This window comes from Gadus chalcogrammus, chromosome 7 (assembly GCF_026213295.1).
Source record: "Gadus chalcogrammus isolate NIFS_2021 chromosome 7, NIFS_Gcha_1.0, whole genome shotgun sequence".
Classification (NCBI taxonomy): domain Eukaryota; kingdom Metazoa; phylum Chordata; class Actinopteri; order Gadiformes; family Gadidae; genus Gadus; species Gadus chalcogrammus.
Genome location: NC_079418.1, coordinates 4354785 through 4426873, shown reverse-complemented (window position 1 = coordinate 4426873; position 72089 = coordinate 4354785). Strand labels below are relative to the sequence as shown.

The 72089-nt window shown below is 43.7% G+C and overlaps 1 protein-coding gene and 3 long non-coding RNA genes across 5 annotated transcripts; 1 reads left to right on the top strand and 3 right to left on the bottom strand.

Annotated features, from left to right (window-relative positions):
* Positions 1 to 30052: 30052 nt before the first annotated feature.
* On the top strand, positions 30053 to 37770 carry LOC130385470 (uncharacterized). 2 transcript variants are annotated; one of them, XM_056593978.1, is made up of 3 exons: positions 30053 to 31046; positions 31713 to 33375; positions 33580 to 37770. In XM_056593978.1, exons 2-3 carry the CDS (start codon positions 31724 to 31726, stop codon positions 36689 to 36691), a joined length of 4764 nt encoding a protein of 1587 aa, XP_056449953.1. In that variant the 5' UTR covers positions 30053 to 31046; positions 31713 to 31723; the 3' UTR covers positions 36692 to 37770. The 2 variants fall into 2 exon arrangements, with proteins under 2 accessions (XP_056449953.1, XP_056449952.1); XM_056593977.1 differs by lacking the exon at positions 30053 to 31046 and having other exon boundaries at positions 31551 to 33375.
* A 6263-nt stretch (positions 37771 to 44033) lies between these two features.
* Positions 44034 to 48801, bottom strand: LOC130385477 (uncharacterized). Its single transcript, XR_008896019.1, has 5 exons — positions 48559 to 48801; positions 48012 to 48159; positions 47512 to 47609; positions 44946 to 45067; positions 44034 to 44486 (listed from the first exon to the last, which is right to left on the bottom strand). It is a non-coding gene; the product is annotated as an uncharacterized LOC130385477 (long non-coding RNA).
* Positions 48802 to 50140: 1339 nt separating this feature from the next.
* LOC130385481 (uncharacterized) lies at positions 50141 to 51017 on the bottom strand. Its single transcript, XR_008896022.1, has 3 exons — positions 50891 to 51017; positions 50648 to 50749; positions 50141 to 50274 (listed from the first exon to the last, which is right to left on the bottom strand). It is a non-coding gene; the product is annotated as an uncharacterized LOC130385481 (long non-coding RNA).
* Positions 51018 to 51079: 62 nt separating this feature from the next.
* Positions 51080 to 51854, bottom strand: LOC130385479 (uncharacterized). The gene is made up of 3 exons (XR_008896021.1): positions 51498 to 51854; positions 51291 to 51366; positions 51080 to 51166 (listed from the first exon to the last, which is right to left on the bottom strand). It is a non-coding gene; the product is annotated as an uncharacterized LOC130385479 (long non-coding RNA).
* Positions 51855 to 72089: the final 20235 nt, after the last annotated feature.

Genomic DNA, 72089 nt, shown 5'->3' with positions numbered 1-72089 from the left:
AAAAAATTTGATCATATTACACCAATTCTGAAATCGTTACATTGGCTTCCTGTAGGTCAGAGAATTGATTTTAAAATCATGTTACTAACCTATAAATCCCTACATGGTTTAGGCCCAAAATACTTAACTGATATGCTTCCACTACATCAGCCTTCTAGACCACTAAGATCCTCTGAGACCAATCTGTTAATTATCCCCAGAGTAAACACAAAACATGGGAAAGCAGGATTTAGTTACTATGCAACAAATAGCTGGAATAAACTCCCAGAGGATTTAAGACTTGCCCCAACTCTGAGCACCTTTAAAACAAGACTGAAGACTTTTATGTTTGCTATAGCTTTCTGCTAAAATCTTAAATACATTGCACTTTCTAAAAAGCTTTTTTAACTTTGCCTTTATTTTCTATTTTAATACTAAAATGCCTTTTTCTATTCTACCCATTTCTTTGCATATGTTTTTCTTTTACTTATCTATTATTTTATTTTATTGTATGACAATGTTTATATGTGAAGCACTTTGAGTCTGCCTTGTGTATGAAAAGTGCTATATAAATAAAGTTGCCTTGCCTTGCCTTGCCTAGTATGAATGTGTGAATGAATATCACACTATCTTAAATTCATTTTCAGCCTGTTTTACGTCCGTCAGGTTGGGCTGGTAACACCATCCCCACTTCAAAATATCAACAAAAAAAAACACATCAAAAATAAAATCCACGCTTGGAAATCAATAGCATATATTTCTTTCAAACGGCGTTTGAGATACGGCCCCCTATCACCTTTCGTCACTTTGAATCGTTTTAATAACAGGCGTCCAAACGTTTCCCGGTTTAAAATCCACTCCCCTAGGAGTGGATATTGATTTAATACCCCCTCCTAGGTTCAAAGGGGGTAGCCACTGTCCCCTAGGAACACACTCGGCCCAAATCCACCTGTCCACCTCCTCACCCACCGCGGAATGGGCCCAGACAAAGCTATCACAGGCGCTGCAAGGCCACTACGCCACCAGGTCGAGCCCCCTGAGGTCCACCACCACCTGCGCATCGATGGCTGCGTAACCTTTCCTGGCGATGAAGGCCTGGTCGAGCACGGATGGATTGGATATCGGGACCAGTGTCCCGTCCACCAGGCCTAGGATCCAGATCGGAATTCCGGCGATCTCATGGAAGCCCTGGTGCTCCCCTGGACCTCCTGGCGAGGGGCAGGTTTTCTGATAAAATCTCTGGCGTGGGGCAAAAGGCCTTTTGTGACCGTATGGACAGATCTCCACTCAGAAGCCTTACTTAGTCCAAGGCCATCCCCGACAACGTCTATGAAGCTCCCTGCTGCGGAAGAACGCAGCGCTGCCAGCAGCTGGACTTCAGGTGTCAGTGAGAAGTTCTGACGCGTTGGTCTTGCCAGCGTAGGCCCAATCAGATCAAGCACTTGCCGTATTTGTTGCCATGGTAGGCGAAATTGTTGCAATATTGCCGTGTCTGTCAAGATATCCATGGGACTAAAGTTTTGCCTGATGAAATTATTCGCCGGCTTCAAGGCCGGCAACGTCGTTGATTCAGCACGAGGATGCGTTGTATTGCTATGGCAAGCCAACCCCGCCAGAAAACGGCATCATTTAGACGCGTATCACCTTCATTACGCCGTAAAAAACGCTGTAAAATGTAGAAAAACTGCGCATTTTACGCCGTCATGCGCAAAAAAGCGCCGCTTTTTACGCCGCAATTAAGCCTTTCAAGAGCGCGCGTAAAAAGCGCCGTTTTGTACATCAAACCGCGCGTAAAATACGCCGCATTTGTGCACATCACAACGGCGTAAAACACGGCGTCCCTCTAGTATGCTAATAATCTCCGCCCTTCTTTTGTCTCAGCCAATGCATTTGAAATGCTTGCGCCCAATCGCTGAACAAGACAAGCAGACCAAATCAGTTTAGCACAGATCTGCTTTGAGGAGTTCTCCTCTCATTTGTTGTTTGTTGTAGCGTCATATAGATATATATTAGTAAATCCAGTTCCAACAGTGTGGTCACCGTGGCCGTGGCCCAATCGATAGACGCTTGCTCTGTAGGCAAGAGGTTGTTTAAAAAAATATATATACATATAAAGACGTTTCAAACATTCCATAGAGTCTCTCGCATTCTACAATGGCCAGCTTTATTGTTTCCCATGGGAGCATGCGACTTATGCCGCTTTTCCACTGCATGGTACCAGCTCGACACGACTCGACTCGACTCGACTCGACTCGACTCAGCTCGCATTTTTTGCGTTTCCATCGCAAAAACATGGTATCTGGTACCTGAAGTGGCTGCTTTTTCTAGTACCGCCTCGCTCTAGGTTCCAAGCGGCTGAGCCGATGCTAAAAGGTGACGTCGGCAGACGGCCGGCCACTGATTGGCCAGAGAGTGTGACGAAGTCACGAGAGCGACATGGCAACCATGCTGGTAACAGCCATAGCAGCGCCGCAGCCAACATATTCCACTTCTTCAACAGGCCAGATAATAATAGTAATGTTATCGATGTCCTCCATTGTTGTTATGTGGGTTCTCTCCATGTGTGGGTTGCGTAGGTGTTGTTTGCGTCGCGTACAAAAATACGTCACGGCCCTTTCGCGCAGCCGACCCCGCCCACGTCCAGGAGGTACTATTTGCGGTGGAAAACGACCCGTGCTGCTGCCGTGTTGATTCGTGTCGAGTCGAGTCGAGTCGAGTCGAGCTACATGTGCGGTGGAAAAGCGGCATTAGTCTGCGAGTGGACGATCTGAAACTAAATCGGAAACTAGATTTCTTCTTCGAAGGTTGTGCTCCACACAGAACCTCCTCACCTTCATAACGGAGCACTTCGGGCCACCAGATTGCTTTAGAGCGGTACTGATCGCGTCGTGTGTCTTTCCAGTGTCAAATAGTTCACGAATAAAATCACCATAAGGTTCAAGTGCGGCCATAACTAAGGCTAAATATAACTAGACAGTCTATTACTGGTTTAGGTGGTTGGCTCTTTTTTCTTCGCTGCGTTCTGCCTTCTGGTGTAGCCTATAACTATAAATGTATCTATTTTTGTAGGCCCTATTTGTTTTTCTGTTTCGGGTTTTAAAAACCAACACACAAAACACACAAACAAAAAATCAAATGCCGTTTATTTGTTTATTCCTTTTGCCCTTTTTCAGTTTCAAAACCAAATCAGAAAAAACAATAAACAATCCTGTTAATTGTTTTTTCTGATCTTGTTTTAAATCTGAATATTCAAAGAACGAACCATGCACGGATTCTCCTACTTCATCACTTTACTGACACACACAATGTGTGGCAGTAAAGTGACAGGATCATTCTATAGACAAAAATCTTCCCATATAACTAATTTAATTTAGGAGGATAGCACAGCTGTAACAAAGTATTCTCATTATAGCCTTTAGTTATATCCTAGTTTTGCATATTTATACATAGTATCCTATTTTTTCATATTTCATGTGCAATCTGTATTTGTATGTAGGCTACAGCATCTGTATTTTAAATGTAGCTTACATCTTCTTTTTACATTTTACCTTTTGCTGAGGTGGGCGCTGTATTAGCCAACTGTATAGGCTGTCTGTATTTGTGTAAGAGTTAATTGTATTGTGTAACCTGCTGGATTATGAAAGTTAGTTTGGGGTAAATAAAGTGTCTGTCTGTCTGTCTGGGGGAAAATGCCGTGAAAAATGTACGCACGGTGCGTAGGCCTAATCAATCGGGTTTTAATATTTGTAGCATTCATATTAGTCTATTATTTTCGTAGGCTACTCTGCTGTTGGCCTTGATGAGATATTTTTTTGCTGCCATGCACAAATAGTTGAATCCAACAACATTCCTGTGTCTACCCCTCCTACAGAGCCCATTTAAGCACCGTGTCAGTAGCCTCTGAACGTTGTTAGAGTAGTGCACACGCGTTCATGTAAAGAGGAGTTTTGGGAAAAACTGACATTTTTTACGAAGGTTCGAAAGAATGATGGGCTGATGGGCCTCTTAAGCCTATCAGGCTACTTGGCTCCCCAGTTCATCAGTGTCTCTCTCTATGGCTCCCTCTCACTCCTTTCCACTGTGTATCGATTGAACAAGAGAGGATGTAACGATAACTAATAATTTAAATATAATTAACAAGACACCGAGATGATCTTGCTGCTGGATGATCTAAAAAGGCACTGAATTTGGAACTTATAACACAGGAGGTCTGGCTTGCGGACTAAAAAGCATTGCGATCATAAAAGCGTGACCATCTGACAAAAGCACAAATCTGACAATAAATGGAATCGATCCGACAACCTCTTGCCTACAGAACAAGCGTCTCTATCGATTGGGCCACGGTGATCACAACGTTGGAACTGCATTTACTAATATATATATCTATATGACGCTACAACAGCCTCACATCCAGCCTCACATCAACAGCCTCACATCCAACTACACCCCATACCCACCAACAGTCGACGCCCGTCAAACCCCAAAAAACAACAACGCAGCAAAAGACTCAGAGTCTTTTTTATTGCGAATGATAGAGAACCTGAAAGACGGGATATTCACCCGCATGGAAGACCAGATGTCAGAGCTGCGAGCCAGTCTCCCCCAGATGGTTCGAGACCTGGTACCCAACAACCAGCTGCCCCAGCAACCACCAGCCCCGATGCACCCCTTCAACACCCAACAACTCCCTCCGATGATGCCCCACCACATGATGTCACACATGATGCCCCACCGGCTGTATCAAGCCTCTTCCTATTAAACGGGCAGAGTGTCTCGCCGGCAGCCACCAGCGCCAACCGATGGAAGATACCATTCATCGAACACAACGTCATGAGTGGAAGTGGCTGCCCTCCTCCCTTTGTAGCAATCACCGAGTCATGGTTAAAGAGCTACATTGCAGAGCTACATTGTACAAGTTTCCATCGATGACTATCATGCCTACAGGTCTGATAGACCAAACAGGACTGGTGGAGGATGCCTCCTCTACGTACACACCAGGCTAGTTGTGACCGATACCCACAACTATGAGGATAAATACAACAACCTCATAATGTGCTACATTGAGTCAAAGCACACCATAATCGCTGCAGTATATCGCCCACCTGACTCCCCTGCAACTAAATTCAAAGACCTCATCGCTGCAATGCAAGAGAAGATCGACGAACTTAGCCACAACAGCAGAGTTCCTGATATGTACATCACCGGCGATTTTAATTTCCCTAAGATCGACTGGGAGCATGGCTCTACAACATTGGACGAATCAGAAGAAATGTTAATGAGATTCATCGACTCAAACTTTCTTAGCCAGATCGTCAGAGAACCGACAAGGTCACCCAACATCCTCGACCTTGTCATCACAAACAAGCCGGACTATGTGGTAGAAACCAACATCACCACGACCCCCCTATCAGACCACATGTTAGTGGAGGTAGTCCTTGCAACCTCTTGGCAGAAGACACGCAGCCGTCCAACATCCACCAAGAAACGGACAAGTTCTCTTTCCGTGCTGTTAATTGTCACGAAACGGACTTCAACGGCATGAACGAAGAGTTATCATCCATCGACTGGGAAGAACTCTACCAGCTGTGTGAGAATGACACTGAAGGCAGCCTCTTTCTTGAACTGTTTAGACTGACAGTCCTTCAAGTTACACTTCACCACGCCCCTTCAAAAGTGAGACCTCCTGGCACACGCCGCAGCAAGTCAACCAGAGAGAAGTACACCCTGAAGTGCAGACGGAGGAAACTAAACGCCCAGATCAGTACCTTGAGGCAGGAAAACCCCACCTCACAGAGACTGCCCAAGCTCATCGAAGAAGTGAACCTCTTTGCCTTCGACATCAGTGAAGCCATCATTAGCGACCTGGATGCACAAGAAGCAAAAGCTGTTGGAACTGTGAAGTCAAACCCACGCTACTTCTACAGCTACGCTAAGCGGTTTTCGAAAAACCAAGTCAACAGTCGCACCCCTACGCAGTGCAGACGGAGCCATCACCAATGACCCACAGCAGAAGGCAGAGCTGCTGCAAGACCAGTACGTCAAAGTGTTCAGTAATCCGGATGCAGTGAACATTACTGAATGCTTGGCTAACGTCCAACCTGAGCTTGAGGAAGACGTGGAACTGGATGACTTCAAATTCACTGAAGAAGATCTCATCAGCGCCCTCGAGGAGCTTGATCCTTACTCCGCGACTCCCGATGGTGACATCCCTGCAAGGATTCTAGTTAGCTGCAAGGAGCAGTTGGCAACCCCCCTCAAGCTGATGTGGACGGAATCACTGCAAAGTGCAACCATACCACCCTCACTGAAGACCCAATACATCACCCCTATCTTCAAGAAGGGTAACAAGACAGACCCCGCCAACTACCGTCCAGTCTCGATAACCTCACATCTTATCAAGACGTTTGAGAGAGTTATTCGAAACCACATGGTGTCTCACCTGGAAGGCAGCAAACTCCTCAGCGAGAGTCAGCACGGCTTCAGGAAACAGAGGAGCTGCCTCACCCAGCTTATCAGCCACGTCGACAACGTCTTAGAGTGTCTCAACAACGGACAAGAAGTCGATACCATCTACCTCGACTATGCCAAAGCGTTTGATAAAGTAGATCACAACATCTCACTAGCCAAACTACGTAAATACGGCATCAAGGGGAAAGTATACAACTGGATAAAGGAATTCCTCAGACTTCGCATACAGATCGTCGTGGTAGAGGGGAAGAAGTCTACGTTCCGCATCGTCATCAGTGGAGTTCCGCAGGGAACAGTGATTGGACCGATCCTCTTTATTCTTTACATAAACGATCTCATCGAAGTGCTAAAACACAGCAAAGGGCTCAGCTTTGCAGATGACACAAAGCTAGTAAAAGCTATCAGTGGTATGCAGAGCGTGTCACAGCTTCAAGAAGATCTGTGGCTAGTTATACAATGGTCGCAAGCCAACAACATGCTGCTCCATGAAAAGAAGTTTGAGGTTCTCAACTATGTCCTGAACACCTCATCGCTTCTACGGCAACTGCCCTTTACATCAGGCTGTAAGGAGTATACCACAACTGAAGGGCACATCATAGAGCCAGCTAAATCAGTCCGGGACCTCGGCGTTCTCCTGTCAAGTGATCGCTCGTGGTCTCCCCACATTGAACAAACTGTCCAGAGTGGAAGGAAGATGGCTTCGTGGGTACTCGAAGAAACTTCACAAGGAAGATCGCAGGTTGCCAAGACCTCGACTATTGGGACCGCCTAAGGAAGCTCAAGCTCCTATCCCTGCAGCGAAGACGGGAACGATATTGTATCATCCACGTCTGGAAAATGTTGAATGGGTTAGCACCAAACAACATCAAAATGGTGTTTCACAAGCACAGCCGACTGGGGATCAGAACAACTCCGCCCCCATTAAACAACAAGGCCCAGATCTCGGTCAGAACGGACTATGAAAACTCGTTCAAAATGAATGCTTCCCGTTTGTGGAACTTGCTCCCAAAGTCCATCAACACCGTCACTTCGCTGGAGGCTTTCAAGGTGGCTCTAGGGGAATACTTGAGAAGAATCCCTGACACCCCACCTGTACCTGGCTACACCACTGTGAACAGAAACTCGCTGCTCGACTGGAGCAACGAGAAAGGAAGACGCACATGATGCCGTTGTCCAGATGCGAGCCCAGCCGAACCTTCAAAACGTATCAAAACGTAATGTACAACTAACGCCAAATGAGAGGAGATCTGTGCTGAACTGATTTGGTCTGCTTGTCTTGTTCAGAGATTGGGCGCAAACACTTCAAATGCATTGGCTGAGAGAAAAGAAGGGCGGAGATTATTAGAATACTAGAGAGACGCCGTATTTTACCCCGTTGTGATGTGCACAAGCAAGGCGTATTTTACACGCGGTTTGATGTTCAAAACGGCGCTTTTTACGTGCGCTCTTGAAAGGCTTAATTGCGTTGTAAAAAGCGGCGCTTTTTTGCGCATGATGGCGTAAAATGCGCCGTTTTTCTACATTTTACGGCGTTTTTTACGGCGAAATGAAGGTGATACGCGTCTAAATGATGCCGTTTTCTGGCGGGGATGGCTTGCCATATATTGCTGCCAGTTTTGCCACAGTTCACAACCGTCTCTGGCATCCATTTATGAAATCTTTGCCACTCAGAGCAAAGAGACAAAATTTGCAAATTGACAATTGTTTATCAATTTGCAAATTTCACAAATTGCTTGCAGAATTGTGCATGCCTTGACATTGACTAGGCCTGAATGGGCTGATTAAATGACATTCTAATATACCTAGGCTACTTTTGAATAGGCTAAAGCTTACCCTATTCAACTTGAACTAACTTCAAATGCATGCACATTTCATTTTGTGCTTGGGTGTTTCCAGCAATTATTTTCTTCATGAATGACTTAAAACCATTGGTGAAACACAACACTAGCCGCGTTTACATGGACACATCTGATCCTATTAGTAGTGGAAGAATAGCTCAATCGGAATAGAAAAGGATCATATATACGCTTCAATCGGAATACAATTGTCTGATCGGTAGGGATGGGAATCGAGAACCGGTTCTTGTTCAGAACCGGTGTCGAGTCAACCGATTCCTTGGAATCATTAGCAAGCCTGCTTAACGATTCCGCTTATCGGTTCCGGTCGCGGCAAATGCGTCATGACGTCACACACACGCTGCTTTTGTTTTGGTTCAGAACGCAGCAAACACGGCACCGCCGAGGAAGAAGCGCATTTTGCGTTCACACCAAACGCGACGGGGCGACAAGATCCCATACAAAGTGAACGTAGAGACGCGTATCGGGCAAATTTTTCGCGAGAGAAAACCGGCGACGAGTTTTTGTCGTGATGACAGCCAATCAGCGTTCAACAGCGTGACAACTGAGTGACATGTGTAACGTAACAGCCAATCAGCGTTCAACCGTCAAACTCCGTGCAGTGCAGTCCGGGGTGAACTGCAGCATGGAGGAGAAAGTGATTGTTGCAGTTTGCGACTCCCGGAGCTCTATATATAATAGTATATAATATAATATAATTGTATATATAATATCACGGCCAACAGCTCTGTGCGCCTCCGGATGGCCGTAGCGTGGGGAGCTCTCATAGGGAATGGGCTTCTCGGGGTTTGTTTACCGGCGTTACTATGGTTTCCGGTCTTGTGTGTTCCAACTGTTTATTAGTTAGGCCCATCTAATAAATCTCTGTCTAATCAATACTTCATTTTGTTTATGTCAGTTGAATTTTGTTACAAGTTGAATGCAAATTATCACTGTTAACATTCCAAAAGGCAAAAGCTCTTACTTGACTCTTTTCAGTCTGTGTTTTTAGTTTTATGGCACATAATGATGGCATTTGGGCTTAAAAAGCCAAAAGTATATTTTTTTGTCTAGACCAATTGATTTGAAAACACACAATTTCCTGATACTTGACGCACTTCTGATCAGATATTCATGAGATTTAATACCAACAAACACATTTGTACTTATTTTTTCACCCAATGAGAATCGATAAGAGAATCGATAAGGAATCGGATCGATAAGCAGAATCGGAATCGGAATCATGAAATACTTATCAATTCCCATCCCTACTGATCGGAATATAATTCTATGTGGAATAGAAGAGGTGGTGTAGTCCACTATAATCGAAATGTAGGCCTGTAGGTCCTACAATTACTCTGATTGGTTTGGGGTGGGTGTCCGGTTGCTAAATGACGTCAACGTCTTTGGCGGACTATTTCTCTGCTGATCAACACTACGAATTGTAAATAGAAACACTGTGTGAAGATTTTATTTGCAATACATTATAATTATACAAATATAATACAGTGGTTTTCCCGAAAAACAATCAGCTGATCTGACCAAACATGACAAACAACGTAATTGATATGCAGTTTTTTGATTACATCCTCCACTCCCACAAACACTGACGGGTGTCACGACTCAGAACGGGAATCAAGCGCAGATCAGAATAATTTACAGAGTGATTGAAATGAATTCACAGAACAGTGCGGCAGGCAAAACAGAGTCAAGGTACAGGCAGAGTTTGTAGACAGGCAGGCAGGCAGACGGGTACAGGCAGAGTCCGGACAGGCAGGCAGGCAGACAGGTTGGTACAGGCAGAGTCCATAGACAGGCAGGCAGACAGGTACAGGCAGAGTCCAGACAGGCAGGCAGGCAGACAGGTACCGGCAGAGTCCGTAGACAGGCAGGCAGGCAGACAGGTACAGGCAGAGTCCGTAGACAGGCAGGGTTCAGAACCGGAAAAAAAAAATTGGCAGTCAGGTAACGTCCTACACGCTGCGACCATCTGACAAAGTTAACTGAAAAGGAAGGGTTTAAATAGCCTACTCAAACTAATTTCAGACCCGAAATGAGAGACCGGTGAACAGTAGCCTGGCTATTGCCAGACCAAGCTCTATCTCAATTGCATGTTGGTCTGGGGAGGCTGCTGTCATTTTCTTCAGCACAAGAGGCGGGATCATCGGGCCTAGTTCAACTGACTCTGTACGCAATTGGCTGCTTGCTGTCACTTGGTGATTGGCTCTGTATTGCCAGCTTGGTGATTGGCTCTGTATTGCTTTTCTTCAGACCCTTCTGCAGGGAAAATGGAGGGAAAATAACAAAGGCCCAAAGTAGCCCACAAAAAGACATGGGCGTGACCACGGGCACATGACTAAAACTAAAACCACATGGCTGAAACAAACAAAGTTTGTTTCAGCCAACTCCAACAGGGAGGGGGAAACAAAAACAACAGTCCAAGTGGGAATCCTGACAACGGGACTGTTTGCCCACTGGGAAGAAATCCAACACATCAGATTGTATAAACCAACAATAGGCTTACCTTCAGGTGCCAGCTAGACTTGGACAGAGATGGCGGGACCCTGAAACTTGGCGTCAGCGAGCGCATGCTGCTGGATCGCCAAATCGAGCTTGGCTCTCTTCACCTGGTGCGTCTGGCGTGCAATATCATTCGCCTCTTTTCCTCTATGTCCTTCAGCACCACCAACTTCTCCTTCTCAAGTGCGATCAGCTTCTCGCTGGATGTCAGACTCCGTCTCGAACGCGGCGGTGTGCCTTGTGAGGTGCTGCTGGCGGGGGAGGAGGTAGCTGCCGGCCTGTCCTGTGAGATCCTCAAAGCTGGGGATGTCCTCGCAGCTGGGGATGGGGATCGCCTAGCCTCAGAGCGTCCAGCATCACCTCTTCTTAGGTCGATGCCCCTCGAGATCCCATCACAGGAGATCTCACCTATTATCGCGAGCGCCTTCTCCTCCATCTCTGTTAATTCTGGCACTGTGCTGGGCCCAGCAACAGTTACGCCTCGTGCCCACTGCACCGTCAGTCAAAGGACGTTGGAAGGCGTGGCTGACGGATGGGGGAGTAGTCGTTGCAGAGGCATCCCTCAGCCAATCATTGCAAGATGGATCCCGTTGTAGCAAGGAGGGTTTTATTTCAAGTTGCTGATGCTTTTGTCCACAGACGTGGAAAGCATGTGCATCAGCGCTGGTGGGTTCACCCCATTCTCCGGACACGCAAACAGAGAGGGGAGTATCACGCACCTGTGCAGGAGTTGCGTCTGGCTGCTATCCTATTACAGCAGTATTTTCGGATGCCTCCGGACCACTTCGACGGGTTGCTTGGCAAGCAGTGGTGGGTAGAGTACTGAAAATCTATACTCAAGTAAAAGCAAAATTACCTCCTTCAAAATCTACTTTAGTAAAACTAAATATTCCAATTTGAAAACCTACTTGAGTAAGAGTAAAAAAGTACTTTGTTTTAAAGTTACTCAAATTACAAGTTACTTTACATTTTTGTATTGGAGTGCTTGGATCAGTGAAAAAGACATAACGTGTTAGAATCAGTAGCGTGCGGTGCCCCTTCATTTCGGTGTGGCAGAAACTACTGGCGTATGACCACACCCTCAATTTATATATATTTTTTACATATATATTTTGAGCTACATTAAAACATGTTAACTAAACTAATTGTGAGTAAGAATTAAAAATAACTAATAGCCTAATGTTACTGCACGCTTTTGAGGGATGTTTATTTCTTCCATATTTTATTTTAACAACAGGCTTAGCGAGTGCATTGCAAATACATGAAAAGTAGAAACACAAGTCATCAATCAAGCAGACCTTCGATTTGGAACTTGGCCCGACAATGTGTGCAAATCTCTTAATAACAACACTTTTGAAATCAGATATTTCTCAATAACAGCTGTTTAAATCAGGTATGAAATCAGGTATGCAATTTGAATACCTGCTGAAATAAATAAATAAATAAATAGTCTTCAATGCCGAAAGATACAGGCGGAGTAATTCGATTTTAAACAACAACAGTCCTAGAATATTACCATGGGGCAGACTACTTTACGACCATATGGGCGTCTTATAGCGCTGATTGCAATTCTTATTGCAGCCTGCAGGGTTATGCGAGAAACATAGGAGGGACGCGGTCGTTGAGCTCCGCCGCCCCACATTGCATGACACGTTAAACTCAACTAGAATCGCCACCATCAATTTGATATCAACAGACCAAAAATAGTCGGAAAGTCTACAGAAACTATAGATAGTTAATGTGACAATCACATTATTAAAAATAAACTTGGAGCAATGATTTACTGAGGAACTAATTTTTTTGGGAGAATGCTTTTGCAGGGAGTTCGCCGCCCCACCTGCCTATATGGACGGCACGCGGCTGGTTAGAATGCGTGAGTGAGTGAGGGAGAGAAAGAGATGCACTCCTAAAACATTTCTTCACAAGTTGTACAACAAAAAATGTAATTTAATTTCAAACAAATTTGCATTAAGCTCTGTGCATGTGACAAAAGGCAAGAGCTTTGTAGGAACACAACCAATTAAACACAAACGAGACTGACTTGGTTGGCTGATTGGGCAGTCAGATTTATCCAGCCTACGCACATAGCATGCACGCACACTCACAGAGCCAGACACGACAATGACGAACAAGTTTGTGAGTGGTCTGCAGAATACAGTGTAACATAGTTTCTTTAGAATTATATAAACTATAGCCTACGTGGACCGTAACTCCGCACCCCCTGGCAAAAATATCTTCCTGCGCGTCTACATCCATGCGTTTCTAGTCCTCAGTCCCAACGTAACGGTCGACTCACGTTGCAACCTAGGGAAAGCGCGTCGCTAACGTGTACGCTTGTATTACAGTCAACGAAGATAATGTTTTTATCAAAATACTCATTTTAATGAAAGCACAATGGAAAATGTAATTGAGTAAAGAGTAGAATTCTAAATCAAATATTTACTCGAGTAAGAGTAAAATTACAGACTTAAAAAAGGAACGTGAAAAGTACTCGTCACCCGAAAAATTTACTTTTTTACTCATTTGCGTTACTTGTAATGCGTTACTACCCACCACTGTTGGCAAGGTGGGTCCTCTCATCACCATGGCAGACACGAGGTCTCGTTCTGCAATTGGCCCTGCCGAGCGACTCGCCATTTGCCTACGGTAAGGATACTTTTTTTAATGATCACACAACTAGCGTTTCCATACAGCTCATTGGTGTGCACATACTGCTAGGCTATAGAAAAGGTGCGCATTTCCATCCACGGTGTTGTTTGCATAAAATTTCCTAATTAGGGAAGACATCTACCCATCTATAGCCATAGTAGTGTGAAGAGTGTTCCTGTTAAATGTCAGGTTTTGTGGTAGAGCTATCTGTAAACAATCTATAGTCATATTAGTTGTGGATGTCACATGGGATTATTTATGTATCAATGAAGAGTGTTTCAGATAAATGTGTTCCATCATAAAGCCTTTCCATGAACAAGGTATGCATGCAACCGTGTATGAATAATACATATAAATATGCTGTCATGCCCTGTATATTTTAAAGTATATTTGAAGTATATTCTTTACTGCTTTCTTTGTTAGGTATCTGGCCACTGGGGATTCATTTCATATGATTGGCTTCAGCTATCGTGTGGGCACTTCGTCAGTGCGTAGGATAGTGCGGGATGTAGCCAGTGCCATCTGGACAGCTTTGGTGGAGGAGGAGATGTCTGTTCCCACGAGGGCGGACTGGAGCACCATGGCCGAGCAGTTTGAGTGCCGCTGGAACTTCCCCAACTGCATCGGAGCGATTGATGGGAAGCATGGAGTGATACAAGCTCCAGGCAACTCTGGCTCCTTGTATCACAACTACAAGGGCACCTTCTCCCTGGTCCTCCTCGCCGTAGTGGACGCCGACTACCTGTCCGGGTTGTGGATGTTGGAGGCTACGGCAGGACGAGTGACAGCGGATCCCTCCCTAACTCCGCGTTTGGGGAAGCTTTTTGTGATGGCACCCTTGACCTCCCTCTCGACTGTGTCATCTCCGGCGCAGAGCAGCGGGGGCCACTTCCTCACGTGTTTGTGGGGGATGAGGCTTTTCCACTAATGACCCACCTGCTGCGACCATTCCCTGGACAACATCACACTCTGGAGAAGCAAGTGTTTAACTACTGCCTCAGCCAAGCTCGTCTGGTAGTGGAATGTGCCTTCGGGATCTTGGCATCTAGGTGGCGCATGTAACGGCGCGTGATTGGCACCAGTCCTGAGGTAGCTGAGGTGTGTGTGAGGGCCACCTGTGTGCTGCACAACTTTCTCGAGAGGAAGAAGCTGCAGGGAAGAAGACGCGGGGTGTAACCGAACATCGAGCCATCGACTGATCCTGAAGCCCTGCGTGATGCCCCCAGGATGGGCTCCAACAACGCCACCAGACTGACCATCCAGATGCGGGAGGCCTACTGTGCGTTCTTCAATGAGGAGGGTGCAGTGGCATGGCAGCCAAGAGCCTAGCAACACAAAGGCTCCTCAAACCAAACAGCTCTTTTAAGAGCTACCCATATTTTTCTTCAGAAAAGAAGCATATTCCAACTACACCTGCACCTTCTTATACCTGCGTATACATTGTACATTTGCTCAAAGTAAATGTAATAATGATTGATAATGATTTGTTTTTGTTTTTTCACAGCCAGATGACCCGAGCCAGCTTTCAAGAATCCCTATTGTCTTTCTGCAAGTTTACTGTATAGTTATTAATATGCCAATATTAATATAACATAATTCCAGTTCCAAATTGTAATGTACTATAAATGTATTATAAAAAAACAAAAACAAATTTGTACCGGCTGCCAAATTTGTACCGGGCGCGTCATCCATACGTATCCATTCCAAACGTGCCTGGCAACAGATGATCGCGTCGTCCAAATATAAAGTAAAAAGACTTGTTTTTACTTTATATTTGTATTATATTTAATTGTTTAATCAAATTTAGCTAGTAAACTGAGTGTTTAAAGTGGGTTTCAAAAAACAATCGCGCTCATGTTGCCAAAGACGAAATAACATAATACAGAAAACGGATCGCTAGATAACACTTGTTTTTACTTTATATTTGTATTGTATTTAATTGTTTAATCAAATTTAGCAAGTAAACTGAGTGTTTAAAGCAGGTCAAGGACGAAATAGCACAATACAGATAACGGATCGCTAGATAGAAGGTTCGCGAATGTCCGTGAACCTTTCACGTCGTTCGACGCGATCGTCCGTTGCCAGGCAACGGACGACGCGATCATCTGTTGCCAGGCAGGTTTGGAATGGATTACGTATGGATGACGCGCCCGGTACAAATTTGGCAGCCGGTACAAATTTGGCATGACAGCTCCATGAGTGCCAGCATGCCCTGCCTCAAAAGAGGACATCTCAGGCCTACGTCTCTTTCTACCCCTGCCCTCTTCTGGGGGCTGCACACGCCACTGGCTCCTAACCACAGGTCCACTGTCCGCTGCTGGGGCTGTGGCTGGAGCTGTAGGACCTGCCATTGCTGCTGCTGCTGCTGCTGAGGGTGACAGCGCACCTGCCTCTTTTTTCTATATCTTTTTTTAAATCAGTGTAGGCCAGGGGTCAGCAACCTTCTCAACATGCAGGGCCAGTTTGACATTTTCGCGTTAATGAGTGTGCCTTAAGCAACAATATATAAGAAATGAAGCTGAAATATGACACAGCGACCAAAAACATTTCCAGAAGACATGGGATTGTACTATTTCCATATAGCCAACAATCATGCATCAACATTTTAAATGTTTTTTTGGTTGTTATATTTGCAACATGGGCTTACAAATTATAATTACTGGTACATATGTCCCATCTTAAAACACCATTTTCAGAAACTCATTCAAAAACATATTTGCACTGTGAGAAATGTAAAAAACAAGAATATATGAGAATGTTGAAACCATCCACATCAATATCTTTAAGACATGTACAGCTATGAAAAACCATGTGAAGGCGATGCATACAGGCCACTTGCAACTATATTTTAAATATTTTTCTTAGGTTTAAAAACTATTAATTGATCATGCTGCCCCGTGTCAGTGGTGGCACGCGTGCCTAGGGTTGCCGACAACCCCTGGTGTAGGCTATGCTATGACCGCCCATGGTTACATACATTTTTAGGCCTACTAGAATCTAGCAATGTTTTATTCGCAATATTGCAGCATTCTTGAAGATTGTCCAATCCCGGGTTGCTTTTAACTCACTTTATTTGTTATAAAGTATTTTCGGTATGGTAAAACTGATGAAGCTTAAGGGAGGGAATTGTATCTAATGCGTGGAGAGGAAAATACCGTGATCTACTTCTAGGGGACGTCAAGTGGGCGTGTCCTATGTAGTGGGCGTGGCTTGGGTGACGTAATGGCTTCGGCTTCTTCAGCTATCTAAAGGTGCTGCCTTCTGTGGAGGGAGCAGCCTTCAATAAGGTCTTGCTCCCCTTGTGGCTATGTGAGGGTAATGCAGCTTCTTAAAATACTTAACAATCCCTCCTTGGTCATCTCAGATGACCATACAATAACATTTTAAATCATAAACACCATTTACAACACCGAAACATAGTCAAAGTAGGATAAATCATCAACACCACCAACCGAGTGGGAAAACTCGGTTTTTACCGAGTAAAAACCACCACGGATTACCATAACACTGTAATGGCATTCGCCCTGATGGGTCTCATAGGTAATACAAGTCATATTAACAATACAACAATGAACATATATCCTGGTTATCATACAATCATATGGTCAAACAGCACACAAACAAAAGTATCCATAGAAATCCTAAGCTAATACTTTTTGGTTATGTGCAACAAGGTCATAACATTTTCAACATGTGCAAAAGTAAAGTAAAATTTGTAGTCATAATAAAATTTAAAAAATTCAAGATTATTGATAGGCTAGCATGGATTTGGGTGGTTCAGGTGATCTTCGTGTATTGGTGCGCTGTTGCATGTGGGTGGTTTCGGACGTTGTTATTATCGTAGCCATTGTATCTTCTGTCGCCGCCGGGGCCTGTAATTCATGAACCCAAGACTTGTCCCTCCTTGTCAAGCTCACAGAGAGGTTACTTTTACATCATGGGAGCCTCCAAACAGGTTCTCCATTGTCGTCATGTCAGCAACAGGTGGCCTGTAAACAACCGTCTCAAAGAAGATCAACAGTACCATTATCAATGCAGCGATACAGAAATAACGGGTTGCACTCGCAACCAAACAATACTATATAATAACAAACACAACCCGTCTTGGTGGTTCAATAATTAGTTATTCAAGTAAATCCAGGATATTGATTATTTTAGACACAGGTGCTTCTACTAGAATAGTATAGGTGTTGACTATTCTACATATTACAGCTGGATAGGGTCGGGCCCCTCAGGTGATGTATCGTTCACTTTCATCGGATCATATCTGATCCCCATGTAAGCCTGAATGGCACTTGGCGCTTCTGTAGCGCTCACTGCTGTGGTGATCAGCAGATGCAGTAGCCCTCGTGCGCAGGGAATTCAACGGCAGCCGGTGACAATTAACACGGTCTCTGCCATTATTCCCGCGACGGGCACTTACTGGATCATGCCTTTCCACCTCCCAAACATATTCTCCATCCATCCTGTGAAAAGGTCATTAATGCCGGAGTTCTCTGCCAATTTGAACCTGAGGGATTGTAATCATGCCAGCGCCCTGGTCACCAACCCATCCGGAGCTGTGTTATTGGGGATAAAAGTACAACATGTTCATATTGTGCCTATCATCGCATACACCCCTCCTTGCTCTGTCAATAACATATCCATACCTTATATATTCTTTTAACCTTATTCGTGGAAAACTTTACAAACTGTTGCTGATTATGATATATGTTATTTATACAAACAAAATTTTTCTAATGGTGGACAACCAAAACAGAACCGATTCAAATCCTGCCGTTATTTGATTTCCTCATGTGACTGTTACTCCTTGCTCGGGGGACGTAGTTTGTAGGCTCCGGGTGTGTCTGCATCTGGTTCTGGGACTTTTGTTTCTATTGTATAAATACAAACTCATGTACAGCAGTTAGTTATTTCCTTTAATTCTATTTTTAATTGTTCTAATGGAGGTCCATTATGGGACCCTTGAAATGTAAGTGTAAGCATGAATCTAACCGTAAGCATTACGTGCAAAGTTAGCTGTGTCAGAGTGATACACGGTACTCATCTTGCTTCTGGAAACATTGGACCTGAAAATTGTATGCGTTTCAAATATGTTTGTATTATAATTGATAATGCCTCATTTGTATTCCTTCATCTAACCAATTCTATTTAGTGCTTGTACAGATTTTAAATTTTTGTTTTGAGTGTCCCATTCCTTATTCTGAGCTGATTTCAACCTTCAAACTTGATTTAATATTCACACTACATCCCTCCTTGCGCATTGCTTCAGCCATGCTCATTAAATTAACCAATCCTAACAACGGTGTAGTGCAACCAAGTTGAAGTTCCTTTCCTTAATCCTCTGTACATAAACCAATCTATTGTGAAGATAAATGAAGACCAGTACATACAAAACCAAAGGTCGATAGTGGTGGGTCTATGCAGCCGTCTTGAGACCACGCTGTTCTTAAATGCAGTAAACCGTAAATGTTTCATGAGTCAGTATACCTGTGTGCCGTAACTTATCAGAGTAAAAAAAAAAATCAGACTATGAAATGCTGACGTTGTACCAAAGCGTTACAGCAGTAGCAGTGGCATTTGAAAGGTGAACCCACTACATCTGAATCTAAATTGAGCCTATATTGTCCCTTCCCAGCAGATGTATCGCTAATCCATACTTACCTATAAACCCAAAAAGTTGAAAAAAGGGAAATAACAATGTTAAAATTTGCATGTTCAATATCACTTCTTTGTACCCGTATCTGGTTATAACAGTTACCTTCATTATACTACCCGATTGTCCTACACTAACTATGTATATTGGATGACCTAATCTTCATTTATTCTACGTATTGTTTGCATTTGATGTTGTCCACACTTTGTTTCACTCCTATGTTCATTGCATACCACATCAAACGTGTATACGCCTTATTCTCTGCCTTTTGCATACCACATCAAACGTGCATATGCTTTAGCAAAGTGAAGTAAAGTAAAACGCAGTTTTATCTTTACTTATTTATAGCTATACATGTCCATTACTATTTCCAAAACAGTTTTTTTTAGCTACGCAGGTCCCAGACCTAACTATACCATTTCATGAACAGTATTTATTATTATAATTATCTAGTTTTTTGTTGGTCAACATCAAATCGATACATTAATTCAACCTTTTAATCCTGACCCACTTGAATTCTCCCCGAAGGAGCTCGTGATTGCGAACTCTCCCGGAGCCTCCCCATGAGCTCCACCGTCACCACTCCAGAACACGCAGGAACGATCAGTCAGTCGACGTGGGCTTGGAGGCTCCCAAGGAGTGCCACAATCCAACGTCTGACACCAAGTCTATGGGGGAATCTTGAGCCAGGGCAATTAAAACTGTCTAAACTAGGTAGAATAAGAGTCATCCGAACTCACAACAATTATGCACATCTGGGTATTAAATATAGGGTGATATTCTAAAACAAAACAAAAACTGAACCTAAAAGAAAAATTCAGAAGTTATTTGTTGAACCAAATGTTATTGCAAGTTAATTATAATGAACCATTTTCTAATTATCTTATAGTTTAATGTGTGGTATGCTTTCAATATCCCCTCGTGTGTGTAGCAGTCGAGTAATCTCCATTATCTTGGTGGCTCTGACACACACTAGAGGACATTCACACATGGTATATGAATCCACCATTTGTTTTTATTTATATTTTTACTTATTTTTATTTTCATTTTATTTTTATCTCTATATACACATTCGTACGAAAAGCACGAACGAAGATGCATCATAACATGCATCAACAGACCTAAAAATAAGCATATTATTCAACAATTTGAGACCTCAGATGGGATTTCTTCATGCGGAGCCCTTCATTTTCTAAGGGTCCGCAGAGAGGTCCGCTGAGTGGCCAGGAGTTCTTACACATTCAGAAGTGTTGCTAAGGACAGCTGCCTCACAACAAACCAAAAGCCTTTGTTAACCATATGGTCATCATTCCTTAAGATGTCATAAACATGGCGTTGGCCGTTCCCTATCACTTGCGTCTCTGCGCTTCCCTGGGAATCAAGGATAACAGGCCCAAACCAACACAGGATTAAGATCAATGCAGACAAGTAAAAAGATGAGTGTTTGGCAACTATAATGCTTGTGTTGCCACCTCCTGAAGAGAAAAGAGAATTAAGATTAATGCACAGAAGTGAAATGATGATCGTGGGCAACTGATCGTTGTGTTGCCACTCCCTGATTAGAAAAGAGAATATTTGTAGTAATGTAAACAATTAAAATGATGAATGTTGGGCGTCCATTACTGCTCGGGTTGCAATGGCCTGACGAGAAAAGAGAACAAATTTAGGACAAATGCAAGACATTTATAGATCGTTAAACTTTAAACTATTAATGTTGGTGAATCAAAAAACATTGATTACAACCTACACAAATATTTGCGTGTTTTGCCGATATCAACTAGGGACTGGCTCCTTGTATTTCAGCACCCAGACACACAGACCCCCAAATATACAAACACGTATACTAAATTTACATTCTGGTTTCAACACATAAACAGGTGTCTAGGGTGGGAGGGGGCAAGGGGAAGAAAGAACAATAAGAAAAAAACTACAACTTAACTAACAATACAAAGGCGAGTGGCCTTCTTCTTTAAGGGGGTGCGGAGGGGGGGGGAGTGGGGTGTTGGACGGGATCTTAAGAGGGAGATGAAAAGGTTTCAAGGGGAGGGAGGTGTTAGAGGGGTGGGGTGGGGGGGTACTCGTGTGTAGGGGGCCTGGAGGGGGGGCGGTGGGGACTTTACGAGCGTAGGGGATCAGGGGGTCTTTTACCTTAATAATTCATCGTCTTTAATAACAAAATACCAACAGACTTGAATGTAAAATGTAAGCATGCAGTCTAGGGTGGAATTTAGCGGATCGGTAGATAAGATAGTATTCACTCCGAACGTCCGCTATGGTGCTACTGCTTAGGAACACAGACCGTGCCGGCCTCAGCGGAGAAGTGAAAGATAACTCTCGTTAATATACTATTTTGGCCCGATCTATACAGAGACCGATAGTGGAGGACTTCACCTCTCAACCAGTACCAAGAACGATTTAACGGCGAGTACTCAAAACAACTCAAGTGTAAAGAACTCAAGTGCAGGGCCTGACATATATATAAAATAGACTACACCACTGGTCGCTCATAAAGTATCGCTGTGAATATATCTGTTCGCTTTTGTCGCTCAAGTCGCTCATGATGTACAATTCAATTTTGCAGACGCATTTAGAGGAGCCGTATGCTTTTAGTACAGACAGCCATATCAAAGAGTGAACTCCCATACACTTTGGCCATATTGCAGAGACGGTTTTGCTTGTTGGATAAAGTGCTTCGACAGCAAGTAGTGATTCCCCTCCAATATATATATATTAAAAAAATCCTAAAATGTAATTACAACCGAGAACAAAAAAACGTTGCGTGCTGTAGTAGGCTAGTTAAAATATGTTTCACTGATCTGCATCTGCAAATCATGATCTGCACTCATTCGTCAAACAAATTGACATTGGCGCACATGGCAAATTTGCATATATGTGCACAGGACTGGCAAATAATGGAACATATGTATCCATCTATCTCGACCTATCTGTCTATCAACGCGTGTCTAGTTTTAATGTGATGTATTTTGTGTATGTTGTCCAGTCAGACTTGTCTCCCTTGTTCTGTGTGGCCCTGTAAGCTTCATTCCTGTGTGAGCCGAATCACCTAAATGAATTCCCGACGATTTGTGTTGTTTGGTATTAATAAAGACTTGACTAGGCTATCTATCTATATAGACTATTTAATTAAAAATGATTCACCTCAGGCTCCGTGAAAAGTGGGGAATAGCGGGAATAGAGGGATGAAAGACAAGAGGTATATCCCTTGTCCTTTATCCCTCATCTTGTCGATTAGTTTGTGTATGTGACGATTTCAAAAACGTGATTTGTTTAAAGCATGACTACACGCGTTTGGTTGGCTAGATTGGTGGTATGGAGAGCAAATGAAAAAATGATTCCCGCTTAAATACGAACGTTCTAGATCGCATATATTTTCTATAAATACTCCCGCTTATCATCACTTGGTATCAAAATCACTATGGATGTTGCACTCATTAACTATTGAAAACAAAACGGAAAACACAGCTGTCATTATCACTGTCACTGACATATATAGATATATTGTTTCACTTCTTATGACAAATGTACTTATTGTAAGTCGCTTTGGATAAAAGCGTCTGCTAAATGGTAATTTGTCAGCTGTCTATCCTCTATTAAACTGCATTGAAGTGACACGTTTGTTCCGTGCATTATTCATTTGCATTATTATAAGTGCATTATTCCTTTGCACAACGTATTATTCCTTTGCACAACGTATGTATTTTCGATATTTGAAAACGATATCGTCCCATTCAGAGCAAGGAAGATTAGTATACTAGGATCTCGGTTAGCAGGCATGTATCGCACCTATTTTAACAATAATCTCAAACGTTTCATTAACTCGCACACCAGACCAACGAACCACGCATGACACCTCCGAAATGATAAGGGCTCGGCTGTAACTGGTGCCCAGTTACAGCTGCGATTATTTTTTCAGTCGACATTTTGTTCAGTCAGTAGGAACCAAAAAAGTAGGTAGGAACCAAAGTGTTCGGTGTTCCCTGGGATCCACGCAAGCGAAGAGCGTCTACATTCCGATTGGCTGTCAGTATTTTGCCGCTGAAACGTGTCATAGTAATTTGCATCAAGTTCAGTCGTCTTCAACTTCTTTTGGTTGCTCTGGTCGCTCACCTTTTGCCGCTGGTAGCGTTTGACGCTTGTGTCGCTTTGGTCGCTCTTGCCCATAGACACTGAGGGCCCTATCTTGCATCCGGCGCAAGTGACTTAGTCACTGGCGCATGTGTCGTTGCTAGTTTACAACTGGCGCAAAGCGTTCTTTTCCCACCAGCGCCACTCGCCGGTAAATTAGGGATTGATCATGCGCCGCAAGGGGCGGTTCGGCGGAAGGAGGAGGTGTGTTCTGGCGCAAACGGTATTTTGCCGTCTCTGAATACCATTGCGCTACTGACCAGGAAATACCTGGTTTAAAGTCAGTGGCGCGTTGTTCAGACGCTATTTTAAGGGCGGATGCATACATGCGCATGCGATGCATACGGATTGCTTGTGCACCTCGCGCATACACTTTGCTTCTCTCATCTACCTAGCCGCACATTCTTGGTAAATTATTTGGGAAAGAACAGCTGATGCAGCGGTAATAAGTTGTACTTTTAAATCAATGCATCTGCAAACACCGTACAGCAAACACATATTTTCTTGACACAGACATCGTGTAGGCCTACATGCCCATAACTTTTAGGATTGATGAGTAGGCCTATTTGATCGTGAAAAACATTGTTTTACCGCGAGTGAGTGTTAAAAATAATGAATGAATGCGGGCGCGCGTGTGTGCTCTGTAAGGCGCCCAGTTTCCAACCTCGAAATTTCACTTCATTTAAATTTAATTTGCATGGTATTTCTTATCCTTACAAGATGCCCGAACCACCTCAGCTGACTCCTTTCTAAGTAAAGGAGCAGCGGCTCTAATCCGAGTTCCTCACGGATGGCTGAGCTTCTCACCCTATCCCTATCTCGTCCTTTCGGTCATCACCCAACCCTCATGACCATAGGTGAGGATAGGAACGAAGATCGACCGGTAGATCGAGAGCTTTGCCTTGCGGCTCAGCTCTCTTTTCGTAACAACGGTAAAGCGAACGCAATACCGCCCCCGCTGCTCCGATTCTCCGGCCAATCTCACGCTCCATAGTTCCCTCACTCGCGAACAAGACCCCGAGGTACTTGAACTCCTTCACTTGGGCAAACTAAACACGTAACGCATAATACAATCAATGGCAATGTAGGCCTATATTACCGTGGGGACACATGCATATTAGGATAGCATACAATACTGATAAGAAACAATGTTTATAATGTATTGCGTATATCATTAAATAGAACCACAGTTACCGCATATCATATGTTATAGCCTATCATACGTTTTCTTTGCCGAAATTTATTTGAGGACTCAGTATATTCCATGTGTGAATTATGCCATATTAGGCTATTTGGCAATAAACTAAGCCATTTGCAGTATGAAATTCTCGGAGACTGCAGACGCGCTGTCAAAATATCAACTCGTCCGATTCAAATGCGCTCATGGCTCTTAAAGGGGATGGGAGCTGGCACTCTCATTGGTTTGTTGCACGTTACGCCCAAACCACACCTACGGGTAATTAGGCTGCTTCAGACCAACCCTTTTGACACTTGCGCCGCGGCGCAAGCGTCATTTATCCGCCTGTAAAATAGCGATAGCGCCGTAGAACCGCCCACAAAGCTACTTGCGCTTTGCGCTTCCCACTTGCGTTTCAGACCGTTAACCGATCGAATAACGCCTACGCACATACACGCACACACACGTGGCGGAGTGGTAATCGGGAGAGTCGGGAGAATTCCCGGTGAGCCGTTAACGTTTCGGGGCTGTCGGGCTGATTACTGCGGGATAACTATATTGCATTGATAAAAGTTCCTTGTAGCGCCTTCCGGCAGCCTGAACTCTGCGCCCGCATCCTCTCACTCAGACGCGACAAACTGTCAACGTCGCAACCATGTCGATTTTGTCTAGAGGGGAGTAACTGAGCGGCCCCACCCGAAGTGGTAAAGCCCAGGTGGGCCTTGAACATTGTGTATGTCCAGTCTGACTGGACATACACAAAATACATCACATTAAAACTAGACACATGTGTTGATAGATAGATAGAAAGATAATTAAATATGTTCTATTATTTGCCTTGCGGAGCCTGCCTATCTTGTGCGCGTATGCAAATTAGCCATGTGCGCCTAACCATCCAGAAAAATGTGGCATTTTTTTGTGATTTATGCGGCCAGAAATCCTTGATTAAGCAGCACGTTTTCTTAAAAAATGCGATGAAATATGCGGCATATTTATGCAATTTTATGCGATGAAATTGCGGGAACTTGCAAAAGATGCGGGAACTTGCGAAGAAATGCGGGAACTTGATTCCCCCAACACCCTGTTCTCACTAGGCTACTACCTTAATGTAAAGAGTCATTTCTTATTACTTTCTATGATAAACAAGCATACTACATCACAGAAAGTGCTGGGAATATTTACAATCTACAATTTACAATTTGACCTGACGAGCTGGCTGTCGCCTTGCATGGTTGACTCTGCTGCCGGTGTGTCAATGTGTGTATTAAACTATGTAAGTCGCTTTGGATAAAAGTGTCTGCTAAATGCCCTAATTATAAATTGGAATATTTAAGTTCTCATCTTGTTTTATGTGAGACCTTAAAACATGGCTCAAACTTACAAAACATTGGGTACAACAACTTCTGTAGCTTTTCAAAATGAATCTGCTACAACTTCTGTAAAAATAAATAAATAAAATATAAAAAAATAAATGTTCCTGTTTTACAGAGGAAGCTTTTCAAAAGTTTAACAAAAGAGTGCAATCTTACAACTGTAAAGTAGCATCAACTCCTTGAATGAAACTACATCAGTCCACTGTGAAAATGAAAACTAAGTGTGTAGCCTCTAACACTAGCCAATCATTCCTCATCCTCATCCTCCATCCCCTCTCCCTCAACGTCCATCTCTTTAACCATCCTTGCATGTTTGGCTGCGGCAAAGTGGTTTTCCAGCGCCGACTTCCGCCTATGGTCCAACATGCAGTTGCACGGAGTGCAAAATAATTTGACTCCACTGTCGTGTAACAATCCGGGAAACTGCTTTGCACGGTCTTTTGCACTTATCTTTGTTGGCAAATGAGACCGCTTCATCTTGCCTTCGTCGCGGGGTTTGCGATGACGTTCACGTCGCGTAATTACGTCACTCCATAACATTCCCATGGCAACAGGGGGAAATGGCAGCTTTTTTCGCGGAAATGGGCAATTTATGCAGTGAAAGTGCGGCATATTTGAAAAAATGCGGACTTAGGCTGATTATGCGTTGAATTATGCGATCGCATAATCGCGTTTTTCTGGAGGGACTGAAGAAAGACGTTATGTTGAGAAGGCATACTAAAAACGGATAGCAAGCGAAAGCTAAACCAGACTGTATCAATCACATACTTTGGGTCCATTCTAACTTATGGTAAGAGGCTAGTCTTTAAATCTTTGCAGTGACTGAATGTTGATGATAAAACGGATTGTTTTGCATAAGATGAGTGTGTGCGACTGTGCGTCTGTCAGTGTTACACCGAATTCTGCGACCCACCGAAATGTGTGGCCGCAGATGGCTAAGAGCGGTGTCAGATGACCTGCTTATCATTTGTTAAAAAAGTCAACAAGGAGTCCATGTGCTGCTACGTCATATGACATTGACAGAAAGTTAGCCAAAACGCAAGACCTCGTTTAATCCTGAATGGACAAAAGAGCATGAATTTATAATGATAAGTAGTCAAGACTCATTCCATGGCTTCTGCACACTTTGTCGATGCGATGTCGACGTAAGCAGTAAGGGGGAAAGCTGCAATTGAACGGCATGCGGGTACCGATAAACATAAAAGTAATAAACGTGCGGCAGGTACCTCTTCAATGAGGACATCTTTTCGTGAAGTTTCGTCGCCCCTGGATGACAAAATAACCGCTGCCGAGCTGTGCAAGGTGTACCATGCTGTAAAGCATCACCAGTCCTACAGAAGTGTAGACTGTGGCGTGAAAGTAGACCGAGAGAACTTCACCACTCCCTATTCGGTACAGTTACATACCGACTTCATAAAAGAAAACAACCAACCCTTTTCCGTGGCATCCGATGCCTCAAATAAAGGAACAACCAAGTGTTTTCCCATTGTGGTGAGGTATTTTCACTTTGAAGGCATCCAACATGTCCTGTTGGATTTTTATAGTGACAGCAACGAAACGTCTGAAGCCATAGCAAACCAGCTGCTGGCAAAACTTGAGATGTCTGCATATGCAGCAGACAATGCCAGTGTCACTTATGGCAAACATTCTGTGTATCAGAAGCTGAAACTGATCCAAAAAGAAAACTTTTTGGCCCATATTCTGCATAATGCAACCAGATATGCAGCAAGCAGCCTTGATGTTGATGTGAAAAATGCTGTGCTGAAGGTTTACAGCCATTTCAGCATATCAGCAAGCAGAACAGCACAATTGAAGGAATTCTGTGAGTTTGTGGAGGTGGAGAAATGCAACCTGCTGCGGCGTGTTGTCACCAGGTGGTTGTCCCTGCTGCCATCCATTGACAGAATCCTGAAATATTGGCAGGCCCTGACCAGCTACTTCCAGAGTGAGGGTGTGGGGGAATGTGCCAGAATTGTGCAGAGATGTTTTGGAGAGGAAAGAAATTAGGTGTCAGAGTCATATTTTCTGTTTCTCAGCCATGTTCTTAAGGTGTTCTCCGACACGATCGAAGCACTTGAGGCAAAATCCTTCAGCATTACATCGGTGTTTAAGGTAATGACTGAACTAAAACAAAAGCTGGAAAGAAGGATGAAGGACAGGTTCTTTGGGTTTACTGTCAACACCAAACTGAAGCAGCTGTATGGAGGTAGATTTGTGTCTTTATTATGCAATCAAAAATAATAGGTTTGAGAGCAAAACTTTCCACACTGCAATCAAAAAATAGATTTGAGAGCAAAACTATCGACACTGCCATCAAAAAATGTTTTATTGCAAGATAAATAAATGTGATAAAAAATTAATGGGAATCCAAAGGTTTTGTTTGCAAATCCAAAAGGTTTGTTTGCGAATCCAAAAGTTTTGTTTGCGAATCAAAAAGTTTTGCTTGCAAATCCAAAAGCTTTGCTTGCTGTTGAGCTGAATCTCGTGGGCGGGACCTACGCCGAAAGATGTAAGACACGTCTCTATTGGCCAGTCTCGATCGGAGTGACAGCTTGGCAACATACACAGTAACGAGAGAGGGAGTTTTGAAGTCCATGATGAGACAGAGCGGGAGTCGGGGGCTGAGAGGAAAGAAAATCAATGCGCAGGTATGTCTTCCATCATAGTAATAGCAAGAATGTTATGTTTGAACTGGTGCATGTAGATTGCTTATGTTTAACGATCTGTGGATGTTTTATTGGGTTAAAAAAAATACACATTATTTTGTCAGCCTGTAGCTGCTAGCTTAGCTCAATTACCTACTTATAGGTACGTTACGTGCCCAGGCTGCCTATTAGCCTGCATGACGTTGTGCAATTCATTAATACACAGGATCAGATGTTATAATCCCTTGTGCCAAAATCCAAGGAAAACACATATTCAGAAGCCCCTATCCAAACCAACCTTATAAGCATGCTGGCTACTGAGCTACCAACCAAAGGTGAAAAAAAAACACGAGACAACTAGCCCAATTAACAGCAGTAAGCAGTAAGCAGAATATCATTGGGGTTATCAAGTGGGCACCCTCTTTCACAGATGTTTCGTTTAAGTTAGGCCCACGACACCTCCTGAAGGCTTAACAATGAAACCAGCGTCCTGGATTCACCCCCCTCAATGCTGCCACCACATTGCCACATTTAATGCATCTAAACACTCTTTCCTGCATCGTACCCCTAGCCCTACCCCTAACCCTGACCACACAAACACGTTGGCATATTAGCTCACGTTAGCACAGCTGGCTTACCTCAGCTTGCACCCCAGGAAGTATGTTTTCTCCTTACCCACAGCCATTCACTTGCTCGTTCTGCTGCCACGGACATGTTACTAACCGCCTGCCTCAGACTTCGTCCACAAATACCCAGTTCAGTCAGCAAGCTAATAGCAGATCTAGCCACAAACCCCCGTGCACCGATTTCAATAGGCCTTAGTCGCGAACTCCAGCCTCTCTGTGCTGCCTCTTCAGCCATCTCAGCATACTTCGCTTTCTTGAGCTCATTAGCTACTTCAACTCTGTCTTCCCAAGGAACTGTAAGTTCAATAAAATAAACAATCTTCTCTAAGTCTGACCACAATAGCATATCTGGTCTTAGCCGAGTGCTAACAATGTGTGGAGGCACAAGAACCTGCTGAATAAGATCCGCCTTCAATTCCCAGGCTCCTCCATTACTTAGCTGCCCGACTCTGTGCCTGCCTCTAAATGGTCTAGCCTTTTCCCCCTGATGCACAAAGTTAATTTGCCTACCCTCTTTACTAGCGGCTGATGAATTAGCTTCTCCCCGTTTATCATCAACAGCCTCTGCCAAACATTTCAATACCTGGTTGTGACGCCACGTATACCGCCCCTGGGAGAGACTTACCTTGCACCCTGATAGGATATGGCGGAGGCTGCATACACAGGAACATAGTGTGCATGTCTCATCCTCACCATACCACTGATTTAAGTTCTGGGGAGATGGGAGCACATCATAAGTGGCACCTATCATAAATCTGATCCTGCTAGCCTCCATGCTCCATAGATCTCTCCACTTTATCTTCTTCTTCTCCACTCCCTCCCAATTCACCCACTGCCCTTTTTGCCTGTGATACTGCCTTAGTACATCTTACAATCTCCTCCTGCCTATGTATTTCCTCCACTACCATTTTTCTCCTTTCCCCTGCAGAAGCCTTACCCCACGAGGGTTTACCTACGTCCCTCCCTAATAGGCTAGTGACAAACAGTCAGAAAGGGCTTTAGTTTTTGAGATACCCCTACCGGAGGTAGAACTAAACCCAACAATGTTTTTCCTCATCTCTAAGGTCTCCCATACATGAAAGTGATTCTTGGCTAAAATATTTTTACTGCTAAGATTGTGAAATTGACAGATATTGTTATATACCTCCAAACAAAAAAAGGCCTAAAATATAGCCTGTCCGTATGGGAGTTAAGACAGATAAACTAATGCAGAATGATAACACAAGCTCTGAGAGCTTTGAGACTTGGCAAGTTTGTAGCCAGGGAGTCACTTCACCTACTGGAAAAACCTGGATGTGAATATCTTGATGCATGAAGTAGATGGAGACCTATAAACACATACCTAAAATAAGCGGACAGTGAAAAAAATGATTTCTATGCAGAATGTTATCATTTACTTTGTAGTTGCTTTGCCAGGCATTATCATAGGAACACATAATATGGCTTGTTGGAAAGGTGGGATTGTGCTGAATCCAGCAATACCAAACATCTATATATGGTATGAACAATGAAAATGGTATGTCACTCAATGTATGAGGTGTCCAAAATGAAAGAAAATGAAACCAGTCCAATGCCCAATATCAGTGGTCAGAGGAATGTTGATAAATTCAATAATACTGCAAATTAACTTACATGAGGTAAGTGCTGCTGTATATTATAATACATTTAATGATTATATTTTTAATATGGCACATTGTATTATATAGTTCATACAGAAAGAAAGATCCAATTGAATCAGGTTATAATTGAAAAGAACACCTATATCAAAATATTTACATCCACTTGAATTTCTTTGTAGTCAAGTAATTACTGAATAATGGGAAATAATGTTGGCAGCTTTGGTCTCTCCAGACCAGAAGTGGGCAGTAGAACCCACTACCCCCTTGATGTGACCTTTGATTTGACCTTTGATGTGACCAATGATGAAGCTAGCTACATCATTGTCTTCATGGATATTTTCCTAAACTGACAGGTAAATCATTGCATTACAATCATTACATTTCATGTCAAAAGGCTGACCTAGAATCATACAAGTAAATTAGTGCTTAGCCCTCTGAATTAGCACCATTCTTTCTGCTAGCAACAAAACTGTAGAGTGAATTATATTATTATGTTATGTTATGTTTTTATTATGTTTATGTTTATATTATGTTATTATATTATTATGTTATTATATTTTAGGGCTGAACGATTTATCGTTTTCTGGTCGAAATTGCGATTTCAGACAACGCGATCTCGTGATCGCCAAAGCCGCGGTTTCTTCCGTGTTCCTGACTGACCCGAGATATGTTGTCAACTATTTATACCGGCACTTGAGAAATCACCATATACCTCACCATATACCTTATAATGTAATGTCCCCAATTAATGTAAAGCAATTGGCCCGCCGGCATATCGCATTTCAGCGTTAACGCGTTGACGTGCGTCTTGACGCGGTAACCCTGGCGCGTCAACTCCCCCCCCCCCCCCCCCTTGAGTTTGACACCCCTTGTTTATAGAATAGATGTGCAATATCTACCAGAAAAATCGCAATTAGATCTTTTCCTGAAATCGTTCAGCCCTTGAGTGAATGTGTAATTTAACATTTTATGATAAAAATTCTAATTCTAAAATGTATATTATTTTCCCTTTTTCCTAGTCAGTTGAATTATGGAGGATGTCTTACAGACATTGGATCCAAATCTTTGTATCATTTGTGGGAATCATTTGGAAAAGGGCAAGAAAAAAGATCCCTATGTCCAAAACCCCACAGTAGAAGGCCTCCAACGCATACTTACTCTTGCTCAGCAGAGAGATGATGATGTCCATAAAAACTTTGCTCCATATAGAGATGACATACTTTCAGCCAAAATTAAAGTGTCATATCATGTATCATGTAGAGCAAACTACTGCAAGAAAAAAAACAGTGAGCAGCAAGTTGCAGATGTTGAGAGTGAGAGCACATCTGTGCCAAGAAGGCTGAGTAGGTCTGATACAGCATCATTTAACATACGGAGAGATTGTTTCATTTGTGAGAAGGCCAGCACTAGACCAGAACCTCTGACAGCCATTTCAACTGGTACAGGCACGAGTACCAGAGAAAAGGTACTTCATGCAGCTTCTGAAAGGCTTGATGAAGATGTACATCTTCGGATTCTTTCATGCCCAGATCTCTTTGCATATGATGCTAAATACCATAAAAAGTGTCTTGCACACTACATCTCTGAACGAAATATAGCAGCTGCCAGACGAAGAAAAGAATCTGAAAAGAAGCAGACAAATGTCTATGACAAAGCCTTTATCAAGCTAACTGAAGAAATTGATAAAACAGTGTTGTCCAAGGATATGAAAGTTCGAACTCTCAACTATTTGACTGATAGCTACGATGACATACTAATGAGCATTTCTGAGGAAGATGTGTCCACGGTCCAACACAAGAAACACAGATCCTGGAAACTAAAGGGAAAGTTGATGCAGCATTACAAAGACAGGCTGGTATTTGTTCCACGTCCAGGAAAGTCAGATCTGGTGTGTTCGGAGACTATGACTGTAGGTTGTGCACTGAGGGAAGCTGCTCAACTCAGAGAAAAGACTGAAGAACATAAAGAAGACTATGAGCCAACACTTCCAGAGACAAGTCAGAGTCTTTCTGAAACTCAATTATTACACAGGGCTGCAGACATATTGAGGAAAAGCATGGAGCAGGTAGAGCATGACAGTAAATCATATGTCAGCAGTGATCGTCTATCACGTTGTCAATGCAGCAAGTATGTACCAAACACCCTGTATGATTTTGTGAACTGGTGTGTTGATTCACGTGCCCACAGAGGTTACCAAACATGTGATGATGACCCAGCTTCGAAGGACAATCTGTGTGTGATAGCAATCTGTCATGATCTCATTGGGCAGAGCCGTCACATCCATACGCCAATCACACTGGGACTCGCCATTTTGATTCATCATGAGTTTGGTAGTAAGACACTCATCGATGAGCTCAGTGCAATGGGGCACTGTGTTTCCTATACAGAGGTTAGGCATTTCCTCACATCTGTGGCAGCAGACCAGATATCAAGGACAGAAAGAGGTGTCTACATCCCAACAGGCCTCACTGGAGTCGCTGAACATGGAATTGTTGATGCAGCCATCGACAACTTTGACCAAAATGAAGATACCCTGGATGGGAAGCATACAACTCATGCTATGGCTTCTGTTGTGTTCCGAAGAGGCCAAGTCTCCACAGCAGATACATGCCTAGCACGGGTTCCAGAGAGGTCCCTCACCACCTCAAACACATTCGACCTGAATGGAGATACACTTCACAGGTACTTATTTTTGACATTGACATTTTTTTTAAATCAATTTTTATGTTTTAATGTTATAGTATCCACTTATTCACATGCACTGCTAAAAATATAATGGGTGGATGAAATGTTTAATAGTGAAGTGAATGTATGCTGTGAAGTTTTAAAGTGATATAATATTCAATGCATATGATCACAAGATTATCCTCTCATTTCAATTGACAGATACATCAAATCAACAAAGCGACCAGAACCACCTGAACTTCCTGAGTTACTAAACACAAACACAACAGTCTCTAAAGCAGCTGAAGACAGAGATCTGGTATGGAAGCTGTCCCGAAATGTAATTGAGAATCAGCAGCATGTCCCTTCATGGTCTGCATTCAATGCCTTCACGTCAGACACTGCTTGTTCAGTAGCCAGTGTACTCTACATGCCCTTCATAAGAGAATCACCCTCAGAATTGTCCACCATCTATACATCTTTGATAAGACTTGTACAGCTTGCTGCAGACCTGGGACAGGACCATATTCTTGTGACTGCAGACCTTGCTATTTATAGTAAAGCACAACAGATAATGTGGAGCAAACCACTTCCTTTACAAGGAAAGATCACAATGAGACTGGGAGGTATGCATATCACGATGGCTTACCTGGCAAGCATCGGAAAGCTGTATGGCGATGGTGGACTCTTTGACATACTTACTGAGTCAGATGTGTATGCAGAGGGAACAGCTCGACAGATGCTTCAAGGGAAACAGCTGGCAAGAGGAGTAAGGAGCATAAAGCTAGCCTCTGAGGCTCTGTTCAGGCTCTTCTGGAAAGCTATGCAATCATGGCTTGAAAAACAAGGCCAATGTGCAATGACTGAAGAACAAGAGCAACTCCTACGAGATGTACAGCATGCATTTCATGGTAATGACAAGGCCACTGCTCAACAGTTCATCGGTGAGGTGGAGACTGAACTCCATGAGATTCAGAAGAAAATCCAGAAGTTCACAAATGAGGGAGTTAAGCAATCAGCAACATTTGGATACTGGATAATGTTCCTAAATGGTGCTGATCTGTTGCTACGGATCCTTCGCTCAGAACGCGAAGCTGACTTTCAACTTCACCTGAATTGCATGTGTGAAGTTATGCCTTGGTTCAGAGCTGCTGGAAGGACCAATTATTCCAAGTACATGCCTGTCTATGTTGCAGAAATGAAAGCTCTTGAACATGAACAACCAGAAGCATACACATTCATGCAGCAAGGTGGGTTTGTTGTTCGCCGGTCTGAGCATCGAAGCTTCAACTGTGTGGCATCTGATCAGGCACTGGAGCAAACCATTAATCGTGAAGGCAAGAGTCAGGGTGGAGTTGTTGGTTTTACATTGCGAAAGGGAGCTCTCACAAGATGGCTGATGACAAGACATGTGACCACAGCATATGTGGATGCCATGAAAGAGCTTTGTGACACTGATGCAAAGGGCCAAAAAGTACACCAGGAGCATGGAGCATCCAGAACGGAAAGAGACGAGAGAGACATACAGAAGATAATGGAAGCTGTGGAGCAGAGACAGAATCCTTTTGATCTTGAAAGCATTCCTGAGGAATTGATCAATATTGCAAGTGGTCAGGTTGCATCTGAGAAGGTTGCAAAAGGGCTCTCAAGCTTCCTCCAAGATGGTGCAAAGCAGAATGCCGTCTTTATTGAAGAACGTCTGGCAAAATCAAAAAGAACAAAGAGCTTCTGGGAGTCTGAGAAAAGAAACCAGTGTGCAACCTTCAAGGATATGAAAACATCAGTTGGAGTCCAGTCTAGACAGGTTCACATGGACTCAGATGTGCTCTTTCGAAGGTTACTGGCTGTTTCCAAGCAGCGAGAGGTGTCCATGGAAACTGTGATGTCTCATGAACTCGCAGCTGTCCCGCCCTCTTTGTTTTATGATGATGGAAGCATGAGGAAGACAACTAAAGCTGACCTTGCCAAGAAACTGGAGGCTGTTGTTGAAGAGTCACAGCAGCTGCCAAATGTTGACGTACCATCAGCATACATCATCGATGGCATGGCTCTTATACAGACTCTCCATGATTCAGCCTTTCAAACATTCAACGACCTGGCCGAGTGTGTCTGGAAAAAGATCACAATGTTAATGGGAAAGGAAGGCATCAGCTGTGTTGTTGTAGTGTTTGACAGATATGACCATCAACACTCAGTCAAAGATCTAGAGAGGCAAAGAAGAGGCACCATTCAAACCACACGAACACATATCATCACAGGACAAGCAAGTGTTCCAAACTATAGGAAATACCTTAAGATAAGTGGAAACAAGGCTGCTCTATGTAGCTTTGTGAGTAACTACATCACAAGTACTGGACCGATGAGACTCTCTTCAGAGAACACAGTTATCTTGGCTGGTGGATTTGATAATGGTGAGGAAGTAAAGAGGGTTAGGAAGTCAGGCATCGACAATTTGACAGAGCTTTACAGTGACCAGGAGGAGGCAGATACGAGACTGGTGTTACATGCAATACACCTTGCAAGGTCACATTCTCGTCTAATAGTCAAATGTGATGACACAGATGTGCTGGTTTTGCTGATCTACTATACAAGCAAAGGAATGTTTGGATCCTCTGCAGTTTTCATGCACTCTGGACATGGCCTGAAGGAAAGATTCATCCCAGTCTGTTCAATCACTCAGAAGCTTGGACCGGTTCTTTGTGATTGTTTGCCGGCATGCCATGCCCTCACAGGTTGCGATACAACAAGCAGCTTATACAGAATTGGGAAGACCACTGCCTTCACAAGACTGAAGTCCCATCTGAGTGAGCTGAAGGAAATGACTAAGTTTGGACTTTCTGGAAGCCTGCAAGAAGCTTTGCCTGTGGCAAGAAAATATGCCCTGCTCCTGTATGGCCAAAAGAAAAGGGTGGATGGACATCTTTGCACCAATCTGGATGAGCTGAGGTACACACTTGCATCTACCACAGATGCATCTGCAGCAAATCTACCTCCAACAGAAGATGCCTTCCAGCAACATGTGTTGAGAGCCTTGTATCAAACAGCAGTGTGGCGTCACAGCCACTTGGCCAGGCCTCATCTCTGGAACCCAGTTGGTAGAGGATGGAAGCTCAGAGAAGATGGGTCCATTGAACCTGTGATGTTCCAGAAGGAACCAGCACCTAAAGAAGTCAGAGACATCACCCATATGTACTGTAAAGATGGAAAATGCAATGATACCACCAAATGCCAGTGTCTTGCAGTGGGATTGACTTGCACTGAGTTTTGCTCTTGCTCTTTTCCAGACTGTCCAAATGTGACTCATTTTGTCACTGATGATGATGTGGATGAGTGACAATGAAATGTTATAGTTTAAGTAATAGTTTTATTAAAAGGCTCATCAATGCCAAACTGCAATCCTGACTCCTGGTCTCCTGTGTGTGCTATTGCCAGGCCCTAAGCCATAACTAGACTCGCCTCAGATAGGACACTACAGCACATTGCAATGCAATGAGTTCTTTCATTTGGGACAGCTAAAACATCTAATTATGAATGGTTGCATGGTTTATTTTATATTATATATATAATATATTCATATTATATTTTTATATTTGGTTGGCTGGATTTAGCGCAATGACATCCTTCCAACAAGCCATTTTATGAGTTTCGAGGACAGTACAAGTAGTCACTGTAAACGTGTCATCTTTCAATTTCAGTCTTTGTTTCCATATGAACTGTATAGATATATACAGTATATATACAATGTGCTATATTATTTGTGTCATTATTAAATGTGTAGTATAGAGCAGCACTAACCTCTTACTTAATTTGCAATTTGCAGCTTTGGACTTTTATATCAGAGTTTCATTTTCTTTCATTTTGGACACCTCATACATTGAGTGACATACCATCTTTATTGTTCATACCATATATACATATTTGGTATTGCTGGATTCAGCACAATCCCACCTTTCCAACAAGCCATCTTATGTGTTCCTATGATAATGCCTGGCAAAGCAACTACAAAGTAAATGATAACATTCTGCATAGAAATCATTTTTTTCACTGTCCGCTTATTTTAGGTATGTGTTTATAGGTCTCCATCTACTTCATACATCAAGATATTCACATCCAGCTTTTTCCAGTAGGTGCATTGACTCCCTGGCTACAAACTTGCCAAGTCTCAAAGCTCTCAGAGCTTGTGTTATCATTCTGCATTAGTTTATATGTCTTAACTCCCATACGGACAGGCTATATTTGAGGCCTTTTTTTGTTTGGAGGTATATAACAATATCTGTCAATTTCACAATCTTAGCAGTAAAAATATTTTAGCCAAGAATCACTTTCATGTATGGGAGACCTTAGAGATGAGGAAAAACATTGTTGGGTTTAGTTCTACCTCCGGTAGGGGTATCTCAGAATTTGGGGGGCATTGTCACTAGCCTATAAGCCCCCCCGCCCGTGCTGAACATGGCCCATAATATCTCTATGTCTAAGTGCCGATTGAGCTTGCTGGACCGCTTGTTTTGGTTTCCATTTCCTCCCTGCGTTAACTGTGGGTGCAACCCTCCTCACCACTGGGTCCTTGGACTGAGTAAGAGTCATCTCCAGTCTAACCTTAGCACATTTCAATTCTTCTGTCAGATTAGATATGGGCAACTCTACAATGCCCTTCCCATACAAGGCCACGCTGCTTAGGCAGCGTGGGACTCCGAGCCACTTTCTGACAAAAGAGTTGATCATTTTTTCCATCCTTTCTACCTTTGACAGAGGAACTTCATACACTGTCAATGGCCACATTAGCCGAGGCAATAAACCAAACTGCAGACACCACAACTTAAGCTTACCTGGCAGCCCTGACTTGTCTATCTTTGCAATACCTTGTCTAGTTTCCTGTCTCAATTCTTCAACCTGTGCCTTATCACTAAGGCTTGCATCATACCACCTTCCCAGACTCTTCACTGGCTTCTCCAGAACTGTAGGCATCACCTCTTCATTTATAGCAAACTTCTTATCAACTACCTTTCCTTTAACAATTGAGAGACTCCTAGACTTACTTGGCTTCACCTTCATTCTAGCCCATTGCAGATTGCTATTTAGCTTATCCAGCAACCTGCGGTTGCACGGAGCGGTTGACGTCATGGTTGTCATGTCATCCATAAAAGCCCTAATTGGGGGGAGACGTGGCTGCTAGCTTAGCTCAATTACCTAGTTATAGGTACGTTACGTGCCCAGGCTGCCTATTAGCCTGCATGACGTTGTGCATGTAGCTACTAGTTAACAGGACTATTTGTGTTCAACGATCTAACGTTAGTTTATGTTATATTTGTGATGTGCTGTATTATTTTATCAGCCTGTAGCCAGCTTAGTTAGCGTTAGTCACTTTCTCGTCTTAGGTGTCGCGCTAGCTGAGCTGTCTGGGTTTCCATCCACATGTTTTTAAGTGCGTTTTCAATGTTAATAATGGCGGCAGACGAAAACATCAGATCTGTGTGGAGCGACGAGGAGACCCTAACCTTCCTCAAATTAATACATGAAACAAACATCAATGTCATATTTTTATCGTGTTTTCTACATTGTTTTTCAACGTATTGAGGTTTGATTGGCGCTGCGCCACCTACTGCTTATCTCGATGAACAAACTTTTGGGCCACCAACCGAAATTACCCTTTGGGAATATGGCTTTATGGTTACTTAGCATGGGAATGGCAAGTATGGGAATGTTTAGTGACATGGTATTATCTTTGTTACTGCCTGGTGGTGAAAATGGCTAATAGCCTAGCTAATAATACTTTCCCTGTTTCCCAGAATGGAAAACCAACCTGGCAGATCACAGGCCCAGGTAAGATATTGGCTAATTTCTTCAAATTTATATTTGTTCATGGTGTTGTCATTTTGGGAAATAAGAGATCAAATATAACTTGTTTTCCAGTATTATCCTGTAGTATTGTACAGCTTGTGCTTTACCGGAATCAATTGTTAAAAACATTTATGCTATGCTCTGTATGAATGAATGATCTTTATTGTCAAAGTACAGGTACAGGTACAGGTAAATCGAAATTTGGGAGAGCTCCTGTGGTAGAAATTAGTGAGTATATTCTATGGTAAACCATGATTATTAATAGGTTTTATATTTTAAATAGTGGAAAGCATTGTGTTTGCAGAATCTGGATTCAGAACAGATGGTGCACAGGAATGTATAGGGAACTGGGGGGAAGCTAAGTTGGTCTCAAGCCTTTTCAGCCTTGGGTCAAGCTAAAGTTGACCTCAGCCTTTTCAGCTTTGGGTCATCTTGGCTAATGAGGTTGATCCATGCAGACCACAGAACTGGGCAGTTGATAACATGCTGTGACGAAGATTGACGGGCAGAAACCCTGTTGTGACTCCATTGTAAACAAAGAAATTCCTATACGTGTATAAGTGAGGCTGCAGCCCAATGTGGGGCCAGTGACTTTGCAAACCCACTCAGGCTGTTGTCGTTGTTGTTTTGCTGCACGATAAAGTCTTTTGTCAATTCTTGCTCCGGACCCCTCGTTTTCATTTTACTCTCTCTCTTGAATTAGTCTAAGTGTTTTATATCTCGGTTAATCTCCGACACTCCCCCCTGGTGAAAAAGAGGACAAGGAACATACATAAACAATATATACAGTATGATAAATAAAAAATAAATAAAACACTTGATAAATATCTAACTAAAACTAACACATCTAATATAAATCTAACTAGAAAAAAAATATATATATATTTAATATAATAATATAAATGAATAGATAAATAAATAGATTGTTCGAAGGGAATTGCACAGTTCCCCAGTAGCTGCCACATGTTATGTGTGTGTGCTAGTACAAGGTCAGGTGTTGGCAACGTTCAACGCCTGTATGGCCCTGGGGTAGAAACTAGATACAAGTCTGTTTGTCCGTGCAGCCATAGTCCTGAACCGCTTCCCTGAGCCCAGCAGCACAAAGTGTTCGTTACCCGGGTGGGTTGGATCCTTGGAGATCTTGGTAGCCTTCTTGAGGCAGCGGGTGTTGTACAGTTCCTCCAGAGAGGGGAGAGGGCAGCCGATGATCTTCTGGGCCGAGTTAACGACCCGCTGTAGTGCCTTCCTCTCTGCAGCTGTGCAACTGGAGAACCACACGCAGATACAGTAGGTGATGATGCTCTCAACTGAACAGCGGTAGAAGGTCACAAGCAACTCCTCCCTAAGGTGGTAGTTCCTGAGGACTCTCAGGAAATAGAGTCGCTGTTGTGCCTTCTTAATGATGGCTGTGGTGTTGGTCCTCCAGGACAGGTCCTCCTGGATGTGCACCCCCAGGAAGCAGAAGGCTGCGACCCTCTCCACGCAGCCACCGTCGATGAGCAGGGGCTGGATCGCAGTCTTCTTCCTCCTGAAGTCGATGATGACCTCCCGGGTTTTGAGCTGGTTCAGCAGCAGGTTATTAGCCTTGCACTGCTTGCTCAGCTGCTCCACCTCGTCCCGGAATGCAGTCTCATCTCCCCCCAAGATGCGGCCCACCACGGTGGTGTCGTCTGCATACTTTATGATGTCATTGCTGGGATGAACGGGGATAAAGTCGTGAGTATAGAGGGAGTAGAGCAGGGGGCTCCACACGCAGCCCTGAGGGGACCCAGTGCTGACTCTGAGTGGAGGTGTTGGAGCCTACCCGCACCCTCTGGGGGCGGTCAGACAGGAAGTCCTTAATCCAGGTGCAGGTGTTGAGTGGTAGCCCCAGGTTTGTCAGTTTAAACACCAGCCTGTCCGGAAGTATGGTGTTGAACGCCGAGCTGAAGTCCACAAAGAGCATTCTGATGTAGCTACGCCTCTCCTCCAGGTGGGACAGGGTGGAGTGGAGAGCCGTCGCAATGGCGTCTCCTGTGGACCTGTTGGCTCGGTAGGCAAACTGGTGTGGGTCTAGTCTGGGCGGCATGGATGAGATGATGTGACTATGGACTAGCTTCTCAAAGCACTTGTATGATCACATTAAAATGTTATGCACCTTAATATAAGCAACCCATTGACTTGAATACCTGCACTTTGTTTGCTCTCAGTAGTTGCAGTTTCTTCGAGCTGGGGCAGCCTATATTGACGTTCCTGAGTGTGTGGTAGACAGTCTACAACAGCTGTCTGAAGTTATCAGCGCTTATCTCTCACAGAGTATTGTCCCTCCACTATTGGATGATGTAGCTGTGGTTGAATGGAGTGGGAGTGTGGGGCGACCCCGGCTAAACATAGAAAGTCAGACCCTCCTGAATCTACTCAGCACTGGGTTGCCACTGACTTCTTTGAGTGACCTCCATGGGATTTCAAGGTCAACTCTGTATAGACGGATGCAAGAGCATAACCTCTCTGTCAGAAAATGCTATTCTGACATATCAGATGATGTGCTAGATCTGAAAGTTAGGTCTATAAAGGCAAGAATGCCCCATGCTGGCTACAGGCTAGTGAAAGGATCGCTACAAGCAATGGGGCATCGGATTTCATGGAGAAGAGTAAAAGATGTAATTGCAGCGTGTGGATGGTGCAGGAATAATTGCCAGGATGGTCCAGCTGTCATGCATTGCAAGACGGACGTACTCTGTTCCCGCTCCCTTGTCTCTTGTCCACATCGACACAAACCACAAGTTGATAAGGTGTTATTTCTCCTACTGAACTATTTCTAATCATTGGTGATTTTATGTCACCCAATCGTAATATCAGTGCTGTATAAAAATTACCTCTTTGTTAGGTACAACATAGTCATTTTTGGAGCAATGGATGGCTTTTCAAGGACGGTAATGTTTTTTTTCTTTCTTTTTTCAATCCGTCATTCACTATTTATCTTGAGAACTACTACACAAGTGTCCCGCTTCGTTACAGATCTTTTACCTGGACACTGCTGGGAATAACAAAGCAGAGACGGCTTTTGGATTCTTCATGGATGGAGTTCGGAAAAATGGATGGCCATCAAGGCAAGCGCATTAAATTAGTGTTCAGATGAAAGATGACGATAAAATGTCAACACACATAATTTTAGAAATAAAATGCAATGAGTTATTTAAAAACAAACAAAATACCAATCCATGTTCCCAACAGCTGGGGTCACTGGTAGTGAATGTTTGATCACTTCTCTGCTTCAATTCAATGACATTTTGGGGCTTACCTGCACTCATTTACAGTTAATTCAGTGGCATAGAAGAGACCTGTTGTAATATTAAAGAAATAAGGGGAAATTATGCTTGTTTCTAACGCAGTAAAATATATTATTTTGTACCTTGTCTTTCTCTTTCTGAGTTCGAGCCGATCAAGGGGTTGAAAATGTAGACATCGCTAGATGCATGTTAACTGTGCGAGGAACAGCCCATGGCAGCTTTATTGCTGGAAAAAGCGTCCATAACCAGAGTAAAATAAACCAACCCCTCGGGTAAAAAGTACGAATGTTAATATTAAATCCCATCAGTTTCAAAATCGAATATGCCATGAAGTCATTTTGCAGTTCTAAATTGATTGTTGATTGTAATGACTGTTTTCAGGTGTTGCTGCTTTTTAATAGTGGACATTTTCAGGTTTTAATTCAGTGTAGTGAAAGCCTTACACGGTCTTGTCTCATCTGTATCCCCTCGCTCGTTTTTAGAGTGGAACGCCCATGGAGAGATGTGTGGAGTGTAACGTGTCAGTACTACGACGTGCTCCACAGTTTGGAGGAAGAGGGCTTTATTGACCTGTCCATTGCTGTCCACCTCTTCTGTGTGGGGTATGTCTTCATACCACGACTACGATTAGATTTGCAGCATTTTACGGAGAGCTGGAATCGTCACCCCTTGCGCACAGAGGGAAATCTGACACTGAATCAGCTATGGATGATCGGGATGCTGCAAGCACCTGTGTCAGAGCCAGACCTGGTAGAGGTATGTTTAAGGTCATATGAGACTAACCTGCAAAAAGGGTCGGATGGGGGAAGCAAAACTTAAATTAAAACACGGCATCCTAATGTAAACAGGGCATGAAGACTATTTGTGATCTCTGATCTGATATATGGGTGTAGAAGATGATCATTCTACTTTCCAGTAATCTGATGTCTGATGTATTGATGGCTTTTATTGTTCATTCCAGATCCAGCAAGCTGAGGAGCAACCCTCTCAGGAACAGCAAAGTGACAACACTGAGCATGGAGTTATTGTACCAGACATCCAATGCCCCCTGTCAGCTGAAGGACTTGCTGCACTACAGCACCAAGTGAACCCCACCACCGAGTCCTCATCCTTTGGTCGGGACATCTACTTGCATGCTCTTAGAACAGCTTTTGGACTCTAACATTCTGATATGCATGAATGCATATTTCCAACCCGCCATAATTACCTCAGATTCTAACAAAGTTTTTCACTTTCTCAACCAGCATTTATGTGAATTATGCACAAATAAAGCCCAATTCGAGCACAAGTGTTTTGGTTTATCTAAATTTGACTTGCCTGTAATTAAAAACAGCATTATAAGGCAAAATTAAGAGATTTAGAAATTCACATATGTATTCATACAACTCAAATAGTTTAGTGCAATGTTTTTTTTTTTATTCAATCAGAACAGAACATTTGTCAAAATGTGTGCCATATTGTTTTGAACCACATTAATATACACTTCGCAATGACAATTGGACATAACTGACATTATTTCAAACGCTAAGACATTATGTTTGGATTCTTAATGTCTGTTACAAACGCTTACTTAGAACAGGATTGAACCCAAACATGAGGTGATGTCATTGCAATGGGGAGTGGCAAGAACTGAACTAACAAGAGAATTAGATATGGATGGGAAAAGACTAGATGAACAAACTAAGTAGAACAGAGTAGACTAGAACAGAGTAGAGTTTACAAGCTACAGTCTGTCAAAGCTTGCACCATATTTAATGGCAGTTTGCAGGTTGGTTTTAAAGGAATCGTAATCTATCAGATGAGCTGTTGGAAGTGTAACTGTGTTGGTGCAAGCACTAACAATAGGATAACATACAGTGTGACCTGGCATGTGCTCTAGACAGTTGTGGTCAAATACTATCGCTGTCTTGAATTTCTGTCTCTCTGAGACAAGCAAATGCCTGAATGCTTGCCCAGTCATCCATTGCATCACCATGGGCACAGAGGGTGTCTCTCCTTCAACCTCATTTTCTGGTTGTGTGTCTTTGAAAGAAAAGGGGATGTTAGAATCAATGTCTTCTTCTGAAGTGACAAACTTTCAAAGCTTTTAAATATACCAACAAGGTAAGTGCAGAGCAATATTTTGTAATATATAAAACTCTCACGACAAAAATCACCAACAAAATCCTACACTGATGAGCACGTCATATCTATGGAACCAGTTCTTTTTTGCTGACAGTTCGATATCCACATCATGAAAATGTGTTGCGCTACTGCCGAGATACACTTTCTTTCAATGGTCACTTGAAAAAGTCGCAAAACTCCCTGTACCAGTGTACTTAGTAGCCAAGAAGACTTTTTGAAATCTGGATATCATATACGTAACTTTCAGGCATAAAATCCAGATTTCATACATCTATGACGTACATATCAGTGTAGGATCTCCTAAGCTATATCAAACTTTCTTAGGGGATCAGAACTTTTATGGAAGGTTTTACATACCCTCAATTTCAATGAGGAAATCTTGGAAGTATTCCAAGATTTTATGACTCCTTCACGTGTTTAGTCAAACCATGTGGGCTCATTTCTGGGGCCAGGTGTGAAAGAACATAATGCGAGTCCACCTGAGAACAAAAGAGAATTACAGCTCAACAGATCAAGATGGATCCAACATCACTCATACACAGGTACTGACAGTAACGATTTTACTGAGGGTGCAGGGGGTGCATTTGTACCCCCTTCTGTTGGGATGTAAATATTACTATTTTCAAATAAATGACAACAATTTAAATAAAACTTTTTTTACCTGTTTTAAACCCCTTAAATCGCCACTGGGTATTGATGATATGGAAATACTAGAGCTGTCAAGCGATTAAAATATTTAATCGTGATTAATCGCATTAATGTCATAGTTAACTCACGATTAATCGCGTTTAATCGCAAATTATTTTTCTATGCTAAATATCCCTTGATTTTTTTGTCCCATAATTCTTCTCATTTTAATTATCTTATCAACATGGTGAAGTGCATCGGCTTGCCTTGTGCAAATGATTTTTTATTGATAACAACATTGGCATATACTGATCAAAACAGGACGATACAAAAAAAGAGCCTATAGTGCAATTAAACGGATGTTTTGAACAAATGTCATTTGAACATAGCAGTCAGGCTACTGCTTCTATGTTTTGAGCCAAAGAAAAAAATAAATAAAAATTATTTGTATTTTTTTTAAATAAAGCAATTGCGTTAATCGGGCGATAATTATTTCAACGCCGTTAAAATTGGTTTGCGTTAACGCCGTTAATAACGCGTTTAACTGACAGCTCTAGGAAATACCATTTAGCACTTGAGGAAAGGTTATGCCCAGGGTGCGATTTGCCGGTGGGGATGGTGGGAATTACACGTCCTACCCTCTGCTGAATTATTTTTTATCCTCGGTGGGGATAAAAATTATCCCCCCCACCCAAAGTATTTTCACCATTACATCGTAATAATTAACAACCAAAATACACAGCTGTCCGTGCCAACACGCTGACGCAACAGCTGTCCGTGCCAACACTGAGGTGGGCGTGGCACTGAGCGCACTGAGATCAATGAGGAAAGCCGACGGTGTGAACACAAAATGCATGAGGGAGGAATTTGAAAAATCTTCCACATTCAAGGGGGTCAGTGTGTCTCAGCCAGGTGATGGGGGGCTGCGCAAGGCAGAGGTGTTTTGCGAGCGATTTTTTGTCTCTCTGGCTGACAACATTGAGCGCAGGCTGGATGACAACGGGATCATCTCTGCCGCAGCCGCTCTAAATCCATCAAACTAGCCATCTGATGAAGACGAGCGCATCCTCTACGGCGATGAAAAACTTCTCGCCATACACAAAACTCTTGCTGTAGGGGCCGCAACCAGTCCCATACTCCTGAAGGAGTTCCAAGAGTTTAAATGTCACGGTGTCACAGGAGAGAGCATGCGCAAAGTTCTCACCGCTGTCTCCACGCTCCCAGTGTCCACAGCCGAGTGTGAAAGAGGTTAAAGCGCCATGAACCACATTCTTACAGATGGCAGAAACAGAATGAATGTGTCCACACTGCACAATCTGCTTTTCATCTCTGTAAATGCACCAGATGTTGCCTCCTTCCCGGCCCGCAGATTTGCAGAGATGTGGTTGAAGCAGGGTCACCACGCTGCTATCGATCCGCCAACAGGAAAGCAAAAAAAAGAGGCTGAAGTGCGTCATCAGAGCGGACTGTTTTCGTAGTCTGACCTATAGTCTACCCGATTAACCCATAAAAAAAAAAAAAAAACGTCTTGACAGCACATTGTGGTATTTCATATTTTCTGTTGAACTGATATCGGGGAAAAAAAATTTTTTTTTTTATTTGGCACATTTAAAAACAATATTAGCTATGAGAAAATATTTCTGCAAATGCAGTGGTTAAGTTCGCGTTCAAAATAGGCCTACCGCCTACGTTATGAAGCGTAAGTGTAAGGTTTAGATACACAAGGTCACAAGATCAACTGTTTTCATAAGTTTTCACACTGTTGTGTGGTTATTTTTCCTGAATAAAATGTTTCTCAAAATTATCCCCCCCTCTGGTTTTTTCACAAATCGCACCCTGGTTATGCCATTAAATGGCAAAAATCAAGAAAATACCCAGAGCTGAATTACAACACACCTTGTCATCATCCCCATACGACAAAGAGATTGCGACACTCATTCTGCTTTATCTGCATGACCTTGATCAGGTTGTACACCTCAAGCTCTTCACGCATCTGTTGCAGCATTGGTGTGCGTTTTGTGGTCACATGCAGTACGATAGCCCTTTCAAAAGGAATATAATACATTTTATGACAGCCATTTAAAATTATGATGTCAACTGAAATTTAGCCATAACACTGATGTTTGCATGATATAATGATAAAACCCTTTCAAAGCCGTCAAAGATTTTGCAGCACAAAACCTTGATCGGCTTCAAATTTCCTGCTTAATGAATGAACATTACTGCATGGCTTAAATTACTATTGACCTTTACATAATTCATCCATAATGTAATATTACTCCTATAGTTAACAAACCTTAATATGCTTTCCTTATGGTCAATGTTGATTTGACCATTGTAGCTACAATCCAGGATTTCTTCAACGTAGAGGGACAGGTCAGATGCATCTTGAATCTAAAATAATGATTTAGAAGCAAAAATAATTAAGCTTTCATTTGTTATGTATTCACAACTTTTATTTTATACATCTACACTATCACACATCTCACACATTTACCATTATTGGTTTACAGCTATATCAGATACTTTTTTTAGTGAGGCTAGTCTGTCAGTCGCTTGATGTCAACAGGAAATAAGCTATTGCAAGAAACTAACTTATTGATGAATTGGAATTTAGTAAACCTTAGGATATATTGAGATACTGCCTAACACAGCTGCAACATCGTTTGCAAAGTTTTAAACTTGGATCACTTTACTTTGAACTTATTCTATGTACCATAAACATCAAAAGAGCGCAAACATTATGGAAAAATATTGGCCTCATTAAGATGGCTTGAAGCGATTTACCCAACGTACCGTTTTGATTAATGGTGACAACTCTGTGTCATGCACACCATCAGTTTTAAGGTTCCCAGTGACGAGGTAGTGGTAACACCACTCCTGCATAAACCGTGGTGCTGGTCTTCCTTGGGCAATGCTCACACCGAATATTTCACCCGCAACTCTGGATGAAAGACAACAAAGAAATTGGCAATTATAAGTACTAATATTGAGATAACACCCCAGCTAGAAGACTTATCTCAGGTGCTTACTTCAATTTATGCATTACCTCTATCATCTATTGTCACACATACACTGAAGGAGATTATACCTTTAAAATATGACAGAATATTTAAAATAGCTGGTACATTTCAAGCCCTGTTCTGAATGTTTTTCTAACAATTTGCCATGAACATGAAAGTTTGAAAGAAAAACAGATTGAGGCACTGACTTCCCCTCTAGGCAAACTGTAAAGGAACCCAAGTATCATTACATATTTTCACTCATGAAAGTATTGCAAAGGTGTCCATCAGATAATAACAATAATCAGTAATTATACGTTTTAGAAATAAGAATAACATACTTGAACAGTTCATTGTCCAAATCGTTGAGGGAATACTTGGGTACTTTGCCCTTCTCACTTTCGCCTTCAAATAGTCGCTTCTCGATCCCAGCAACCATCGCTACAGCCAAAAACAAATGATAAAACAGCATTAGACTAGCTGGGGGAAAACATCTAAAAAACAAGAATTTAGCCAAATTTTTCTCAAGCTCTGACCACTTTGATACTGTGTCCTGCAGAAGCCCACAGGCAGTTATTGTTCTCTTTTTGGGAAATGGATGGATGCAGCAAAAATACACCCAACAGCAGAGCTTTCGTTCCAGTTGTTTGACAATGGTATAGCAACTGTGAAAAATTTAATTTCAGCTATTCTACAACATACTCTACATATCTGCTAAATTAATGATGACAGCATACTACTCACTGGACAGGAACTCTTTTTTTAGTGCTCCAGTGTCAACCCCTGGTTCTCCCAGGGAGGAGACTTTCAAAGGGTTCACTGGACCGCCATTCTTTCAACGCTTCCAGAGTTTAAGGCTACGTTTACACGATGACGGTCTGAACAGAAGACGCAAAAGTGGCGTTGCGTCTTAACTTTTTATTCCGCGATTAGACGAGCGCTTTCGGGAGGAAATCTGCGTGCATACGGTGACGCGAAAAAATGTGTGGAATTCAATTGGGTATGCATGCCAGGCGGCTAGGTGGTGCTGTGATACACTATCACACAACACCGCCATGTCTGAGCGCATGCGTAGAATCTTCCTTCTTCTCTTATCCGTGCCGCAAAAACCAAAAGATCCTTCTCTGTTCAGTAATCCTATCTGTACATATCCTGTACATTTCGTGGAAATACTCCTGTATGCTTGTTAGAGCTGCCAGAGCAGCTTGAAGGTCCGACGCATGGAAATAATCTGACATGTTTGTTTATTTCCTGGTTCTGGCACATGTATGTGACGTAAACGCGTACGCGACGTGAGCAGATCTGAGCAGTGTTTTGCGTCTTGGCAGTGTAGACGAAAAAACGCTACGGCTGAGTGTATTCAACTTTTCCACTCTGGAGGGTGGTTTCAGATTTATGCGTTTTCATGCCCCAAAAACGCTGTCACCCTCTAAACGAAAGGCACTTCCGATAAAATATTTCGTCGTTTTTACCCGCAAGCGTCCTCGTGTAAACGGGGCCTAAGACCTCTTTCAACCATACCGTCTCTGGCCACACAGATGTCAAAGGTCTTGCTACAATCTATCTGTTCCTTTACCCAATAAAGAACATTTTCCTCACTGTTGAAAGTTCTAAATTATTCAAATGAACTACACAATGCACTGTATTTTAACAAATTAATGAAATGTTACACGACCAGATTGGTTACCATGATATATGATCCAGATCGGAGCATATCTTGACTATGTCAAGCTGGCAAAGATCCTTTCCCATACTACTGTAAAAACAAAAGGAATACATTTATACTTGTCCTTTAAACATACAGTTCTAGATTATTTTCTATTACCTGACATCTGACCTGTGAGATAAATATAATTTTATGTTTGTGTAAAAATCCATCATAACCATGATGAGCACAGAGCCATCTTGGAACTGCCTAGGAATTCGAGCAACCCTATAAACAAAGATACATAATGCAAGTTGACCCACAGTCACCTTTCACCGCAGAAGCTTGCATGTAGTTCTATGTCTGACACTGGAAATGTTCTTGTGCATATTGGACATTGGACCTCACCTGCCTATATGCAGGCCCATGGAAAATGAGAACAGAATTGTTAAACCTGCAGTGTGGAAGATTATGTCTGAGTCATAAGTAGGAGCGAATTTTCAAAATAAGCGGTGGATTCAAAACAAAGCTTTCCCCGCCCACTCCCTTCCCGCTCACTAAGTTCTAACTCATTTACATTCTTCTTCTTACAGAAAATGTAAGTGTATTTTAATGAAAATAAGTTAAACTAGGCAGCTTTAAGGCATAAATATCACGGGATAATTTTGAAGTGCAACAAAGACTGACAACTTTGTAAAGAACGTAGAATGTATCCGTTATGTTTATGACACATTGTTTGGCTGTTGCCCTCCATGCCATCCTCCTTTTTGACTCAGTTGCTGTACCTGCTGAAAGCAATGTTGCTCATTGGACCATGGTGCGTCTGTACAAGGTCCTAGGACTGGGTTAGGAGATGTTGCTTCTTCCAGGAACACCACATCTGCCTCCTGTACATTGATGCCATTTTACTGATAAGCTGAGGTTGGGGGTGGAGTTCATCACAACAGATAACCCTGAAGTTAGAACTGGAAGCTGGACTTTTACAGCTTTGATCCCACATGCATAAGTGACATAGGAAACAGTTTTACCTCAGTTTCCGAGTTTGATGTGTTGTTGCAGTGGTCAATGTGCAGAGCCAACATCTGCAATGGCATCACTGTCTTGCATTGTTTGCATGTTGCTGTTGGCATATGAGAAAATTCCGGTGCATCTGCTGGTAGTGGTGTTAAATCGAACTCATCTTGGAGGGGCACTATATATATATAACAGCTGTTTTCCTCCACCTGAGGCTCTTTTGATGACAGAACCAGTGTATCCCTCTGCCTCTAATGCGATTGCAGACAGTTTTCTCCTTCCATTTCCGCCTTTTAAAGAAAGCAACGCAACAATTAATGGTGCATAACCCTAAAGCATAGTGCATTTATCTTTTCTCTATTCGATGAATAACTTGCTGTTGGGAAATGTCACTAGTGGTGACTTAAAGTGCACCTGCTGCTTTGAAAAGAAGCCATCTGTCTTGAAGATCATTCATCTTCGGATATGTTGTCCTTAGTGAACTGGATAACTAATGAAAATAGGAAAGAAAAAAAGTCAACAGCTTGAATTTAGACAGTATATCTCTATTGCCACACAATCAATACTGTTGATACACTTTGGGAACAAAATATGTGTGCTTAAGTTCATCAGACATCCCACCTCTGCATGCGTTAAGTCAGATGTGATAGACAACGCCCTCTTTCCCAGCCCTGCTTGCATGAGCTCCAGCTCGGCAGATATGGATGGGGTTGTGTCCGTTTTTGAACCAAGCAAGAAAAATGGTACTTCAAGTGGCTTCCACGTCTTCACAACATTTGCTGGTCTTCTAAAGGTTGACTTCGGTTTTTTCCATTGCGTTTGAAAAATCCAGGGAAGGATCTATATGATTTTTAGAACAATCTTAATGTCACTAAGTTGCAGTCAGAACAGAAATCAGATTAAGAACAGAATTTGAATTGCTGAAGCAATATCATTACAATACCACTTTGTGACATAATGGTAGCACTATTGCTAACAGTGTCGTGGCAATTTCTGTATCAGATATTGCGTCTAAGCAGATGAGATATTTAGATGCAAAAAGCACACAATACTGTTGACAATTAGTGGTTATATATATTTGTATTAAAAGTACGAACAAAGATACATCACAACATGCATCAACAAACAACATAACAGGCATACATTACAATAATCTGGGGCCCCAGATGGGAGCTTCTCTTTGCGTGTTACTTCATTCTCTGAAGGTACGCTCAGACAAGTCCACCGAGTCTTCCAATCGATGAGTTCTTATTCGTTTGGGTTTATTAGGGGGTGGTCCCCCAATACCAAAAGCCTTTGTGTACCAGATGGTTATCTTTACAACTGCAGCTGTGGGGAATGCCATTGGAGGGGGTAGCGGCCGTGTCATCTAAACCCCTGGCTTGGTTGACGCTAACCAGGGGGTCGAGAAAACAGGCCCACACATCAGAGGATTGCATGGAGGGTGATTTACATGACAAGAAACATAGGAAAGGGCAGGCAATAAAAATGTATCACTCTACCCTTGACGGTTTACACTTTAAATGACCCAAAAGGAGCCCAGAAGGCAGACACTATATAAAATTACACAGAATAGCAACAAAACTTAAATTCATATAGACCAAAACAATACAACATGTAGATTTTCCATCACAATCCCCCCTTTGATTATTTTATAATCACAAATTCAAAAATCTATCATGTCCGACCATCAGCACTTCTCCGCTTTTATAGGAGGTTGTTCAGACTATTTATACCACCGTTCGCTTTTACAGAAGGTAGCATAAGATCACCTAACATCACAATCAAGTCATCTGTTTCCATATATTCAAAAGTCATAAAAATAAAAACAGAAAAGAAAACCAAAACAAAGAAACAAGGCTACCTTTTAAAAACATTTCTAAACAAAAATATTCTTATTTGATGTGTCCTTAATGCTGCTTCCGTGATACAAACACATGAGTAGTTGGCAAGCACTTAATGTTTACTACTCTAAACATTAATTGTCAATCCAGTCAGTATTAATATTACACAGTATAACCCAACATTTAAACGGTATTCCTCTTCTCTTTCCCATTGTCCTTCATGATGTCTCTGGGGGACCTACATGGGGTTTGTTTAATAATTTTTTTTTTTAGTAATTATTTCCTTGGGTTTGCTTTAGTATACCCAAGGTTGTTGTTCAAGGTTGTTGTTGTGGGCTCCCCATCCCCCCTCTTGACGCATGGACTTTCCCATGCGTCAATTTACCATAATAAGGGAAAGCCCAGGCCTGTAAGCATGGCTTTCTGTTGCGAGTGCACCAAAAACCTTCTACTTTAATTCTGAAAAAAACATTTCTTTAACTTTCAACTTTTCTACTTGTCTTTGATCCTTCAAACTACTTTTCCTAATAACTTTCAAACCTTTCAGATATACTTCTTAGAAACTATCACACACTCATATAGACAGTAATGCTGTGTCTAGTGTGATACTTTCCGTACACTGCTCTTCTCTCCCTCCGCCTGGACACGCCTCCACCTCTCTCTCTGCTTCCTGCCTCTCATCCGCATCCCGGGCTGTCCTTTGAAGTGCCTGTCCCCACGTCTCTCCCGTCTCTGAGACCCTCCTTTGTCTCTTTGTTCAGGCCACTTCAATGTGGCTACACAGGCACCATGGAGGCCACCACTCTGGTGCTGTTGGTCCTGCTGGAATGTCTCCTTGTGTCGTCCAGCAGACCGTTCCGTAGCTCTTCAGGTGGGCCTCCCATGGTCTGTAACTTCATAAAGTCTGATGAAGAGGAGTCGTGACGTGGGGTATTTGCACTGTATTGGGCCACTGGTCGGGCTGAAAGCAGGAGAGGGAGGAGCGTTGTCCAGGTCCGGATCTATTTGAACAAACTCGATGCAGATGGGTTATCTCTCTCCCCACCCCTTTCCTTATCTTGTCTTGCCTTACGTTCTCATCTATCTCTTCTCCTTCCATAACACATACTTCTTCCAATCTCTCTCATACGTTCATTAATTCACCTTCTTGCCATTTGGCCATAAAACATTTACAAAATATCATAATATAAAAATCTGCATTTTCAATATTAGGCAATACACTTCTGTTGTCAGTCGGGGGTCAGTCGGGGTTAGTCTGGGTCAGTTGGGGTCATGTCATGGCTGTGTGATATGTTTGACCATTATATTGGTTGTGATAGATTGTAAAAATCGAGTATCCACTGTCTACAATAGCCCTTTGTTTAAAATAACCATATCTAATAATAAAATTTAGCTGATTAGCTCGCTTAAGGCTGGTGAACCATACAACAATAATTTGGATGTGGTGCTTGTGTGCGTTGTGTTTGTGTTATGGTGCTCATACCTCCTCCTTGGACCTGGTCTGCTCCTGCGTCCCGTCAATGCGAATGCCCCCTTCCACCTCCGCCTCTTGGATGATTCACAGTCACTTCACAGGAAGGTGCGAACTGCCGGCCGGCCCTTCCATTGTCTTTGTCGATTCTTTTTTCTTGGGACAGTCTTTGATCCAATGATCCTCGGCTCCACAATTATGACAGTTCCATCGTCCGGCGTTCTCCTTTCTCTTTTCTTTCGGACAGTCTTTGACCCAATGATCCTTGGCTCCACAACAATGACAGTTCCATCGTCCGGCGTTCTCCTTTCTCTTTTCTTTCGGCCGGTCGCCTCTTTGGTTTCTGTTGCAAGTGCGACGGGTGGGCTTAGGATTCTCCAGGGCCTCCAGTCGGGTGAGCTGGAGCTTCTTGGCTTCGTCCCTCCCGGGCATGTCGCCTTGGCTGTACGTACAGAGTTGGCGAACTTTGCTGATGGAGGCCTTGTGTTGTTGGACCAACTCTTGAAGGGCTGTGGCGAAGGCAGCCCCTCCCACTGCAGATGGGTCTGGGAGCCATTCCGCTATGTCCTTAATGTCACTGGGTCTCCATGCACGGAAAACGTATGCTGGTCTGCCATCCTGGGGGTTCAGTACTTCGATCATGGGGAATTGTCCATCCATCACGTCCCCATGTTGAGGAGTTGGGGAGAACGCCATTCCCCGGTTCCTCAAGTGGCTGGCGACGGGCTCCCGCTTGGTCGGTGTGGCCGTCGCCTGCTGTGGAGCTTTCCTCTGGCTACGAGTTGCAGGCCTATCTTCTCTCGCGCTGCGAGCGGGGGCTTTCTCCTCTTCTTCGGGGTCAGGGTAGAGATTGTCCGATGAGGCGGCTTCATGGGCGTTGTCATACGGGGGAGGAGATGGGGGATTCGCACGCGGTCCGCCGGTGCAGTCCAGGTCCGGGTCTATATCTCGGGTGACATTGAGATTAAAAATCCCTACACTCTCTACGCTCTCTGTCCCTGGCTGATTTTTTTTTCTATCCTGGCCCTCTCTTTCCCACAAATAAAATGCACACCAACATAGTTTGGAACTTTTCTTTTTCATTTCTGACTCCAACAATCGTTTCTCTAACTCCTGTAATCGTTTTAAGCTAAAACTCCCCATTTCAGGAAAACCCAGTTTGCACCAATATTTTAAACCCTCCAGAGCCGATTCACCATGCTTCTCCAACATCACCTTCGCAGGTCCCGTTATCTCAGTTTTTCCAGATTTGTTCCCCATATTTTAGATCCTTTTACACTAGTTATTATTTATCCTTTTACACTAGTTATTATTTAACAAATTATCTAATATCGCCGAAACCTCCTTGTTACTACACACATATACATATATTTATTAATGAATACCTATTATTATTATTTATATATATATATAACACCAACCGCGCTTCAACGGGTTTCCCTTTACCGTCACTGACAGACCCTAGCTGCCCTTTCTGTTACCTATATAGCTATATATATATTGACGGAAGCGAAACGGAGCTACCGCATGTTCCTATAACAGAGTTTCTTTGAACGAGGCCTAAGTTCAGATATAAGTTTACGTTTACCGAAACATTTATATACCGTTTTCTGTAACGGATTTTATTTTGAAGCTTTAACAGTATTGTGATCTCACCTGCTCGAATTCTTTTTTCCTTTGGATATCGTACTGAAGAACCACTAGTTTATCCCCACAGGCACCCTTTCCTCGACCTCTGGTTTGGTAACCACTTGGAGGCGAAGCAGAGCTTTGGGACTGAGAACGAATCCTCAGACCTGTATTGGAAGCTGATATTTCATAGAATCTTCAGGTTAGATATCCCGGACGAGCCCCCAAACTGTCGTGGCAATTTCTGTATCAGATATTGCGTCTAAGCAGATGAGATATTTAGATGCAAAAAGCACACAATACTGTTGACAATTAGTGGTTATATATATTTGTATTAAAAGTACGAACAAAGATACATCACAACATGCATCAACAAACAACATAACAGGCATACATTACAATAATCTGGGGCCCCAGATGGGAGCTTCTCTTTGCGTGTTACTTCATTCTCTGAAGGTACGCTCAGACAAGTCCACCGAGTCTTCCAATCGATGAGTTCTTATTCGTTTGGGTTTATTAGGGGGTGGTCCCCCAATACCAAAAGCCTTTGTGTACCAGATGGTTATCTTTACAACTGCAGCTGTGGGGAATGCCATTGGAGGGGGTAGCGGCCGTGTCATCTAAACCCCTGGCTTGGTTGACGCTAACCAGGGGGTCGAGAAAACAGGCCCACACATCAGAGGATTGCATGGAGGGTGATTTACATGACAAGAAACATAGGAAAGGGCAGGCAATAAAAATGTATCACTCTACCCTTGACGGTTTACACTTTAAATGACCCAAAAGGAGCCCAGAAGGCAGACACTATATAAAATTACACAGAATAGCAACAAAACTTAAATTCATATAGACCAAAACAATACAACATGTAGATTTTCCATCACAACAGCAATGATTAGGTCATTCAATGTAATGAATTAATTCAATTTGCAAATCATATGAATATCTAGAAACTGTGTATGGTTATTTTTGGAAGAAACATGTTTGCAGGTGCCTTGAATCACAATGGCAAATGGAAATGTTTAGCAACATTGTGTAACACCTGAACTGGCCCTTATGCTTTTCTACCTGGCCATCTCAAACGAAACAGTAGGTCTCTCCACACTCGTACTCTGACCCTGTCTACGATCTTCAGGAATTGCTCTGGTGAGCAAGGACATGAAATGCTGAGCAGCATCAGTTGCTGAACACTGGTCATACTGGAATGGGAGTTAAGGTGCGTAACATTGTAGCATACAGAGCATAGCATAAATGTTATTAACAATTGATTCCGGTAAAGCACAAGCTGTACAAAACTACAGGATAATACTGGAAAACAAGTCATATTTGATCTCTTATTTCCCACAATTACAACACCATGAACAAATATAAATTTGAAAAAATTTGCCAATACCCTACCTGGGCCTGTGATCTGCCAGGGTGGTTTTCCATTCTGGGAAACAGGGAAAGTATTATTAGCTAGGTGTTTAAGCCATTTTCACCACCACGCAGTAACACAGATAATACCATGTCACTACACATTCCCATACTTATGCTAAGGTTAATTTCGGTTGGTGGCTCAAAAGTTGGTTCATCGAGATAAGCAGTAGGTGGCGCAGCGCCAATCAAACCTCAAAACGTTGAAAAACAATGTAGAAAACACGATGAAAATATGACATTGATGTTTGTTTCATGTATTAATTTGAGGAAGGTTACAGTCTCCTCGTCGCTCCACACAGATCTGATGTTTTCGTCTGCCCCTGTCACGCCAAATTTGTACCGGGTGCCAAATTTGTACCGGGCACGTCATCCATACGTAATCCATTCAAAACCTGCCTGGCAACAGATGATCGCGTCGTCCGTTGCTTGGCAACGGACGATCACGTCGAATGACGTGAAAGGTTCACGAACTTTCGCGAACCTTCAAGCTCGTTCATTCGCACTTGTTCATTGACCAAGACAAGACCGATAACATTGACCGTGACAAGACAGATAACACTTACACTTACAAATTACATTTATTAGCGTTGCTAACTTTATATTTGTATTGTATTCAAGGGCGTCAGTTTGTTTTTAGAAGTGGTGGGGACAATAACCATAAGCTTGAGTGTGGTCTGAAAAGTGCTGGGTACCCTTATGTAAGCTATTCATCCATTCAACGCTGCATTACAATATGCTGTATAGTGTATTGTCAGGTGTTGAAATTATTCGAATACAGGTTCGGAAAATTAGTATTTGAAGCTTAAATCAGTATTCGGAGCTTCGTTATTTATTTTTTTCACGTACGTGACTTTACCAGAGCGAGGGAGGGAGGCAAACTATAAGCGTCAGCGACACCAAGCAGAGAAGCGAGAGAGGTGGAGGAAGAATAGATATCTTGTTTCCCTTTACTTTATAACACAACATTAGCGGGATCTCTGGAGGAAAAGTAATACTTAAAACCTTAGCTTAGTTGTTTGTTTACGTTCGCTGTACAGCGCCGCGCCAATCAACTGTGACTGGCTTGCTGCAGAGCGTGAGCGTCCTGGGAATACCCGGTCAATATAATGGATATAATATGGACACATAAGACAATCAATATTCGGTATTTGTTATGGATTTATTGTACAAATTCCCTGAAAAGATGCACGTTCCAGGATGAATTGAAAAGCTCGCGTAAGGGCTGAGATGGCAGAGAACAGCTGATTTGGAACGGAGCAACAGCTGTTCGCTTTCACGGGGAAAAACAAAGGAACTTCAACCTACTTAGGCCTACTAATTAACGTTCAAAAGCTATTCAATCTTCAACAAAATATTCAGATACTGTCAAAATCGGTTCCAGGGAGTATATAAGGATTATTAATGTTGTTTTTGATAGTGTTTTTTTCTGGAACGAGTATTCGAATATTCGCTCGTAAAAACCAACGAGTATTCGAAGCCTGAAAAATGGCATTCGGGCCAGCCCTATGAAGATCCTATTCGAACAATAAAAGTTGAAAACCACAGTTTGTGTTTTGGCTTGTTTTGCAAAACGGCGTTGGAAACACCAGGGTATTGGCTCGGGATATGTAGGCCTAATACTAATACACACAGGACTAAGAACAGTGTTGGCAATTTAACACTTATCTTGACATCAACCAGACAAACCAGTTTACCAGACAAACAATGCCAGACTGTAAAGGGGGTACGAAATGAAACGAGGTACTGAGGATCAGCCTTTTGAAGACGAGCAAGGGCTGCTGGTAGCATATGTTATGCTGCATTAAAAAAAAGAAGAAAAATACAAGCACCCAGAGGAGAATTGCATCTGCCAAATCCTGACCACCAGTAAACACTTGCGAAGGACCAATGTAGCCTTCACTCGTTACAACATCATAAGAAAATTGTCCGCAAATAAAATCCCCTTCAGTTTAGGATAATCACACAGGTTATGCGAGAACATATTTATGTCAGGATAGGCCTACCGGGCTCCAAGTCGTCACATATCTCAATCAGACAAAACCAACTATAACCACATTGGCATAGCAATCGCACCGTGTGTAGCTGCTACTAGCTGCAATCTATATATACAATGCATACTAACTGGAGCACAAACCAGAATCAGATCACAATCTCTTAGGACCGTGGGTAACCTTTGGCCAGGTCATCACGAGCAAACAGAACCAGCAGCAACGTTTACGTAAACCAATTTCTTACCTTATGTGGCCCTCCACATGCAGGCTAGATGACGTATCCATATCGATATCCAGTGTCACAAACATGATTTTTATAGGAAGCAAAAGGACCGGCTATTTTCTGAATAAAAATGTCAATTTTGGCTGTCTGTCTTGAAACTTCTCCAGTGCGTTCACACCAAACGCAACGGGACGACAAGATCCCATACAAAGTGAACGTATAGACGCGTATCGGGTGAATGTTTTTGATTTGTCGCGCCACACTTTCGCCGTGCACAGGCGAGCGCGTTCACGAGGATTTGTGGCGCGACAAATTTAAACTTTGACACGAATTTAACACGGAAAAGGTCGGTTAATTTAGCTAATTTGGCTGCGTCTTGCTCTAACATTTTTTTTCCTTTTCAACCTCAACTTCGGAGCGCCACCCAATTCTTTTTCCTCTCCACCACCTTTTTTCCTTTTTGACATTTTCGTATTTCTGTGTAACTTCAGTGAGATCAACGAGAAGTAGGCTAAGTGACCCGGCCGTGTATCAGGCTGAGCCAATCAGAAATGACAGACCGCGGAGCAGTCCAAGTTGGGAGGGGCCGTTCGGCCGCTCGCTTTGGCCGCTCGCGTTGCCCCCATACACTGTGGGGGTGCTCCCCCCTCTTAATTGACAGTAATACATAGGCCCCGTTTCAAGTTCAGGCAAGAGCTCCGTTTCGCGCTGTAAGCAAATATCCGGCAGCAGGCCACCCCAAATCACAGCTTACTTAACTTTTTCATTTTTTTTTACATCTTTTACAACAAAAAAAATATATAAATCTATAATAATAATCATAATAAAAAATAAAATAAAAAAGAATTACGGCCACCCGGCTCGGCCTGAAATCGTCCGGCCGTTCGGGAAATCTCCCGAACCTCCCGATGGCCAGTCCACCCCTGCCCGCCCGCCTGACTTCCCGAACGCTCTTCGAATAAATTCCTTTGCCTTTACCCTGTCTCCGCCTCCCTGCGTCCTGCACTTGGGTCCCAGTTACCCGTACCGTAACAGTACGAACTGGCCAAGATGGACCCAGCAGACGCAGAGGCTTTCAGGGGAATGATCGCTCACCACTGGACTCTCCTGGGCCAACACGATCAGGCTCTGCAGGAGATCTCCACCGCCCTCCGTGAGTTGACCCACGCCGTCAGTTCTCGACCCTCCGTCGCTCCTGAACCTGCAGCCCCAGTTCCGGGTCCGTCGGCTTCTCCCCGGGAGCCGACCATCCCAGCCCCCCAACGTTACGGAGGGGACCTAGGATCCTGTCGGTCGTTTTTAGTTCAGTGTTCCCTAGTTTTTGAAATGCAGCCCCAGACCTACCCCACCGAGAGGTCAAGAATAGCGTATTTGATCGGTTTGCTGAGTGGCGAGGCTCTCGCGTGGGCAGCGGCGGTGTGGGAACGCGGGTCCGTGGTTTGCTACGACTACAGTTCCTTCACGGACGAGATGCGGAAGGTCTTCGATCACCCGGTCCGGGGCAGGGAGGCCTCCCAATGTCTCCTGCAGCTCCGCCAGGGATCCCGCAGCGTCGCCTCCTTCGCGGTCGAGTTCCGGACCCTCGCCGCAGAGAGCGGCTGGGACGAGGAAGCGCTCCAGGGGGTCTTCCAAAATGCGCTCAGCAGTGATCTGAAGGACCGTTTAGTCTCCTGGGAAGAACCCACGGGCTTAGATCATCTGATTTCCCTCGCGATACACATGGACAACCGTTTGCGCGAACGTCGCAGAGAGAGAAGCGCACACTCATTCGCCACGCCCCCCTTCGAGTCACCGGTCGCCACGCGGTCTCCCCTCCCGGTTGCCGTTCCTCCTCGCCATGTGCGGACCCCCTCCCCCGAGCCGATGCAGATAGGACGCACACACCTTACGCCCGAGGAAAGGGAGCGTCGTATGCGATCGGGAGCCTGTTTTTATTGCGGAATTTCGGGTCATCTTATTTCCGTATGTCCCGCCCGCTCGTGAAAAGATCGGGCTCGTCAGTAACTCGGGGGTTACTGGCGAGTCGCTCTCGGAATCCCTCGGTCTCCCGCGCCCTCCTTGAAGCCGTCCTTTTGTGGTGAGACCTAACCCTCCCGCTCTCCATTCTCCTGGACTCTGGAGCCGATGATAGTTTCATCGATCTGGATTTAGTCAAGCGCCTGCAAATAGCCACCATTCCCCTCGATCTCCCGATCGAGACCCAGGCGCTGGACGGGAGGACCCTCACACGGGTGGAACGCCGCACCGTTCCTCTCAACCTGCTCGTGTCGGGGAATCACCACGAGTCCATATCCCTCCTGGTGATTTCTAGCCCCTTTTCCCCGGTCGTTCTGGGCTACCCCTGGTTTTGAATTCACAACCCGCAGATCGATTGGGGAACAGGACGCATCCTGTCATGGAGTACCCATTGCTTGTCCAGTGCTTGCGGTCTGCTCAGGCTCCTCGGGCGACGGAGTTCGAGTCCGTATCCGAACCCCCTAACCTGTCCCTCGTTCCGGAGGAGTACCACGACCTGGGTTCCGTTTTTAGTAAGTCTCATGCCCTGTCCTTGCCCCCCCACCGCCCTTATGACTGCGCCATCGATCTCCTCCCCGGAACCCCCCTTCCAAGCAGCCGTTTGTTCAACCTCTCCCGTCCCGAACGTGAGTCAATGGAGGAGTACATCGGGGAATCCCTCGCCACTGGAATCATCCAGCCTGGACGGCCCGTCGACTCCTGGATGTGCGGCGTCGTGGGCGGGGTCACCAGTACCTCGTAGATTGGGAGGGGTACGGTCCTGAGGAGCGCTCCTGGGTTCCCCGGAGCCACATCTTGGACCAATCTCTCATCCAGGACTTTCTCCAGGATCATCCCGCTGCGGTGGGGCGTCCGCCAAGAGGCGTCCGTCGAGGGGGGGGTACTGTTACGCCTCGTCCCGCTACTCGGTCCAACACCCACCTCTAGCGGCGGCAGGGCTTAACGGATTCCTCTTCCCTCAATCTGCAATCTACGTTCCCTATTTCAGTCGGGGATCCCCAGTCTGCCGGCCCAAGTTCGTCATACACTTCCAGCAAGTTTGTATCGTCTTACCCGCTCTATTACCAAGTCCTGCTCGAATTCCCTGTCCCTCTAGTAATCCCATTTCCCCTTCTCTAGTTCTCCCGCTACCTGCCTGTCTACCCGCTACCGGACCTCCGCCTGCCTGACTACCCGATCCTCGCCTAGCCCCCACCAGCACGATCGCCCTCCCGGTTCCAGACCCCCGCCTGCCTGACTACCCGTCCACCGTCTAGCCCGTGACCACCTGATTGCCAGCCCGTTACCAGACCCCCGCCCGCCTGACTTCCCGAACGCTCTTCGAATAAATTCCTGCCTTTACCCTGTCTCCGCCTCCCTGCGTCCTGCACTTGGGTCCCAGTTACCCGTACCGTAACACTCTCCCTCTTTCTAGGGAATTGTATGCACTACCTTGGGGAGAATGGCCTTTCAATGAGGGTGATCCTCACTGAGAAGGAGAAGGATGAGGTGCTGACAGAAGTCCATGCTGGCCACTTTGGAGTCAAGAGGATGCTGGACAAGATCAACCAACGCTTCTACTGGAAGGGAATTACCAGAGATGTTAAGGAATGGGCAAGTGATCAATTTGTTCAAGTTGTGTTTGATCCAGATCAGCTCTAATATTTCCTGAGGCACATGAGATTTAACACTAGGAACGCCGGGCCATTTTTACTTACTACTAGCGCCACAAGAGGGGTCAAATGACCCTTATGTCATTTGAATGAGAGAATAATTTATAGTGATTGCCTTATATAAGTAATTGTTCATTCAAACTACTGTGACACGCAAAGAACATCACCTCTACTCTAGAGCATATTATTAAATCTGCTCCTTGTGTTGTAAAGGTGAAAACCAGTATGTCATGCCAGAGGTTTGAGCAAGTGAAAACGGAGGCACCAGAGTTGAAGCCCATCAAACCAAATTCACCATGGCATATGATTGGTGAGATATCTTGCTTTTGGGTTCTGTGAAATGGCTACAACCTCTCAAAGTCATAGTTTAATTTGTATTATTTTCTTAATGTACTGTATTGCCATTTCTACCTCTCTAACGTCATGGCCTGTGGGTATGTGTTTATTTCTGTCCCTACTCTAGGTGTTGACCTAATTGGACCATTCAAAGCCTCAAAGAATGGGAACCGCTTCTGTCTGACAGCAACTGACTTCTTCACCAAGTGGGTGGAGGCCAGGCCCATCAAGGACAAGACTGCAACTGCCACATCACAGGTGTGTAAATCATAGCAACATTTGCAGCGTAGCCACATATTGTGAATGCAGAATGTTGTTACAACTGACAGAAAGGTTTGGCGGGGGGATGGAGAATGATTTTAGCTTCTTTTGATGTTCCACAGGCTATGATGGACATTTTCTACACCCATGGGGCTCCTGAGGTCATCTTGACAGATGAGACCAGGGTCGTGAATTCTGGAACAAGGTGGAGTATTTACACATATAGATGTGCCATTTAACAGTGATTGATTAACACTGGCAAACAAGAAACCTAATAACTGTTGAATTCCTTAATTCAGGTAAACAAGTCCCTGTTTGAGGAGTTTGGTGTCAAGCACAGAATCACATCAGCATACCATCCTCAGGTATAGTGTATATTATGTATGGGATAATGTACAGTGAGACGGTCATTATTGAGAAATTAACCCCAACAGGGTGATGCAGGACCCCGACTGGAATATGATCAGAACGGCATCCATAACAAAAGTCTGTTAATCATAGCAGCGGTCTGCTATACAGAAATAACAGACCGTAGAATGCCCTAATTGACCAATCAGAATCGAATATTCAACAAAGCTGTGTAATAGCGTCCTGATGTAGGAGTCTTTATTTTCCCTCTCCCATCTGGAAAGTAAAGACTCCTACATCAGGACGCTCTTTGTGGATTACAGCTCCGCCTTCAATACAGTCATCCCCCACAAACTCACCGACAAACTGTCTACACTAGGTCTGCACCCCACCATCTGTGACTGGCTCCAGGACTTTCTGACTGGCAGGCCCCAATCTGTCAGGATTGGAAATAGGACTTCAGCCAGCATCATCACAAACATTGGCACGCCACAGGGCTGCGTGCTCAGCCCCATCCTCTACACCCTGTTCACTCATGACTGTGTCGCCTCCCACATAGACAACACCATCCTGAAGTTTGCGGACGACACCGCAGTGATAGGACGCATCACGGGCGGGGACGAAGCGGCCTACAGGAGGGAGGTGGCCAGTCTGGTGTCATGGTGTGAGGACAATAACAGTAGTATATAATACTACCCGGTTTGGACGATTTTTAAAATAAATTGTATAGAGAGGGTTCATTGTTGCCTGTATAGTGAAATGGAATGTGTGTATAGTGAATGGAATGTGTGTTATGACGCGTGTGTGTGTATGTGTTTTGGTGTGTGTGGGTGTGTGTGTCTCTGCGGCCTGTAGGGGGCGCAGGGAGGCGGGTGTATAGAGGGGATTCATTGTTGTCTGTATAGTGAATGGAATGTGTGTTATGTGTGTGTGTATGTGTTTTGGTGTGTGTGGGTGTGTGTGTCTCGGCGGCCTGTAGGGGTCGCGGGGGAGGAGGGGTGTATAGGGGGGATCATTCTCGCCAGTATAATGAAAGGAATGTGATTAGAACATGTGCGTGCGTGTGGGTGTGTGTGTTGTTAATGTTTTTGTGTTTTGGTGTGTGTGTGTTTGTGGTGGGTGTGTTTTTTCGTAAGGGAGGGGTGGGTGTGGGTGTGTGTGTGTGTGTGTATTGTAATCAAGTTGTATCGAATATATTTTTCTATGAATCCTCTTAATAAGTCAAAGTCATGACGAGTGCATTATTTTGATAGGAAAAAAAAACACCATAATTATCCGTATAGCGACACATATAGGCCTACGGGATATATCCATATGTGGTAAATATGGGTTCACCAACGGTCCAGAGGGAAACGTGGGAAGATACGGGCGATAGTTCACATAGACGACTAGTTATTATGAACCTATTAACAACTATTCTATTAATTTCGTCAAATAAATGTAGGTGTATTAACTTTGCTCAATCTCAACGGTAAATGGCATATGACCCCGCGGAGGACGGGTGGGGTTGAATCCCTATTGGGTCTATGGGTCTGATCACTCAGGTGGGTGTGGGTTATGAAGGTATTATTGTAGCAAAAGTCTTTAGCACCTGTAACTGCAGAATTTGAATGCGTACACTAAAGTCACAGTAAATTTGAAGTCGTATATATTTATTTTGCATGTGTACTCTAAAGTCACAAATGTGTAACAGCACATTTGTGCTGTTACTACAAATGTGTAGCAGCACATTTGTAGGCGTAAATATTTTTTATACCATTGTAAACACAAAATAGGGTCTACGAGTACGCAAATCTGTGTTACAGGTGCACGAATCCTTTTGCTACAATTATTGCAGCGCAGTTGGTGCAAAACACATTCGCACACCCGTGTTTCATAATCGGAGAACATGCCCAAAAGGTGTGCATTCGTAAACCCAAATTTGAACTAATGCATCAGAAGTTGCACATCTGTGAACGCTATGTTAATTCAGCATTTTAATGAGCGAGCACAAATCCATTTTACAACTGCTCAAATCTGCTCCTGCAAGTCTCAGCTGTGGGTTTTTTTGCAGGTTGTTTTGCACCACGTCTAGGTGGTAAATGTGTAGCAAAAGTATTCGTATCCGTAGATGCCAGAGCGTCCGTGAACGGGACAAAATAGTCGCGCCCATAATTTCCTAATCCAATGAAAATCGCCGGCAGGGATGCATTTCTCAAATTACACTGGGACTATGAAGGTATTATTGTAGCAAAAGTCTTTAGCACCTGTAACTGCAGAATTTGAATGCGTACACTAAAGTCACAGTAAATTTGAAGTCGTATATATTTATTTTGCATGTGTACTCTAAAGTCACAAATGTGTAACAGTACATTTGTAGTCGTAAATATTTTTTTATACCATTGTAAACACAAAATAGGGTCTACGTGTACGCAAATCTGTGTTACAGGTGCACAAATCTTTTTGCTACAATTATTGCGGTGCAGTTGGTGCAAAACACATTCGCACATCCTGCAAATCGGTATCTAGGCAACAAACGGAGAGGACGCTGGCGCTGTCTGTTCGCCGCTTTTCCAAGCAATTTTACTTAAAAAGTGATTTTTTTGTTGACATATTATCTCTACTTGGTTCCCAAGCTACATCAGCGACGAAAAGCAAGCTTATGGACTGTCTTTAGTTGTTCCAGTGTTATTGTGTTATTGTGAAGAGCCGTGTAGCTCACTTGTTATTTTGGTTTCCCTAGTAACGGCTAAAAACAACGGCTAAAAACTAGTAGCTGATTTGACATTTTCCTGGTCACTGCTGGCGTTTTTGTTTTTTTTCGGCGATCCTGGTGAGGAATATGCCCTGGTCAACCTGCTAAGCTGTCTCTACTGTCTCGTGGATTTTCTGCACTGCCTCCCAGCTCTTCCCCAGATGCGTCGGGTCCGTACCTAGCTGCTAACAGGCAAACATCACTCAACATCAGGTTCGATGTTCTCGTACTTCGCCCCACAGCTGCTGAAGTACAACAATCGCTCCATCCCACCCTGTATTTCCACCATTAAGCAGCTAGGACTATTGCGTAGACCTCGATATATCCACAGAGGCTCAGGGAGAAACTTTATTTATGGTCAGCCTGCCGGCTTCATCACATCCATTAGGTCCGCTGAGACGGCTGAGGGCAAAAGACGTAACATCGCGAGATCCCCGCACTCCCGGCTGGATAGATTTCATGGAGTGGATTCCAACCTGCGCGGAGTGGATTTTAAGGCTCTGCGACCTGTACAGAGAATAACTCCACAGTCACTGGTTAAATTTGAACTTTTCAACACTCAATCCTTGAATAATAAATCCAGCTTGATTGAAGAGCATATCAGGGAAAAAGGACTTGACTTCATGTGTCTAACAGAAACCTGGCACCAGCCAGAGGTTTACTCTGCCCTAAACGAAGCCTGTCCCCCAGGCTACAGTTACTTGGAGGCAGCCCGCAGAACTGGACGCGGTGGTGGCCTAGCTGTCATCCACAAACAGGACCTGGAGTTGTCCCCCATGGTGCTGCCTACAACTTCCTCCTTTGAATGTCTTGCATTCACATGCAAGCCCCCCCATCCCATGACTGTTCTACTCATATACAGGCCCCCTAAACCCAACTCTGCTTTCATCCCGGAAATGTCTGATCTCCTCACAACACTCTGTACTACCTCTGCCAATACCATCATTCTGGGTGATTTAAATATTCATGTTGACACCCCCTCATGCCAGCCCGCTGCTGATTTTCTTCAGCTGCTAGACTCCCTCAACCTACAACAACATGTTGATGCCCCCACACACTCCAGAGGACACACAATTGACCTGGTCATCTCAAACTCCGCCCCCATCAGCAACCTACAGGTCTATGATCTTGGCGTCTCGGATCACAGAGTTGTGTCAATGGAGCTCCCTTTTCCTTCCTCCCACACCAAACCAAAGCGGCAGATCCACTTCAGGAATCTGAAAAATATCAACATGGATGCCCTGGCCCTGGACCTTCAACATCTCTCCTCTGGCTCAACTGACTCCCTCTCTCTTGCTGACTCAGTGGACTTATACAACCAGTCCCTGAGCAGTCTCCTGGATCTCCACGCCCCCTTAACATCGAGGTCAGTCTCCTTCTCGCGCTCCGCACCCTGGTACACCAGTGAACTACGTACAATGAAGGCTGCTGGGCGTGTCCTTGAGCGGCGACTCAAGGCCTCTGGTCTGACCGTTCACAAACAGGCATACAGGGAACACGGGAGGGCATATGCTGAAGCCCTGAATAATGCACGGTCCAGGTTCTATTCCGCAATAATCAACAATAGCCCTGGTAACTCCAAACAGCTCTTTTCAACTGTTCATCACCTTCTCAAACCCCCTTTACCATCCCAATCTGATGCCACCACGGAGAGGTGCAACATGCACATCAACTTTTTTAAACAAAAAGTGAATAACATCCGCTCACACCTCTCCATCACTACTGCCCTGCCCCTTCAAACTGCTGACCCACCGATTGACTCTGTCCAGACCCTCTGCTCCTTCTCCAGCATCACAAAGGAAGAGGTGGAGGACGTCATCAGGAAAATGAAGCCATCCACCTGTGCACTAGACCCCTTCCCTACAGCTCTGCTGAAGGCCAACATCTCTGCTGTCTCTCCACTCATCACCAATATCATTAACCACTCCCTCCTGGCCGGCCATATCCCATCTGCATTAAAAACTGCTGTCATCAGACCAACATTAAAAAAACCTACCCTTGATCCAGAAGTCCTCTCCAACTACAGGCCCATCTCAAATCTCCCATTTCTGTCAAAAGTTCTGGAAAAAACAGTTGCAGCACAACTCCAGGATCACCTCATACAACATCACTTGTTTGAAAAATTCCAGTCTGGTTTCCGCTATGGCCACAGTACAGAAACAGCCTTGGTCAGGGTCACAAATGACCTCCTGATGGCAGCAGACACCGGCTCCCCATCTCTCCTCATCCTCCTGGACTTAACAGCTGCTTTTGATACGGTTGACCACAATATTCTCCTTCACCGCCTGCAATACACCATTGGACTATCAGGAAATGTGAAGAACTGGTTCACCTCGTACCTCACTGACAGAACTGAGCACGTTGCCCTGGGCAAAGCAAAATCACACACCAACAACGTCACCTGCGGTGTCCCCCAGGGCTCGGTGTTGGGCCCCACACTGTTCTCACTGTATATGCTCCCCCTGGGTAGTGTCATTAGCAGGCATGGCTTGTCTTACCACTGCTATGCTGATGATACACAGCTCTACATCAGGACAACCCCCACTTCTTCTGCCCCTCTGCCAACATCCACACTGACCACCTGCCTGGAGGAGATAGAGGCGTGGATGAAGCTCAACTTCCTACAACTTAACAGCCATAAAACGGAAGCCATCCTTATTGGCACGCCACATCAGCTCCGCTCCCCCACCATCACCAATATCACCTTCTCTGGCAAAAACATCCCCCCATCCGTCACCAACCTCGGTGTTAAAATGGACCCACAACTTAATTTTGACACCCACATCAAACACCTCTGTAAGACAGCTTTATACCACCTCAGGAACATCGCCAAACTCCGCCAATCACTCACCCTGGCTGATGCAGAGAAGCTCGTCCATGCCTTTGTCTCCTCCAGGTTGGACTACTGCAATGCACTCCTCATTGGGATCCCTGGCAAGAGCATCCAGAGGCTCCAATACATTCAAAACAGTGCTGCCAGGGTCCTGATGAGGGTGCGCAAGCATGACCACATCACCCCCATCCTGAAATCACTGCACTGGCTCCCTGTCTCACTCAGAATTGAGTACAAGGTCTCCCTCCTCACCCACCAGTGCCTTCACGGACTTGCCCCCCTCTACCTTCAGGAACTCCTCACCCCCCCGACAAACTCACGTACACTCCGTTCAGGATCCACTCACACCCTCCAAACCCGACATACAAAGCTGTGCACCATGGGTGATCGGGCCTTTTCTGCTGCTGCCCCTAGACTATGGAACGCCCTCCCTGACCACCTGAGGGCTCCACAGACTACAGCTCTTTTTAAACGGAACCTCAAAACCCATCTCTTTAAAAGAGCATTTAGCTAAACTTTCTTTGAGGTTCCCCCTTTTTAATAGTTTTTTTTGGTATTTTTTTTTCTCTGAAGCACTTTGAGATTCTTGAATATAAAGTGCATTATAAATACAATTTATTATTATTATTATTATTATTATTATCCGTGTTTAATAATCTAAGAACATGCCCAAAAGGTGTGCATTCGTAAACCCAAATTTGAACTAATGCATCAGAAGTTGCACATCTGTGAAAAATGTCCTCACAAATAAAATGATAAAGAACGCTATGTTAATTCAGCATTTTAATGACAACTGCTCGAATCTGCTCCTGCAAGTCTCAGCTGTGGGTTTTTTTGCAGGTAGTTTTGCACCATGTCTAGGTGGTAAATGTGTAGCAAAAGTATTCGTATCCGCAGCCGTAGATGCCAGAATTCGTCCGTGGGCAGGACAAAATAGTTCCGCCCATAATTTCCTAATCCAATGAAAATCGCCGGCAGGGATGCATTTCTCAAATTACACTGGGACCCACCGCGTACCAGCCATCTTTCCGCGGGATACGTTTCTTTCTGGAGAAGTGAAGAGGGCGTCCGACTGAACAGAGGTGGGTATCCTACATTATGTTCAATGAAATGACTTTGTTCAAGTGAATTCCCCCCAAAGTATTGCATTAACATGCGCAAATGTCCTTCAATGTATTTTAATGGTCGCCATAACATAAATTCAGAAATGTGTTGGATGCTGCGCCGCCTGTGTGAAGTTGCCCAAAAAAAGATTAAAAAAATAGTTTGAATCGCCCAAATGATTCGAAAATGTTTTAAGCGCTGGTTTGAACCGGTAAAATTACAATATGCTACGCGATCGCCAGATAGATAGGCTACTCATGCTTGTCCATTGCACACTTGACATAGCCTCGGGAGGGTCGCCGCTGCCGCATAGCCTTTGGTACTTTTGAATTAGTCTGAAATAATATGCCAGTTGGCATGCAGCAATCCACCTTGACATGACCAGCGCGAGTTTATCTGAGAAGGCAACCTAATAGTCGGAAGATATACTGACCAAATTAATACATTTTATTGTTCTTTTCTCTCCTTCTTTACATAGAGAATGGATCAAGCTTCAGGAAGTTCTCGTGTAAGTTCTTATTTTGAATGCATAATATAATAAGGTTGACTTATTGTGCAAGCAACAGGACTTAATAGAAATAGCATGTGTATCAACAGCAATATAGTGGCTACTAGGGGTGTGACGATACACTCAGCTCACGAGAAGAGACGAGACACGATATTCGGTTCACGAGATCGAGACAAGATTTTAAGAAAACTACAATGACAAAATATATGACTGGACCAACAGACTTTTATTTAACCGAGTTGCACATGCATTTTGTAATGTTTTATTATAACTCTTAACATTCATGAAATTGAAACTAAAACTAAAATTTATAAAAGTTGAAGTAAATTAAATAATTCTCTTTTTTTTCAAGTGCAAACAATATTATGTGCAAAACCAAATCAAAGTTCTACTCCGTCAATACAGAGTGCAAATAGTGCAAACAGAGAGTCTGACCAAGTATGTCACTGACAACTTGGTATTGTCCGTGTCTTATCAGTCACTCTACTGCCATTCATAATTTCCGCCGGGTACCCAAAATGCTGACAAACAAATCATTTAAAAGTGGCGGGGGCATCTTCGACGGTAATACGGGTATTATTATTTTTTTTATTATTATTATTTATTTATTTTTAAATCTCGTGAGACCGATTTTTAACGCGACGGGTAATATCGTCGAGTTTAATCTCGCGAGATCTCGTGGCACGAGATCTCGTCACACCCCTAGTGGCTACGGTCTAGTTCAGGGATGGGCAACTGGCGGCCCGCATCCTCACTCAGTGCGGCCCGCATCCTCACTCAGTCAGGCCTGCACATAATTAAAAAAAAAAAAAGAATAATAATTGATCGAGTTACAGAAAACTCG

Coding starts and splice junctions, on each gene's coding strand:
- LOC130385470 (XM_056593978.1), top strand. CDS start 31,724: ATGGAGGATGTCTTACAGACATTGGATCCAAATCTTTGTATCATTTGT. Junction 33,376..33,579: donor AATGGAGATACACTTCACAG/GTACTTATTTTT, acceptor TTCAATTGACAG/ATACATCAAATCAACAAAGC.